At 27.2% G+C, this 72,089-nt stretch overlaps 2 long non-coding RNA genes across 2 annotated transcripts in view; both read right to left on the bottom strand.

The window, feature by feature from the left end:
• LOC127064854 (uncharacterized) overlaps positions 1-13,119 on the bottom strand; it is a 20,532-nt gene extending 7,413 nt beyond the window's left edge. Inside the window, exons 1-2 of the long non-coding RNA XR_007781848.1 lie at positions 13,055-13,119; positions 9,479-11,003 (exon numbers count right to left, since the gene is read on the bottom strand). This is a non-coding gene — a long non-coding RNA (uncharacterized LOC127064854). The remainder of the gene's footprint in view (positions 1-9,478; positions 11,004-13,054) is intronic.
• Positions 13,120-31,967: 18,848 nt separating this feature from the next.
• Positions 31,968-52,948, bottom strand: LOC127064852 (uncharacterized). Its single transcript, XR_007781846.1, has 4 exons — positions 52,354-52,948; positions 46,170-48,235; positions 38,261-42,068; positions 31,968-32,054 (listed from the first exon to the last, which is right to left on the bottom strand). It is a non-coding gene; the product is annotated as an uncharacterized LOC127064852 (long non-coding RNA).
• Between the last annotated feature and the right edge of the window lie 19,141 nt (positions 52,949-72,089).

The following is a 72,089-nucleotide window of genomic DNA, read 5'->3' as shown; positions in this document are numbered from 1 at the left end:
AATACGTATATGCATTTTAACGAATGTAATATCGTTTGGTATCGATATATTTTATATACAGAAAGATCGTCGAGGATCGAACGTGATACGTGTACCTGATCGTGACACCCTTATTTCAATATTGTAAATTTAATTTGTCAACGAGGTATAAATTCGACATTCATTTAAATACACATACCTTGATATGTGTATGAATAATGCATATTAATCATAATACGCATTAAATGACACGTTTAAATGAAATCCCACATTAAAATTTACATTGTACTAGATACATATACTACATAAGAACAAGAAAGCAAAATTGAATATACCAAGATACTTTATTCTTCTTCTTCTTCTTCTTCTGCATATTATTGTTGTTGTTATTATTGTTATTATTATCCTTATTGTATTTAGAAATCTATCATAATTGAAGATATTGGGAAATAAAGATGAGATTTCTTTCTTATTCTTCTTAACTGTTTTTTTTTTCTTTTTCTTTTCTTTTATATGAATAATAAGAAATATAAGGTATCATAATCAGAGACATATGTAATCTTCTTTAATTTGAATGGGTTTTTGATATAATTGTACTTTGGACGCCTAATGCTTCCTTATCGAATGCCTTTTTGTCAAGAGCTAACAAAGTTTCTTTTCAATTTAATCTCGATATCGTTCTTTGTTTTATTCAAATTCTCGATTCGTTTACCCTCTCTTTCTCTCTCTCTCTCTCTCTCTCTCTCTCTCTGTATATATATATACATATTATATATAATATATAATATATATGTATATATATATATATATATATATATATATATATATATATATATCTGTATATATCTCAATCTGTATCAGAAATAAACTCAGGGATTATAAAAAAACACTATCATATACGTATTCATCTGCGTATCAATGCAAATAAGACTTACATCTTGCATCGAAAAATGACAATAGTCGACTATAATTAGTGAATTTCTTAATCAGTGGTATTACATCTTACGTTGATACATTTGTGAAGAGCTTTGTTATCTACGGCCAGTTGAAAGGCATTTTAACTATTAACCGAAGTATTGAAATCTTTTATCAAAAGTCTTAACGTTAACGACAAACGAATAAAAGATTGTATTAGAGTTTAATTCGATATCTTCCATTGTATCTTCCAATATAATAATGTAAAGTTTATTAACGAGAAGTAGAATCATATATCTAATTAAAAATAAACAACTAATAGATTTCGTTCCATTACAAAGATATATATACATACATTTATGCGTACACATTAAAAGTATTGCAAATAAAAAATCAATAGGATTATAGAAAACATTTCATTGTAAATTGATGCCGAAAATAACAAATACCCTTCAATAATGTGTAATTTTTTCTTTTTCTATCAAGTATTAATTTCTTTTTAATCAATTTAAACATTTTTAGTTCATAATGTATCAATAACAATATCAGATATTTAATTTTGGCTCATTGCAGAACAAAGGTTGCTCATTACTGTCCATACAATATAAGAAAATCTCAAGCAATACCCAAGAGAAAGACTACTGTATACTTTGTGTATGTGTGTGTGGGTGTGTATATTATGTATCTAGTTACGTACATATGTACATATACACATATGTATCTATTTACAAATGTATGTTTGTATGGGATCTTCCAACATTCCACCTCGGTGGTTGCCGAAAGACTGATCTCATACGATATTCGACAGAAAGTAAATAACATAAGTTGTATTTAGATATTTCAGCTTATATAGAAACATATAAACATTGTAATAAGATTTGCTTTGTATACGTCAGCTAGTAAATGGTATAAACATTCTCTTTTTCTTTCGGTGTAATAATATTATATATATATATATATATATATATATATATATATATATATATTAAAATTTTTATAATTTAATTAGTCAATTAATCAAAATCAAAAAATAAAAGAAAGCAACAGGAATAGAAAAATACGAGACCTCATCGAAAACTCCGTTCGTTAGGACAGACGCCCTTCCTTGAAAACAATGTACTTTCATCTCTCTCTCTCTCTCTTTGTCTCTTCCTCGCACTGTTTTGCTATTTTTTTCTTAATTTTTCTGTATGCACGTGTACGCGTATGTACGTAATACGTATATGCATTTTAACAAATGTAATATCGTTTGGTATCGATATATTTTATATATAGAAAGATCGTCGACGATCGAACGTGATGCGTGTACCTGATCGTGACACCCTTATTTCAATATTGTAAATTTAATTTGTCAACGAGGTATAAATTCTATATTCATTTAAATACACATACGTTGATATGTGTATGAATAATGCATATTAATCATAATACGCATTAAATGACACGTTTAAATGAAATCCCACATTAAAATTTACATTGTACTAGATACATATACCACATAAGAACAAGTAAGCAAAATTGAATATACCAAGATACTTTATTCTTCTTCTTCTTCTTCATATTATTGTTGTTGTCATTATTGTTATTATTATCCTTATTGTATTTAGAAATCAATCATAATTGAAGATATTGGGAAATAAAGATGAGATTTTTTTTCTTATTCATCTTAACTGTTTTTTTTTTCTTTTTCTTTTCTTTTATATGAGTAATAAGAAATATAAGGTATCATAATCAGATACATATGTAATCTTCTTTAATTTGAATGGTTTTTTGATATAATTGTAATTTGGACGCCTAATGTTTCCTTATCGAATGCCTTTATGTCAAGAGCTAACAAAGTTTCTTTTCAATTTAATCTCGATATCGTTCTTTGTTTTATTCAAATTCTCGATTCCTTTACCCTTTCTTTCTCTCTCTCTCTCTCTATCTCTCTCTCTCTCTGTATATATATATACATATTATATATAATATATAATATACATATATATAAATATATATATATATAAATATATATATATATATAAATATATCTGTATATATCTCAATCTGTATCAGAAATGAGTAACTCAGGGTTTATAAAAAAACATTATCATATACGTATTCATCTGCGTATCAATGCAAATACGACTTACATCTTGCATCGAAAAATGACAATAGTCGACTATAATTAGTGAATTTCTTAATCAGTGGTATTACATCTAACGTTGATACATTTGTGAAGGGCTTTGTTATCTACGGCCAGTTGAAAGGCATATTAACTATTAACCGAAGTATTGAAATCTTTTATCAAAAGTCTTAACGTTAACGACAAACGAATAAAAGATTGTATTAGAGTTTATTTCCAATTTACCAGCTCGGTGGTTGCCGAAAGACTGATCTCATATGATATTCGACAGAAAGTAAATAACGTAAAGTGTATTTAGATATTTCAGCTTATATAGAAACAAATAAACATTGTAATAAGATTTGCTTTCTATACGTCAGCTAATAAATGGTATAAACATTCTCTTTTTCTTTCAGTGTAATATATATATATATATATATATATATATATATATATTAAAATTTTTATAATTTAATTAGTCAATTAATCAAAATCAAAAAATAAAAGAAAGCAACAGGAATAGAAAAATACGAGACCTCATCGAAAACTCCGTTTGTTAGGACAGACGTCCTTCCTCGTAAACAATGAACTTTCATCTCTCTCTTTCTCTCTCTTCCTCGCTCTATTTTGCTATTTTTTTCTTAATTTTTCTGTATGCACGTGTACGCGTATGTACGTAATACGTATATGCCTTTCAACAAATGTAATATCGTTTGGTATCGATATATTTTATATATAGAAAGATCGTCGACGATCGAACGTGATGCGTGTACCTGATCGTGACACCCTTATTTCAATATTGTAAATTTAATTTGTCAACGAGGTATAAACTCTATATTCATTTAAATACACATACATTGATATGTGTATGAATAATGCATATTAATCATAATACGCATTAAATGACACGTTTAAATGAAATCCCACATTAAAATTTACATTGTACTAGATATATATACCACATAAGAACAAGAAAGCAAAATTGAATATACCAAGATACTTTATTCTTCTTCTTCTTTTTCATATTATTGTTGTTATTGTTGTTCTTATTATTGTTATTATTATTCTTATTGTCTTTAGAAATCAATCATAATTGAAGATATTGGGAAATAAAGATGAGATTTCTTTCTTAATCTTCTTAACTGTTTTTTTTCTTCTTCTTTTCTTTTATATGAATAATAAGAAGTATAAGGTATCATAATCGGAAACCTATGTAATCGTCTTTCATTTGAATGGGTCTTTGATATAATTGTACTTTGGATAGCTGATCTTTCCTAATCCAGTGCCTCTTTGTCAAGATCTAACAAAGTTTCTTTTCAATTTAATCTCGATATCGTTCTTTGTTCTATTCAAATTCTCGATTCCTTTACCCTTTTTCTTTCTCTCTCTCTCACACTCTCACTCTCTGTATATACATTAATATATATATATATATATATATATATATATATTATTTTATACGTATATATCTGAATCTGTATCAGAAATGAGTAACTCAGGGTTTATAAAAAAACATTATCATATACGTATTTATCCCCGTATCAATGCAAATACGACTTACATCTTGCATTGAAAAATGACAATAGCCGACTATAATTAGTGAATTTCTTAATCAGTGGTATTACATCTTACGTTGATACATTTGTGAAGAGCTTTGTTATCTACGGCCAGTTGAAAGGCATTTTAACTATTAACCGAAGTATTGAAATCTTTTATCAAAAGTCGTAACGTTAACGACAAACGAATAAAAGATTGTATTAGAGTTTATTTCCAATTTTCCAGCTCGGTGGTTGCCGAAAGACTGATCTCATACGATATTCGACAGAAAGTAAATAACGTAAAGTGTATTTAGATATTTCAGCTTATATAGAAACAAATAAACATTGTAATAAGATTTGCTTTGTATACGTCAGCTAATAAATGGTATAAACATTCTCTTTTTCTTTCAGTGTAATATATATATATATATATATATATATATATATATATTAAAATTTTTATAATTTAATTAGTCAATTAATCAAAATCAAAAAATAAAAGAAAGCAACAGGAATAGAAAAATACGAGACCTCATCGAAAACTCCGTTCGTTAGGACAGACGCCCTTCCTTGAAAACAATGTACTTTCATCTCTCTCTCTCTCTTTGTCTCTTCCTCGCACTGTTTTGCTATTTTTTTCTTAATTTTTCTGTATGCACGTGTACGCGTATGTACGTAATACGTATATGCATTTTAACAAATGTAATATCGTTTGGTATCGATATATTTTATATATAGAATGATCGTCGACGATCGAACGTGATGCGTGTACCTGATCGTGACACCCTTATTTCAATATTGTAAATTTAATTTGTCAACGAGGTATAAATTCTATATTCATTTAAATACACATACATTGATATGTGTATGAATAATGCATATTAATCATAATACGCATTAAATGACACGTTTAAATAAAATCCCACATTAAAATTTACATTGTAGTAGATACATATACTACATAAAAACAAGAAAGCAAAATTGAATATAACAAGATACTTTATTCTTCTTCTTCTTCTTCTTCTTCATATTATTGTTGTTGTTATTATTGTTATTATTATCCTTATAGTATTTAGAAATCTATCATAATTGAAGATATTGGGAAATAAAGATGAGATTTCTTTCTTATTTTTCTTGACTGTTTTTTTTTCTTTTTCTTTTCTTTTATAGGAATAATAAGAAATATATGGTATCATAATCGGATACATATGTAATCGTCTTTGATTTGAATGGGTTTTTGATATAATTGTACTTTGGATGGCTGATGTTTCCCTTATAGAGTGCCTTTTTGTCAAGAAGCTAACAAAGTTTCCTTTCAATTTAATCTCGATATCGTTCTATGTTTTATTCAAAATTCTCGATTTGTTTACCCTTCCTCTTTCTCTCTCTCACTCTCTCTCTCTCTCTCTCTCTCTCTGTATTTATATATACATAATATATAATATATAATATATATATATATATATATATATATATATATATATATATATATCTGTATATATCTCAATCTGTATCAGAAATGAGTAACTCAGGGTTTATAAAAAAACATTATCATATACGTATTCATCTGCGTATCAATGCAAATACGACTTACACCTTGCATCGAAAAATGACAATAGTCGACTATAATTAGTGAATTTCTTAATCAGTGGTATTACATCTTACGTTGATACATTTGTGAAGAGAGTTGCTATCTACGGCCATTTGAAAGGCATTTTAACTATTAACCGAAGGATTGAAATCTTTTATCAAAATTCTTAACGTTAACGACAAACGAATAAAAGATTGTATTAGAGTTTAATTCGATATCTTCCATTGCGTCTTCCAATATAATAATGAAAAGTTTATTATCGAGAAGTAGAATCATATATCTAATTAAATATAAACAACTAATAGATTTCGGTCCATTACAAAAATATATATACATACATTTATGCGTACACATTAAAAGTATTGCTAATAAAAAATCAATGGTATTATAGAAAACATTTCATTGTAAATTGATGCCGAATATAACAAATACCCTTCAATAATGTGTAATTTTTTCTTTTTCTACCAAGTATTAATTTCTTTTTAATCAACTTAAACATTTTTAGTTCATAATGTATCAATAACAATATCAGATATTTAATTTTGGCTCATTGCAGAAGAAAGGTTGCTCGTTACTGTCTGTACAATATAATAAATCTCAAGCAATACCCAAGGAAAGACTACTATATACTTTGTGTATGTGTGCATGGGTGTGTATATTCTGTATCTAGTTATGTACATATGTATCTACTTACAAACAAAAAATGTTTATATGGGATCTTCCAACATTCCACCTCGGTGGTTGCCGAAAGACTGATCTCATACGATATTCGATAGAAAGTAAATAACATAAGTTGTATTTAGATATTTCAGCTTATATAGAAACATATAAACATTGTAATAAGATTTGGTTTGTATACGTCAGCTAGTAAATGATATAAACATTATCTTTTTCTTTCAGGGTAATAATATTATATATATATATATATATATATATATATATATATATATATTTAAATTTTTATAATTTAATTAGTTAATTAATCAAAATCAAAAAAAGAAAAGAAAGCAACAGGAATAGAAAAATACGAGACATCATCGTAAACTTCGTTCGTTAGGACAGACGTCCTTCCTCGAAAACAATGAACTTTCATCTATCTCTCTCTCTCTCTGTCTCTTCCTTGCTCTATTTTGCTATTTTTTTCTTAATTTTTCTGTATGCACGTGTACGCGTACGTACGTAATACGTATATGCATTTTAACGAATGTAATATCGTTTGGTATCGATATATTTTATATACAGAAAGATCGTCGAGGATCGAACGTGATACGTGTACCTGATCGTGACACCCTTATTTCAATATTGTAAATTTAATTTGTCAACGAGGTATAAATTCTATATTCATTTAAATACACATACATTGATATGTGTTTGAATAATGCATATTAATCATAATACGCATTAAATGACACGTTTAAATAAAATCCCACATTAAAATTTACATTGTAGTAGATACATATACTACATAAGAACAAGAAAGCAAAATTGAATATAACAAGATACTTTATTCTTCTTCTTCTTCTTCTTCTTCATATTATTGTTGTTGTTATTATTGTTATTATTATCCTTATAGTATTTAGAAATCTATCATAATTGAAGATATTGGGAAATAAAGATGAGATTTCTTTCTTATTTTTCTTGACTGTTTTTTTTTCTTTTTCTTTTCTTTTATAGGAATAATAAGAAATATATGGTATCATAATCGGATACATATGTAATCGTCTTTGATTTGAATGGGTTTTTGATATAATTGTACTTTGGATGGCTGATGTTTCCCTTATAGAGTGACTTTTTGTCAAGAAGCTAACAAAGTTTCCTTTCAATTTAATCTCGATATCGTTCTATGTTTTATTCAAAATTCTCGATTTGTTTACCCTTCCTCTTTCTCTCTCTCTCTCTCTCTCTCTCTCTCTGTATTTATATATACATAATATATAATATATATATATATATATATATATATATATATATATATATATATATATATATCTGTATATATCTCAATCTGTATCAGAAATGAGTAACTCAGGGTTTATAAAAAAACATTATCATATACGTATTCATCTGCGTATCAATGCAAATACGACTTACACCTTGCATCGAAAAATGACAATAGTCGACTATAATTAGTGAATTTCTTAATCTGTGGTATTACATCTTACGTTGATACATTTGTGAAGAGCGTTGTTATCTACGGCCATTTGAAAGGCATTTTAACTATTAACCGAAGAATTGAAATCTTTTATCAAAATTCTTAACGTTAACGACAAACGAATAAAAGATTGTATTAGAGTTTAATTCGATATCTTCCATTGCGTCTTCCAATATAATAATGAAAAGTTTATTATCGAGAAGTAGAATCATATATCTAATTAAATATAAACAACTAATAGATTTCGGTCCATTACAAAAATATATATACATACATTTATGCGTACACATTAAAAGTATTGCTAATAAAAAATCAATGGTATTATAGAAAACATTTCATTGTAAATTGATGCCGAATATAACAAATACCCTTCAATAATGTGTAATTTTTTCTTTTTCTACCAAGTATTAATTTCTTTTTAATCAACTTAAACATTTTTAGTTCATAATGTATCAATAACAATATCAGATATTTAATTTTGGCTCATTGCAGAAGAAAGGTTGCTCGTTACTGTCTGTACAATATAATAAATCTCAAGCAATACCCAAGGAAAGACTACTATATACTTTGTGTATGTGTGCATGGGTGTGTATATTCTGTATCTAGTTATGTACATATGTATCTACTTACAAACAAAAAATGTTTATATGGGATCTTCCAACATTCCACCTCGGTGGTTGCCGAAAGACTCATCTCATACGATATTCGATAGAAAGTAAATAACATAAGTTGTATTTAGATATTTCAGCTTATATAGAAACATATAAACATTGTAATAAGATTTGGTTTGTATACGTCAGCTAGTAAATGATATAAACATTATCTTTTTCTTTCAGGGTAATAATATTATATATATATATATATATATATATATATATATATTAAAATTTTTATAATTTAATTAGTTAATTAATCAAAATCAAAAAATAAAAGAAAGCAAGAGGAATAGAAAAATACGAGACCTCATCGAAAACTCCGTTTGTTAGGTCAGACGTCCTTCCTCGTAAACAATGAACTTTCATCTCTCTCTTTCTCTCGCTTCCTCGCTCTATTTTGCTATTTTTTTCTTAATTTTTCTGTATGCACGTGTACGCTTATGTACGTAATACATATATGCCTTTTAACAAATGTAATATCGTTTGGTATCGATATATTTTATATATAGAAAGATCGTCGACGATCGAACGTGATGCGTGTACCTGATCGTGACACCCTTATTTCAATATTGTAAATTTAATTTGTCAACGAGGTATAAACTCTATATTCATTTAAATACACATACATTGATATGTGTATGAATAATGCATATTAATCATAATACGAATTAAATGACACGTTTAATTGAAATCCCACATTAAAATTTACATTGTACTAGATACATATACCACATAAGAACAAGAAAGCAAAATTGAATATACCAAGATACTTTATTCTTCTTCTTCTTCTTCTTCTTCATATTTTTGTTGTTGTTATTATTGTTATTATTATCCTTACTGTATTTAGAAATCTATCATAATTGAAGATATTGGGAAATAAAGATGAGATTTCTTTCTTAATCTTCTTAACTGTTTTTTTTCTTCTTCTTTTCTTTTATATGAATAATAAGAAGTATAAGGTATCATAATAGGATACCTATGTAATCGTCTTTCATTTGAATAGGTCTTTGATATAATTGTACTTTGGACGGCTAATGCTTCCTTATCGAATGCCTTTTTGTCAAGAGCTAACAAAGTTTCTTTTCAATTTAATCTCGATATCGTTCTTTGTTTCATTCAAATTCTCGATTCGTTTACCATTTCTTTCTCTCTCTCTCTCTCTCTCTCTGTATATATATATACATATTATATATAATATATAATACATATATATATCTGTATATATCTGAATCTGTATCAGAAATGAGTAACTCAGGGTTTATAAAAAAACATTATCATATACGTATTCATGTACGTATCAATGCAATTACAACTTACATTTTGCATCGAAGAATGACAATAGTCGACTATAATTAGTGAATTTCTTAATCAGTGGTATTACATCTTACGTTGATACATTAGTGAAGAGCTTTGTTATCTACGGCCAGTTGAAAGGCATTTTAACTATTAACCGAAGTACTGAAATCTTTTATCAAAAGTCTTAACGTTAACGACAAACGAATAAAACATTGTATTAGAGTTTAATTCGATATATTCCATTGTATCTTCCAATATAATAATGTAAAGTTTATTAACCAGAAGTAGAATCATATATCTAATTAAAAATAAACAACTAATAGATTTCGTTCCATTACAAAAATATATATACATACACTTATGCGTACACATTAAAAGTATTGCTAATAGAAAATCAATGGAATTATAGAAAACATTTCATTGTAAATTGATGCCGAAAATAACAAATACCCTTCAATAATGTAAAATTTTTTCTTTTTCTATCAAGTTTTAATTTCTTTTCTAATCAATTTAAACATTTTTAGTTCATAATGAATTGTATCAATAACAATATCAGACATGTAATTTTGGCTCCTTGCAGCACAAAGGTTGCTCGTTACTGTCTATACAATATAATAAAATCTCAAGTAATACCCAAGAGAAAGACTACTATATACTTTGTGTATGTGTGTGTGGGTGTGTATATTATGTATCTAGTTATGTACATATGTACATATATACATATGTATCTATTTACAAACGTATGTTTATATGGGATCTTCCAACATTCCACCTCCGTGGTTGCGGAAAGACTGATATCATACGATATTCGACCAAAAGTAAATAAGATAAGGTGTATTTAGATACATCAGCTTATAAAGAAACATATAAACATTGTAATAAGATTTGCTTTGTATACGTCCGCTAGTAAATGCTATAAACATTCTCTTTTTCTTTCAGGGTAATAATATTATATATATATATATATATATATATATATATATATATATATTAAAATTTTTACAATTTAATTAGTTAAATAATCAAAATCAAAAAATAAAAGAAAGCAACAGGAATAGAAAAATACGAGACCTCATCGAAAACTCCGTTTGTTAGGACAGACGTCCTTCCTCGTAAACAATGAACTTTCATCTCTCTCTCTCTCTCTTCCACGCTCTATTTTGCTATTTTTTTCTCAATTTTTCTGTATGCACGTGTACGCGTATGTACGTAATACGTATATGCCTTTTAACAAATGTAATATCGTTTGGTATCGATATATTTTATATATTGAAAGATCGTCGACGATCGAACGTGATGCGTGTACCTGATCGTGACACCCTTATTTCAATATTGTAAATTTAATTTGTCAACGAGGTATAAATTCTATATTCATTTAAATACACATACATTGATATGTGTTTGAATAATGCATATTAATCATAATACGCATTAAATGACACGTTTAAATAAAATCCCACATTAAAATTTACATTGTACTAGCTACATATACCACATAAGAACAAGAAAGCAAAATTGAATATACCAAGATACTTTGTTCTTCTTCTTCTTCTTCATATTATTGTTGTTATTATTATTGTTATTATTATTCTTATTGTCTTTATAAATCAATCATAATTGAAGATATTGGGAAATAAACATGAAATTTCTTTCTTAATCTTCTTAACTGTTTTTTTTCTTCTTCTTTTCTTTTATATGAATAATAAGAAGTATAAGGTATCATAATAGGATACCTATGTAATCGTCTTTCATTTAGATAGGTCTTTGATATAATTGTACTTTGGACGGCTAATGCTTCCTTATCGAATGCCTTTTTGTCAAGAGCTAACAAAGTTTCTTTTCAATTTAATCTCGATATCGTTCTTTGTTTCATTCAAATTCTCGATTCGTTTACCCTTTCTTTCTCTCTCTCTCTCTCTCTCTCTGTATATATATATACATATTATATATAATATATAATACATATATATATCTGTATATATCTGAATCTGTATCAGAAATGAGTAACTCAGGGTTTATAAAAAAACATTATCATATACGTATTCATGTACGTATCAATGCAATTACAACTTACATTTTGCATCGAACAATGACAATAGTCGACTCTAATTAGTGAATTTCTTAATCACTGGTATTACATCTTACGTTGATACATTTGTGAAGAGCTTTGTTATCTACGGCCAGTTGAAACGCATTTTAACTATTAACCGAAGTATCGATATCATTTATCAAAACTCGTAACTTTAACGACAAACGAATAAAAGATTGTATTAGAGTTTATTTCAATATCTTCCAATGTATCTTCCAATATAATAATGTAAAGTTTATTAACGAGAAGTAGAATCATATATCTAATTAAAAATAAACAACTAATAGATTTCGTTCCATTACAAAAATATATATACATACATTTATGCGTACACATTAAAAGTATTGCTAATAAAAAATCAATGGAATTATAGAAAACATTTCATTGTAAATTGATGCCGAAAATAACAAATACCCTTCAATAATGTTTAATTTTTTCTTTTTCTATCAAGCATTAATTCCTTTTTTAATCAATATAAGCATTTTTAGTTCATAATGAATTCTATAAATAACAATATCAGATATTTAATTTTGGCTCATTGCAGAACAAAGGTTGCTCGTTACTGTCTATACAATATAATAAAATCTCAAGCAATACCCAAGAGAAAGACTACTATATACTTTGTGTATGAGTGTGTGGGTGTGTATATTGTGTCTAGTTATGTACATATGTACATATATACATATGTATCTATTTACAAACGTATGTTTATATGGGATCTTCCAACATTCCACCTCGGTGGTTGCGGAAAGACTGATATCATACGATATTCGACCAAAAGTAAATAAGATAAGGTGTATTTGGATACATCAGCTTATAAAGAAACATATAAACATTGTAATAAGATTTGCTTTGTATACGTCCGCTAGTAAATGCTATAAACATTCTCTTTTTCTTTCAGGGTAATAATATTATATATATATATATATATATATATATATATATATATATATTTAAATTTTTATAATTTAATTAGTTAATTAATCAAAATCAAAAAAAGAAAAGAAAGCAACAGGAAGATAAAAATACGAGACATCATCGTAAACTTCGTTTGTTAGGACAGACGTCCTTCCTCGTAAACAATGAACTTTCATCTCTCTCTCTCTCTCTTCCACGCTCTATTTTGCTATTTTTTTCTCAATTTTTCTGTATGCACGTGTACGCGTATGTACGTAATACGTATATGCCTTTTAACAAATGTAATATCGTTTGGTATCGATATATTTTATATATTGAAAGATCGTCGACGATCGAACGTGATACGTGTACCTGATCGTGACACCCTTATTTCAATATTGTAAATTTAATTTGTCAACGAGGTATAAATTCGACATTCATTTAAATATATATACATTCATATGTGTATGAATAATGCATATTAATCATAATACGCATTAAATGACGTTTAATTGAAATCCCACATTAAAATTTACATTGTACTAGCTACATATACCACATAAGAACAAGAAAGCAAAATTGAATATACCAAGATACTTTGTTCTTCTTCTTCTTTTTCATATTATTGTTGTTATTATTATTGTTATTATTATTCTTATTGTCTTTATAAATCAATCATAATTGAAGATATTGGGAAATAAACATGAAATTTCTTTCTTAATCTTCTTAACTGTTTTTTTTCTTCTTCTTTTCTTTTATATGAATAATAAGAAGTATAAGGTATCATAATAGGATACCTATGTAATCGTCTTTCCTTTGAATAGGTCTTTGATATAATTGTACTTTGGACGGCTAATGCTTCCTTATCGAATGCCTTTTTGTCAAGAGCTAACAAAGTTTCTTTTCAATTTAATCTCGATATCGTTCTTTGTTTCATTCAAATTCTCGATTCGTTTACAATTTCTTTCTCTCTCTCTCTCTCTCTCTCTGTATATATATATATACATATTATATATAATATATAATACATATATATATCTGTATATATCTGAATCTGTATCAGAAATGAGTAACTCAGGGTTTATAAAAAAACATTATCATATACGTATTCATGTACGTATCAATGCAATTACAACTTACATTTTGCATCGAACAATGACAATAGTCGACTATAATTAGTGAATTTCTTAATCAGTGGTATTACATCTTACGTTGATACATTAGTGAAGAGCTTTGTTATCTACGGCCAGTTGAAAGGCATTTTAACTATTAACCGAAGTACTGAAATCTTTTATCAAAAGTCTTAACGTTAACGACAAACGAATAAAACATTGTATTAGAGTTTAATTCGATATCTTCCATTGTATCTTCCAATATAATAATGTAAAGTTTATTAACCAGAAGTAGAATCATATATCTAATTAAAAATAAACAACTAATAGATTTCGTTCCATTACAAAAATATATATACATACACTTATGCGTACACATTAAAAGTATTGCTAATAGAAAATCAATGGAATTATAGAAAACATTTCATTGTAAATTGATGCCGAAAATAACAAATACCCTTCAATAATGTGTAATTTTTTCTTTTTCTATCAAGCATTAATTCCTTTTTTAATCAATATAAGCATTTTTAGTTCATAATGAATTCTATCAATAACAATATCAGATATTTAATTTTGGCTCATTGCAGAACAAAGGTTGCTCGTTACTGTCTATACAATATAATAAAATCTCAAGCAATACCCAAGAGAAAGACTACTATATACTTTGTGTATGAGTGTGAGGGTGTGTATATTGTGTCTAGTTATGTACATATGTACATATATACATATCTATCTATTTACAAACGTATGTTCATACGGGATCTTTCAAGTTTCCAACTCAGTGGTTGCCGAAAGACTGATCTCAAACGATATTCGACCAAAATTAAATAAGATAAGGTGTATTTAGATACATCAGCTGATAAAGAAACATATAAACATTGTAATAAGATTTGCTTTGTATACGCCCGCTAGTAAATGCTATAAACATTCTCTTTTTCTTTCAGGGTAATAATATTATATATATATATATATATATATATATATATATATATTAAAATTTTTATAATTTAATTAGTTAAATAATCAAAATCAAAAAATAAAAGAAATCAACAGGAATAGAAAAATACGAGACCTCATCGAAAACTCCGTTTGTTAGGACAGATGTCCTTCCTCGTAAACAATGAACTTTCATCTCTCTCTCTCTCTCTTCCTCGCTCTATTTTGCTATTTTTTTCTCAATTTTTCTGTATGCACGTGTACGCGTACGTACGTAATACGTATATGCATTTTAACGAATGTAATATCGTTTGGTATCGATATATTTTATATATAGAAAGATCGTCGAGGATCGAACGTGATACGTGTACCTGATCGTGACACCCTTATTTCAATATTGTAAATTTAATTTGTCAACGAGGTATAAATTCGACATTCATTTAAATATATATACATTCATATGTGTATGAATAATGCATATTAATCATAATACGCATTAAATGACGTTTAATTGAAATCCCACATTAAAATTTACATTGTACTAGCTACATATACCACATAAGAACAAGAAAGCAAAATTGAATATACCAAGATACTTTGTTCTTCTTCTTCTTTTTCATATTATTGTTGTTATTATTATTGTTATTATTATTCTTATTGTCTTTATAAATCAATCATAATTGAAGATATTGGGAAATAAACATGAAATTTCTTTCTTAATCTTCTTAACTGTTTTTTTTCTTCTTCTTTTCTTTTATATGAATAATAAGAAGTATAAGGTATCATAATAGGATACCTATGTAATCGTCTTTCCTTTGAATAGGTCTTTGATATAATTGTACTTTGGATGGCTGATGTTTCCCTTATAGAGTGCCTTTTTGTCAAGAAGCTAACAAAGTTTCCTTTCAATTTAATCTCGATATCGTTCTATGTTTTATTCAAAATTCTCGATTCGTTTACCCTTCCTCTTCTCTCTCTCTCTCTCTCTCTCTCTCTCTGTATTTATATATACATAATATATAATATATAATATATATATATATATATATATATATATATCTGTATATATCTCAATCTGTATCAGAAATGAGTAACTCAGGGTTTATAAAAAAACATTATCATATACGTATTCATCTGCGTATCAATGCAAATACGACTTACACCTTGCATCGAAAAATGACAATAGTCGACTATAATTAGTGAATTTCTTAATCAGTGGTATTACATCTTACGTTGATACATTTGTGAAGAGCGTTGTTATCTACGGACATTTGAAAGGCATTTTAACTATTAACCGAAGAATTGAAATCTTTTATCAAAATTCTTAACGTTAACGACAAACGAATAAAAGATTGTATTAGAGTTTAATTCGATATCTTCCATTGTGTCTTCCAATATAATAATGTAAAGTTTATTAACCAGAAGTAGAATCATATATCTAATTAAAAATAAACAACTAATAGATTTCGTTCCATTACAAAAATATATATACATACACTTATGCGTACACATTAAAAGTATTGCTAATAGAAAATCAATGGAATTATAGAAAACATTTCATTGTAAATTGATGCCGAAAATAACAAATACCCTTCAATAATGTAAAATTTTTTCTTTTTCTATCAAGTTTTAATTTCTTTTCTAATCAATTTAAACATTTTTAGTTCATAATGAATTGTATCAATAACAATATCAGACATGTAATTTTGGCTCCTTGCAGCACAAAGGTTGCTCGTTACTGTCTATACAATATAATAAAATCTCAAGTAATATCCAAGAGAAAGACTACTATATACTTTGTGTATGTGTGTGTGGGTGTGTATATTATGTATCTAGTTATGTACATATGTACATATATACATATGTATCTATTTACAAACGTATGTTTATATGGGATCTTCCAACATTCCACCTCCGTGGTTGCGGAAAGACTGATATCATACGATATTCGACCAAAAGTAAATAAGATAAGGTGTATTTAGATACATCAGCTTATAAAGAAACATATAAACATTGTAATAAGATTTGCTTTGTATACGTCCGCTAGTAAATGCTATAAACATTCTCTTTTTCTTTCAGGGTAATAATATTATATATATATATATATATATATATATATATATATATATATATTAAAATTTTTACAATTTAATTAGTTAAATAATCAAAATCAAAAAATAAAAGAAAGCAACAGGAATAGAAAAATACGAGACCTCATCGAAAACTCCGTTTGTTAGGACAGACGTCCTTCCTCGTAAACAATGAACTTTCATCTCTCTCTCTCTCTCTTCCACGCTCTATTTTGCTATTTTTTTCTCAATTTTTCTGTATGCACGTGTACGCGTATGTACGTAATACGTATATGCCTTTTAACAAATGTAATATCGTTTGGTATCGATATATTTTATATATTGAAAGATCGTCGACGATCGAACGTGATGCGTGTACCTGATCGTGACACCCTTATTTCAATATTGTAAATTTAATTTGTCAACGAGGTATAAATTCTATATTCATTTAAATACACATACATTGATATGTGTTTGAATAATACATATTAATCATAATACGCATTAAATGACACGTTTAAATAAAATCCCACATTAAAATTTACATTGTACTAGCTACATATACCACATAAGAACAAGAAAGCAAAATTGAATATACCAAGATACTTTGTTCTTCTTCTTCTTCTTCATATTATTGTTGTTATTATTATTGTTATTATTATTCTTATTGTCTTTATAAATCAATCATAATTGAAGATATTGGGAAATAAACATGAAATTTCTTTCTTAATCTTCTTAACTGTTTTTTTTCTTCTTCTTTTCTTTTATATGAATAATAAGAAGTATAAGGTATCATAATAGGATACCTATGTAATCGTCTTTCATTTAGATAGGTCTTTGATATAATTGTACTTTGGACGGCTAATGCTTCCTTATCGAATGCCTTTTTGTCAAGAGCTAACAAAGTTTCTTTTCAATTTAATCTCGATATCGTTCTTTGTTTCATTCAAATTCTCGATTCGTTTACCTTTTCTTTCTCTCACTCTCTCTCTTTCTTTCCTCTCTCTCTCTCTCTCTCTCTCTCTCTCTCTCTCTCTCTCTCTCTCTCTCTCTCTCTGTATATATATATACATATTATATATAATATATAATACATATATATATCTGTATATATCTGAATCTGTATCAGAAATGAGTAACTCAGGGTTTATAAAAAAACATTATCATATACGTATTCATGTACGTATCAATGCAATTACAACTTACATTTTGCATCGAACAATGACAATAGTCGACTCTAATTAGTGAATTTCTTAATCACTGGTATTACATCTTACGTTGATATATTTGTGAAGAGCTTTGTTATCTACGGCCAGTTGAAACGCATTTTAACTATTAACCGAAGTATCGATATCATTTATCAAAACTCGTAACTTTAACGACAAACGAATAAAAGATTGTATTAGAGTTTATTTCAATATCTTCCAATGTATCTTCCAATATAATAATGTAAAGTTTATTAACGAGAAGTAGAATCATATATCTAATTAAAAATAAACAACTAATAGATTTCGTTCCATTACAAAAATATATATACATACATTTATGCGTACACATTAAAAGTATTGCTAATAAAAAATCAATGGAATTATAGAAAACATTTCATTGTAAATTGATGCCGAAAATAACAAATACCCTTCAATAATGTGTAATTTTTTCTTTTTCTATCAAGCATTAATTCCTTTTTTAATCAATATAAGCATTTTTAGTTCATAATGAATTCTATAAATAACAATATCAGATATTTAATTTTGGCTCATTGCAGAACAAAGGTTGCTCGTTACTGTCTATACAATATAATAAAATCTCAAGCAATACCCAAGAGAAAGACTACTATATACTTTGTGTATGAGTGTGTGGGTGTGTATATTGTGTCTAGTTATGTACATATGTACATATATACATATGTATCTATTTACAAACGTATGTTTATATGGGATCTTCCAACATTCCACCTCGTTGGTTGCGGAAAGACTGATATCATACGATATTCGACCAAAAGTAAATAAGATAAGGTGTATTTGGATACATCAGCTTATAAAGAAACATATAAACATTGTAATAAGATTTGCTTTGTATACGTCCGCTAGTAAATGCTATAAACATTCTCTTTTTCTTTCAGGGTAATAATATTATATATATATATATATATATATATATATATATATTTAAATTTTTATAATTTAATTAGTTAATTAATCAAAATCAAAAAAAGAAAAGAAAGCAACAGGAAGATAAAAATACGAGACATCATCGTAAACTTCGTTTGTTAGGACAGACGTCCTTCCTCGTAAACAATGAACTTTCATCTCTCTCTGTCTCTCTTCCACGCTCTATTTTGCTATTTTTTTCTCAATTTTTCTGTATGCACGTGTACGCGTATGTACGTAATACGTATATGCCTTTTAACAAATGTAATATCGTTTGGTATCGATATATTTTATATATTGAAAGATCGTCGACGATCGAACGTGATACGTGTACCTGATCGTGACACCCTTATTTCAATATTGTAAATTTAATTTGTCAACGAGGTATAAATTCGACATTCATTTAAATATATATACATTCATATGTGTATGAATAATGCATATTAATCATAATACGCATTAAATGACGTTTAATTGAAATCCCACATTAAAATTTACATTGTACTAGCTACATATACCACATAAGAACAAGAAAGCAAAATTGAATATACCAAGATACTTTGTTCTTCTTCTTCTTTTTCATATTATTGTTGTTATTATTATTGTTATTATTATTCTTATTGTCTTTATAAATCAATCATAATTGAAGATATTGGGAAATAAACATGAAATTTCTTTCTTAATCTTCTTAACTGTTTTTTTTCTTCTTCTTTTCTTTTATATGAATAATAAGAAGTATAAGGTATCATAATAGGATACCTATGTAATCGTCTTTCCTTTGAATAGGTCTTTGATATAATTGTACTTTGGACGGCTAATGCTTCCTTATCGAATGCCTTTTTGTCAAGAGCTAACAAAGTTTCTTTTCAATTTAATCTCGATATCGTTCTTTGTTTCATTCAAATTCTCGATTCGTTTACAATTTCTTTCTCTCTCTCTCTCTCTCTCTCTGTATATATATATATACATATTATATATAATATATAATACATATATATATCTGTATATATCTGAATCTGTATCAGAAATGAGTAACTCAGGGTTTATAAAAAAACATTATCATATACGTATTCATGTACGTATCAATGCAATTACAACTTACATTTTGCATCGAACAATGACAATAGTCGACTATAATTAGTGAATTTCTTAATCAGTGGTATTACATCTTACGTTGATACATTAGTGAAGAGCTTTGTTATCTACGGCCAGTTGAAAGGCATTTTAACTATTAACCGAAGTACTGAAATCTTTTATCAAAAGTCTTAACGTTAACGACAAACGAATAAAACATTGTATTAGAGTTTAATTCGATATCTTCCATTGTATCTTCCAATATAATAATGTAAAGTTTATTAACCAGAAGTAGAATCATATATCTAATTAAAAATAAACAACTAATAGATTTCGTTCCATTACAAAAATATATATACATACACTTATGCGTACACATTAAAAGTATTGCTAATAGAAAATCAATGGAATTATAGAAAACATTTCATTGTAAATTGATGCCGAAAATAACAAATACCCTTCAATAATGTGTAATTTTTTCTTTTTCTATCAAGCATTAATTCCTTTTTTAATCAATATAAGCATTTTTAGTTCATAATGAATTCTATCAATAACAATATCAGATATTTAATTTTGGCTCATTGCAGAACAAAGGTTGCTCGTTACTGTCTATACAATATAATAAAATCTCAAGCAATACCCAAGAGAAAGACTACTATATACTTTGTGTATGAGTGTGAGGGTGTGTATATTGTGTCTAGTTATGTACATATGTACATATATACATATCTATCTATTTACAAACGTATGTTCATACGGGATCTTTCAAGTTTCCAACTCAGTGGTTGCCGAAAGACTGATCTCAAACGATATTCGACCAAAATTAAATAAGATAAGGTGTATTTAGATACATCAGCTGATAAAGAAACATATAAACATTGTAATAAGATTTGCTTTGTATACGCCCGCTAGTAAATGCTATAAACATTCTCTTTTTCTTTCAGGGTAATAATATTATATATATATATATATATATATATATATATATATTAAAATTTTTATAATTTAATTAGTTAAATAATCAAAATCAAAAAATAAAAGAAATCAACAGGAATAGAAAAATACGAGACCTCATCGAAAACTCCGTTTGTTAGGACAGATGTCCTTCCTCGTAAACAATGAACTTTCATCTCTCTCTCTCTCTCTTCCTCGCTCTATTTTGCTATTTTTTTCTCAATTTTTCTGTATGCACGTGTACGCGTACGTACGTAATACGTATATGCATTTTAACGAATGTAATATCGTTTGGTATCGATATATTTTATATATAGAAAGATCGTCGAGGATCGAACGTGATACGTGTACCTGATCGTGACACCCTTATTTCAATATTGTAAATTTAATTTGTCAACGAGGTATAAATTCGACATTCATTTAAATATATATACATTCATATGTGTATGAATAATGCATATTAATCATAATACGCATTAAATGACGTTTAATTGAAATCCCACATTAAAATTTACATTGTACTAGCTACATATACCACATAAGAACAAGAAAGCAAAATTGAATATACCAAGATACTTTGTTCTTCTTCTTCTTTTTCATATTATTGTTGTTATTATTATTGTTATTATTATTCTTATTGTCTTTATAAATCAATCATAATTGAAGATATTGGGAAATAAACATGAAATTTCTTTCTTAATCTTCTTAACTGTTTTTTTTCTTCTTCTTTTCTTTTATATGAATAATAAGAAGTATAAGGTATCATAATAGGATACCTATGTAATCGTCTTTCCTTTGAATAGGTCTTTGATATAATTGTACTTTGGATGGCTGATGTTTCCCTTATAGAGTGCCTTTTTGTCAAGAAGCTAACAAAGTTTCCTTTCAATTTAATCTCGATATCGTTCTATGTTTTATTCAAAATTCTCGATTCGTTTACCCTTCCTCTTTCTCTCTCTCTCTCTCTCTCTCTCTCTCTGTATTTATATATACATAATATATAATATATAATATATATATATATATATATATATATATATATATATCTGTATATATCTCAATCTGTATCAGAAATGAGTAACTCAGGGTTTATAAAAAAACATTATCATATACGTATTCATCTGCGTATCAATGCAAATACGACTTACACCTTGCATCGAAAAATGACAATAGTCGACTATAATTAGTGAATTTCTTAATCAGTGGTATTACATCTTACGTTGATACATTTGTGAAGAGCGTTGTTATCTACGGACATTTGAAAGGCATTTTAACTATTAACCGAAGAATTGAAATCTTTTATCAAAATTCTTAACGTTAACGACAAACGAATAAAAGATTGTATTAGAGTTTAATTCGATATCTTCCATTGTGTCTTCCAATATAATAATGTAAAGTTTATTAACCAGAAGTAGAATCATATATCTAATTAAAAATAAACAACTAATAGATTTCGTTCCATTACAAAAATATATATACATACACTTATGCGTACACATTAAAAGTATTGCTAATAGAAAATCAATGGAATTATAGAAAACATTTCATTGTAAATTGATGCCGAAAATAACAAATACCCTTCAATAATGTAAAATTTTTTCTTTTTCTATCAAGTTTTAATTTCTTTTCTAATCAATTTAAACATTTTTAGTTCATAATGAATTGTATCAATAACAATATCAGACATGTAATTTTGGCTCCTTGCAGCACAAAGGTTGCTCGTTACTGTCTATACAATATAATAAAATCTCAAGTAATACCCAAGAGAAAGACTACTATATACTTTGTGTATGTGTGTGTGGGTGTGTATATTATGTATCTAGTTATGTACATATGTACATATATACATATGTATCTATTTACAAACGTATGTTTATATGGGATCTTCCAACATTCCACCTCCGTGGTTGCGGAAAGACTGATATCATACGATATTCGACCAAAAGTAAATAAGATAAGGTGTATTTAGATACATCAGCTTATAAAGAAACATATAAACATTGTAATAAGATTTGCTTTGTATACGTCCGCTAGTAAATGCTATAAACATTCTCTTTTTCTTTCAGGGTAATAATATTATATATATATATATATATATATATATATATATATATATATTAAAATTTTTACAATTTAATTAGTTAAATAATCAAAATCAAAAAATAAAAGAAAGCAACAGGAATAGAAAAATACGAGACCTCATCGAAAACTCCGTTTGTTAGGACAGACGTCCTTCCTCGTAAACAATGAACTTTCATCTCTCTCTCTCTCTCTTCCTCGCTCTATTTTGCTATTTTTTTCTCAATTTTTCTGTATGCACGTGTACGCGTATGTACGTAATACGTATATGCCTTTTAACAAATGTAATATCGTTTGGTATCGATATATTTTATATATTGAAAGATCGTCGACGATCGAACGTGATGCGTGTACCTGATCGTGACACCCTTATTTCAATATTGTAAATTTAATTTGTCAACGAGGTATAAATTCTATATTCATTTAAATACACATACATTGATATGTGTTTGAATAATACATATTAATCATAATACGCATTAAATGACACGTTTAAATAAAATCCCACATTAAAATTTACATTGTACTAGCTACATATACCACATAAGAACAAGAAAGCAAAATTGAATATACCAAGATACTTTGTTCTTCTTCTTCTTCTTCATATTATTGTTGTTATTATTATTGTTATTATTATTCTTATTGTCTTTATAAATCAATCATAATTGAAGATATTGGGAAATAAACATGAAATTTCTTTCTTAATCTTCTTAACTGTTTTTTTTCTTCTTCTTTTCTTTTATATGAATAATAAGAAGTATAAGGTATCATAATAGGATACCTATGTAATCGTCTTTCATTTAGATAGGTCTTTGATATAATTGTACTTTGGACGGCTAATGCTTCCTTATCGAATGCCTTTTTGTCAAGAGCTAACAAAGTTTCTTTTCAATTTAATCTCGATATCGTTCTTTGTTTCATTCAAATTCTCGATTCGTTTACCCTTTCTTTCTCTCTCTCTCTCTCTCTCTCTCTCTCTCTCTCTCTCTCTCTCTCTCTCTCTCTCTCTCTCTCTCTCTCTCTCTGTATATATATATACATATTATATATAATATATAATACATATATATATCTGTATATATCTGAATCTGTATCAGAAATGAGTAACTCAGGGTTTATAAAAAAACATTATCATATACGTATTCATGTACGTATCAATGCAATTACAACTTACATTTTGCATCGAACAATGACAATAGTCGACTCTAATTAGTGAATTTCTTAATCACTGGTATTACATCTTACGTTGATATATTTGTGAAGAGCTTTGTTATCTACGGCCAGTTGAAACGCATTTTAACTATTAACCGAAGTATCGATATCATTTATCAAAACTCGTAACTTTAACGACAAACGAATAAAAGATTGTATTAGAGTTTATTTCAATATCTTCCAATGTATCTTCCAATATAATAATGTAAAGTTTATTAACGAGAAGTAGAATCATATATCTAATTAAAAATAAACAACTAATAGATTTCGTTCCATTACAAAAATATATATACATACATTTATGCGTACACATTAAAAGTATTGCTAATAAAAAATCAATGGAATTATAGAAAACATTTCATTGTAAATTGATGCCGAAAATAACAAATACCCTTCAATAATGTGTAATTTTTTCTTTTTCTATCAAGCATTAATTCCTTTTTTAATCAATATAAGCATTTTTAGTTCATAATGAATTCTATAAATAACAATATCAGATATTTAATTTTGGCTCATTGCAGAACAAAGGTTGCTCGTTACTGTCTATACAATATAATAAAATCTCAAGCAATACCCAAGAGAAAGACTACTATATACTTTGTGTATGAGTGTGTGGGTGTGTATATTGTGTCTAGTTATGTACATATGTACATATATACATATGTATCTATTTACAAACGTATGTTTATATGGGATCTTCCAACATTCCACCTCGTTGGTTGCGGAAAGACTGATATCATACGATATTCGACCAAAAGTAAATAAGATAAGGTGTATTTGGATACATCAGCTTATAAAGAAACATATAAACATTGTAATAAGATTTGCTTTGTATACGTCCGCTAGTAAATGCTATAAACATTCTCTTTTTCTTTCAGGGTAATAATATTATATATATATATATATATATATATATATATATATATTTAAATTTTTATAATTTAATTAGTTAATTAATCAAAATCAAAAAAAGAAAAGAAAGCAACAGGAAGATAAAAATACGAGACATCATCGTAAACTTCGTTTGTTAGGACAGACGTCCTTCCTCGTAAACAATGAACTTTCATCTCTCTCTGTCTCTCTTCCACGCTCTATTTTGCTATTTTTTTCTCAATTTTTCTGTATGCACGTGTACGCGTATGTACGTAATACGTATATGCCTTTTAACAAATGTAATATCGTTTGGTATCGATATATTTTATATATTGAAAGATCGTCGACGATCGAACGTGATACGTGTACCTGATCGTGACACCCTTATTTCAATATTGTAAATTTAATTTGTCAACGAGGTATAAATTCGACATTCATTTAAATATATATACATTCATATGTGTATGAATAATGCATATTAATCATAATACGCATTAAATGACGTTTAATTGAAATCCCACATTAAAATTTACATTGTACTAGCTACATATACCACATAAGAACAAGAAAGCAAAATTGAATATACCAAGATACTTTGTTCTTCTTCTTCTTTTTCATATTATTGTTGTTATTATTATTGTTATTATTATTCTTATTGTCTTTATAAATCAATCATAATTGAAGATATTGGGAAATAAACATGAAATTTCTTTCTTAATCTTCTTAACTGTTTTTTTTCTTCTTCTTTTCTTTTATATGAATAATAAGAAGTATAAGGTATCATAATAGGATACCTATGTAATCGTCTTTCCTTTGAATAGGTCTTTGATATAATTGTACTTTGGACGGCTAATGCTTCCTTATCGAATGCCTTTTTGTCAAGAGCTAACAAAGTTTCTTTTCAATTTAATCTCGATATCGTTCTTTGTTTCATTCAAATTCTCGATTCGTTTACAATTTCTTTCTCTCTCTCTCTCTCTCTCTCTGTATATATATATATACATATTATATATAATATATAATACATATATATATCTGTATATATCTGAATCTGTATCAGAAATGAGTAACTCAGGGTTTATAAAAAAACATTATCATATACGTATTCATGTACGTATCAATGCAATTACAAATTACATTTTGCATCGAAGAATGACAATAGTCGACTATAATTAGTGAATTTCTTAATCAGTGGTATTACATCTTACGTTGATACATTAGTGAAGAGCTTTGTTATCTACGGCCAGTTGAAAGGCATTTTAACTATTAACCGAAGTACTGAAATCTTTTATCAAAAGTCTTAACGTTAACGACAAACGAATAAAACATTGTATTAGAGTTTAATTCGATATCTTCCATTGTATCTTCCAATATAATAATGTAAAGTTTATTAACCAGAAGTAGAATCATATATCTAATTAAAAATAAACAACTAATAGATTTCGTTCCATTACAAAAATATATATACATACACTTATGCGTACACATTAAAAGTATTGCTAATAGAAAATCAATGGAATTATAGAAAACATTTCATTGTAAATTGATGCCGAAAATAACAAATACCCTTCAATAATGTGTAATTTTTTCTTTTTCTATCAAGCATTAATTCCTTTTTTAATCAATATAAGCATTTTTAGTTCATAATGAATTCTATCAATAACAATATCAGATATTTAATTTTGGCTCATTGCAGAACAAAGGTTGCTCGTTACTGTCTATACAATATAATAAAATCTCAAGCAATACCCAAGAGAAAGACTACTATATACTTTGTGTATGAGTGTGAGGGTGTGTATATTGTGTCTAGTTATGTACATATGTACATATATACATATCTATCTATTTACAAACGTATGTTCATACGGGATCTTTCAAGTTTCCAACTCAGTGGTTGCCGAAAGACTGATCTCATACGATATTCGACCAAAATTAAATAAGATAAGGTGTATTTAGATACATCAGCTGATAAAGAAACATATAAACATTGTAATAAGATTTGCTTTGTATACGCCCGCTAGTAAATGCTATAAACATTCTCTTTTTCTTTCAGGGTAATAATATTATATATATATATATATATATATATATATATATATATATATATATTAAAATTTTTATAATTTAATTAGTTAAATAATCAAAATCAAAAAATAAAAGAAATCAACAGGAATAGAAAAATACGAGACCTCATCGAAAACTCCGTTTGTTAGGACAGATGTCCTTCCTCGTAAACAATGAACTTTCATCTCTCTCTCTCTCTCTTCCTCGCTCTATTTTGCTATTTTTTTCTCAATTTTTCTGTATGCACGTGTACGCGTACGTACGTAATACGTATATGCATTTTAACGAATGTAATATCGTTTGGTATCGATATATTTTATATATAGAAAGATCGTCGAGGATCGAACGTGATACGTGTACCTGATCGTGACACCCTTATTTCAATATTGTAAATTTAATTTGTCAACGAGGTATAAATTCGACATTCATTTAAATATATATACATTCATATGTGTATGAATAATGCATATTAATCATAATACGCATTAAATGACGTTTAATTGAAATCCCACATTAAAATTTACATTGTACTAGCTACATATACCACATAAGAACAAGAAAGCAAAATTGAATATACCAAGATACTTTGTTCTTCTTCTTCTTTTTCATATTATTGTTGTTATTATTATTGTTATTATTATTCTTATTGTCTTTATAAATCAATCATAATTGAAGATATTGGGAAATAAACATGAAATTTCTTTCTTAATCTTCTTAACTGTTTTTTTTCTTCTTCTTTTCTTTTATATGAATAATAAGAAGTATAAGGTATCATAATAGGATACCTATGTAATCGTCTTTCCTCTGAATAGGTCTTTGATATAATTGTACTTTGGATGGCTGATGTTTCCCTTATAGAGTGCCTTTTTGTCAAGAAGCTAACAAAGTTTCCTTTCAATTTAATCTCGATATCGTTCTATGTTTTATTCAAAATTCTCGATTCGTTTACCCTTCCTCTTTCTCTCTCTCTCTCTCTCTCTCTCTCTCTGTATTTATATATACATAATATATAATATATAATATATATATATATATATATATATATATATATATATATATCTGTATATATCTCAATCTGTATCAGAAATGAGTAACTCAGGGTTTATAAAAAAACATTATCATATACGTATTCATCTGCGTATCAATGCAAATACGACTTACACCTTGCATCGAAAAATGACAATAGTCGACTATAATTAGTGAATTTCTTAATCAGTGGTATTACATCTTACGTTGATACATTTGTGAAGAGCGTTGTTATCTACGGACATTTGAAAGGCATTTTAACTATTAACCGAAGAATTGAAATCTTTTATCAAAATTCTTAACGTTAACGACAAACGAATAAAAGATTGTATTAGAGTTTAATTCGATATCTTCCATTGTGTCTTCCAATATAATAATGTAAAGTTTATTAACCAGAAGTAGAATCATATATCTAATTAAAAATAAACAACTAATAGATTTCGTTCCATTACAAAAATATATATACATACACTTATGCGTACACATTAAAAGTATTGCTAATAGAAAATCAATGGAATTATAGAAAACATTTCATTGTAAATTGATGCCGAAAATAACAAATACCCTTCAATAATGTAAAATTTTTTCTTTTTCTATCAAGTTTTAATTTCTTTTCTAATCAATTTAAACATTTTTAGTTCATAATGAATTGTATCAATAACAATATCAGACATGTAATTTTGGCTCCTTGCAGCACAAAGGTTGCTCGTTACTGTCTATACAATATAATAAAATCTCAAGTAATACCCAAGAGAAAGACTACTATATACTTTGTGTATGTGTGTGTGGGTGTGTATATTATGTATCTAGTTATGTACATATGTACATATATACATATGTATCTATTTACAAACGTATGTTTATATGGGATCTTCCAACATTCCACCTCCGTGGTTGCGGAAAGACTGATATCATACGATATTCGACCAAAAGTAAATAAGATAAGGTGTATTTAGATACATCAGCTTATAAAGAAACATATAAACATTGTAATAAGATTTGCTTTGTATACGTCCGCTAGTAAATGCTATAAACATTCTCTTTTTCTTTCAGGGTAATAATATTATATATATATATATATATATATATATATATATATATATATATTAAAATTTTTACAATTTAATTAGTTAAATAATCAAAATCAAAAAATAAAAGAAAGCAACAGGAATAGAAAAATACGAGACCTCATCGAAAACTCCGTTTGTTAGGACAGACGTCCTTCCTCGTAAACAATGAACTTTCATCTCTCTCTCTCTCTCTTCCACGCTCTATTTTGCTATTTTTTTCTCAATTTTTCTGTATGCACGTGTACGCGTATGTACGTAATACGTATATGCCTTTTAACAAATGTAATATCGTTTGGTATCGATATATTTTATATATTGAAAGATCGTCGACGATCGAACGTGATGCGTGTACCTGATCGTGACACCCTTATTTCAATATTGTAAATTTAATTTGTCAACGAGGTATAAATTCTATATTCATTTAAATACACATACATTGATATGTGTTTGAATAATACATATTAATCATAATACGCATTAAATGACACGTTTAAATAAAATCCCACATTAAAATTTACATTGTACTAGCTACATATACCACATAAGAACAAGAAAGCAAAATTGAATATACCAAGATACTTTGTTCTTCTTCTTCTTCTTCATATTATTGTTGTTATTATTATTGTTATTATTATTCTTATTGTCTTTATAAATCAATCATAATTGAAGATATTGGGAAATAAACATGAAATTTCTTTCTTAATCTTCTTAACTGTTTTTTTTCTTCTTCTTTTCTTTTATATGAATAATAAGAAGTATAAGGTATCATAATAGGATACCTATGTAATCGTCTTTCATTTAGATAGGTCTTTGATATAATTGTACTTTGGACGGCTAATGCTTCCTTATCGAATGCCTTTTTGTCAAGAGCTAACAAAGTTTCTTTTCAATTTAATCTCGATATCGTTCTTTGTTTCATTCAAATTCTCGATTCGTTTACCCTTTCTTTCTCTCTCTCTCTCTCTCTCTCTCTCTCTCTCTCTCTCTCTCTCTCTCTCTCTCTCTCTCTCTCTCTCTCTCTGTATATATATATACATATTATATATAATATATAATACATATATATATCTGTATATATCTGAATCTGTATCAGAAATGAGTAACTCAGGGTTTATAAAAAAACATTATCATATACGTATTCATGTACGTATCAATGCAATTACAACTTACATTTTGCATCGAACAATGACAATAGTCGACTCTAATTAGTGAATTTCTTAATCACTGGTATTACATCTTACGTTGATACATTTGTGAAGAGCTTTGTTATCTACGGCCAGTTGAAACGCATTTTAACTATTAACCGAAGTATCGATATCATTTATCAAAACTCGTAACTTTAACGACAAACGAATAAAAGATTGTATTAGAGTTTATTTCAATATCTTCCAATGTATCTTCCAATATAATAATGTAAAGTTTATTAACGAGAAGTAGAATCATATATCTAATTAAAAATAAACAACTAATAGATTTCGTTCCATTACAAAAATATATATACATACATTTATGCGTACACATTAAAAGTATTGCTAATAAAAAATCAATGGAATTATAGAAAACATTTCATTGTAAATTGATGCCGAAAATAACAAATACCCTTCAATAATGTGTAATTTTTTCTTTTTCTATCAAGCATTAATTCCTTTTTTAATCAATATAAGCATTTTTAGTTCATAATGAATTCTATAAATAACAATATCAGATATTTAATTTTGGCTCATTGCAGAACAAAGGTTGCTCGTTACTGTCTATACAATATAATAAAATCTCAAGCAATACCCAAGAGAAAGACTACTATATACTTTGTGTATGAGTGTGTGGGTGTGTATATTGTGTCTAGTTATGTACATATGTACATATATACATATCTATCTATTTACAAACGTATGTTTAAACGGGATCTTTCAAGTTTCCAACTCGGTGGTTGCCGAAAGACTGATATCATACGATATTCGACCAAAAGTAAATAAGATAAGGTGTATTTAGATAAATCAGCTGATAAAGAAACATATAAACATTGTAATAAGATTTGCTTTGTATACGCCCGCTAGTAAATGCTATAAACATTCTCTTTTTCTTTCAGGGTAATAATATTATATATATATATATATATATATATATATATATATATATATTAAAATTTTTACAATTTAATTAGTTAAATAATCAAAATCAAAAAATAAAAGAAAGCAACAGGAATAGAAAAATACGAGACCTCATCGAAAACTCCGTTTGTTAGGACAGATGTCCTTCCTCGTAAACAATGAACTTTCATCTCTCTCTCTCTCTCTTCCTCGCTCTATTTTGCTATTTTTTTCTCAATTTTTCTGTATGCACGTGTACGCGTACGTACGCAATACGTATATGCATTTTAACGAATGTAATATCGTTTGGTATCGATATATTTTATATATAGAAAGATCGTCGAGGATCGAACGTGATACGTGTACCTGATCGTGACACCCTTATTTCAATATTGTAAATTTAATTTGTCAACGAGGTATAAATTCGACATTCATTTAAATATATATACATTCATATGTGTATGAATAATGCATATTAATCATAATACGCATTAAATGACGTTTAATTGAAATCCCACATTAAAATTTACATTGTACTAGCTACATATACCACATAAGAACAAGAAAGCAAAATTGAATATACCAAGATACTTTGTTCTTCTTCTTCTTTTTCATATTATTGTTGTTATTATTATTGTTATTATTATTCTTATTGTCTTTATAAATCAATCATAATTGAAGATATTGGGAAATAAACATGAAATTTCTTTCTTAATCTTCTTAACTGTTTTTTTTCTTCTTCTTTTCTTTTATATGAATAATAAGAAGTATAAGGTATCATAATAGGATACCTATGTAATCGTCTTTCCTTTGAATAGGTCTTTGATATAATTGTACTTTGGATGGCTGATGTTTCCCTTATAGAGTGCCTTTTTGTCAAGAAGCTAACAAAGTTTCCTTTCAATTTAATCTCGATATCGTTCTATGTTTTATTCAAAATTCTCGATTCGTTTACCCTTCCTCTTTCTCTCTCTCTCTCTATCTCTCTCTCTCTCTCTGTATTTATATATACATAATATATAATATATAATATATATATATATCTGTATACATCTGAATCTGTATCAGAAATGAGTAACTCAGGGTTTATAAAAAAACATTATCATATACGTATTCATGTACGTATCAATGCAATTACAACTTACATTTTGCATCGAAAAATGACAATAGTCGACTCTAATTAGTGAATTTCTTAATAACTGGTATTACATCTTACGTTGATACATTTGTGAAGAGCTTTGTTATCTACGGCCAGTTGAAAGGCATTTTAACTATTAACTGAAGTACTGAAATCTTTTATCAAAAGTCTTAAAGTTAACGACAAACGAATAAAACATTGTATTAGAGTTTAATTCGATATCTTCCATTGTATCTTCCAATATAATAATGTAAAGTTTATTAACGAGAAGTAGAATCATATATCTAATTAAAAATAAACAACTAATAGATTTCGTTCCATTACAAAAATATATATACATACATTTATGCGTACACATTAAAAGTATTGCTAATAAAAAATCAATGGAATTATAGAAAACATTTCATTGTAAATTGATGCCGAAAATAACAAATACCCTTCAATAATGTGTAATTTTTTCTTTTTCTATCAAGCATTAATTCCTTTTTTAATCAATATAAGCATTTTTAGTTCATAATGAATTCTATCAATAACAATATCAGATATTTAATTTTGGCTCATTGCAGAACAAAGGTTGCTCGTTACTGTCTATACAATATAATAAAATCTCAAGCAATACCCAAGAGAAAGACTACTATATACTTTGTGTATGAGTGTGAGGGTGTGTATATTGTGTCTAGTTATGTACATATGTACATATATACATATCTATCTATTTACAAACGTATGTTCATACGGGATCTTTCAAGTTTCCAACTCAGTGGTTGCCGAAAGACTGATCTCATACGATATTCGACCAAAATTAAATAAGATAAGGTGTATTTAGATACTTCAGCTTATATAGAAACATATAAACATTGTAATAAGATTTGCTTTGTATACGTCCGCTAGTAAATGCTATAAACATTCTCTTTTTCTTTCAGGGTAATAATATTATATATATATATATATATATATATATATATATATATATATTTAAATTTTTGTAATTTAATTAGTTAATTAATCAAAATCAAAAAAAGAAAAGAAAGCAACAGGAATAGAAAAATACGAGACCTCATCGTAAACTTCGTTCGTTAGGACAGACGTCCTTCCTCGAAAACAATGAACTTTCATCTATCTCTCTCTCTCTCTGTCTCTTCCTTGCTCTATTTTGCTATTTTTTTCTTAATTTTTCTGTATGCACGTGTACGCGTACGTACGTAATACGTATATGCATTTTAACGAATGTAATATCGTTTGGTATCGATATATTTTATATACAGAAAGATCGTCGAGGATCGAACGTGATACGTGTACCTGATCGTGACACCCTTATTTCAATATTGTAAATTTAATTTGTCAACGAGGTATAAATTCTATATTCATTTAAATACACATACATTGATATGTGTTTGAATAATGCATATTAATCATAATACGCATTAAATGACACGTTTAAATAAAATCCCACATTAAAATTTACATTGTACTAGCTACATATACCACATAAGAACAAGAAAGCAAAATTGAATATACCAAGATACTTTGTTCTTCTTCTTCTTCTTCATATTATTGTTGTTATTATTATTGTTATTATTATTCTTATTGTCTTTATAAATCAATCATAATTGAAGATATTGGGAAATAAACATGAAATTTCTTTCTTAATCTTCTTAACTGTTTTTTTTCTTCTTCTTTTCTTTTATATGAATAATAAGAAGTATAAGGTATCATAATAGGATATCTATGTAATCGTCTTTCCTTTGAATAGGTCTTTGATATAATTGTACTTTGGACGGCTAATGCTTCCTTATCGAATGCCTTTTTGTCAAGAGCTAACAAAGTTTCTTTTCAATTTAATCTCGATATCGTTCTTTGTTTCATTCAAATTCTCGATTCGTTTACCCTTTCTCTCTCTCTCTCTCTCTCTCTCTCTCTCTCTCTCTCTCTGTATATATATATACATATTATATATAATATATAATACATATATATATCTGTATATATCTGAATCTGTATCAGAAATGAGTAACTCAGGGTTTATAAAAAAACATTATCATATACGTATTCATGTACGTATCAATGCAATTACAACTTACATTTTGCATCGAAAAATGACAATAGTCGACTCTAATTAGTGAATTTCTTAATCACTGGTATTACATCTTACGTTGATACATTTGTGAAGAGCTTTGTTATCTACGGCCAGTTGAAACGCATTTTAACTATTAACCGAAGTATCGATATCATTTATCAAAACTCGTAACTTTAACGACAAACGAATAAAAGATTGTATTAGAGTTTATTTCAATATCTTCCAATGTATCTTCCAATATAATAATGTAAAGTTTATTAACGAGAAGTAGAATCATATATCTAATTAAAAATAAACAACTAATAGATTTCGTTCCATTACAAAAATATATATACATACATTTATGCGTACACATTAAAAGTATTGCTAATAAAAAATCAATGGAATTATAGAAAACATTTCATTGTAAATTGATGCCGAAAATAACAAATACCCTTCAATAATGTGTAATTTTTTCTTTTTCTATCAAGCATTAATTCCTTTTTTAATCAATATAAGCATTTTTAGTTCATAATGAATTCTATAAATAACAATATCAGATATTTAATTTTGGCTCATTGCAGAACAAAGGTTGCTCGTTACTGTCTATACAATATAATAAAATCTCAAGCAATACCCAAGAGAAAGACTACTATATACTTTGTGTATGAGTGTGTGGGTGTGTATATTGTGTCTAGTTATGTACATATGTACATATATACATATGTATCTATTTACAAACGTATGTTTATATGGGATCTTCCAACATTCCACCTCGGTGGTTGCGGAAAGACTGATATCATACGATATTCGACCAAAAGTAAATAAGATAAGGTGTATTTAGATACATCAGCTTATAAAGAAACATATAAACATTGTAATAAGATTTGCTTTGTATACGTCCGCTAGTAAATGCTATAAACATTCTCTTTTTCTTTCAGGGTAATAATATTATATATATATATATATATATATATATATATATATATATTTAAATTTTTATAATTTAATTAGTTAATTAATCAAAATCAAAAAAAGAAAAGAAAGCAACAGGAATAGAAAAATACGAGACATCATCGTAAACTTCGTTCGTTAGGACAGACGTCCTTCCTCGAAAACAATGAACTTTCATCTATCTCTCTCTCTCTCTGTCTCTTCCTTGCTCTATTTTGCTATTTTTTTCTTAATTTTTCTGTATGCACGTGTACGCGTACGTACGTAATACGTATATGCATTTTAACGAATGTAATATCGTTTGGTATCGATATATTTTATATACAGAAAGATCGTCGAGGATCGAACGTGATACGTGTACCTGATCGTGACACCCTTATTTCAATATTGTAAATTTAATTTGTCAACGAGGTATAAATTCTATATTCATTTAAATACACATACATTGATATGTGTTTGAATAATGCATATTAATCATAATACGCATTAAATGCCACGTTTAAATAAAATCCCACATTAAAATTTACATTGTAGTTCTTATGTATACTACATAAGAACAAGAAAGCAAAATTGAATATAACAAGATACTTTATTCTTCTTCTTCTTCTTCTTCTTCATATTATTGTTGTTGTTATTATTGTTATTATTATCCTTATAGTATTTAGAAATCTATCATAATTGAAGATATTGGGAAATAAAGATGAGATTTCTTTCTTATTTTTCTTGACTGTTTTTTTTTCTTTTTCTTTTCTTTTATAGGAATAATAAGAAATATATGGTATCATAATCGGATACATATGTAATCGTCTTTGATTTGAATGGGTTTTTGATATAATTGTACTTTGGATGGCTGATGTTTCCCTTATAGAGTGCCTTTTTGTCAAGAAGCTAACAAAGTTTCCTTTCAATTTAATCTCGATATCGTTCTATGTTTTATTCAAAATTCTCGATTTGTTTACCCTTCCTCTTTCTCTCTCTCTCTCTCTCTCTCTGTATTTATATATACATAATATATAATATATAATATATATATATATATATATATATATATATATATATATATCTGTATATATCTCAATCTGTGTCAGAAATGAGTAACTCAGGGTTTATAAAAAAACATTATCATATACGTATTCATCTGCGTATCAATGCAAATACGACTTACACCTTGCATCGAAAAATGACAATAGTCGACTATAATTAGTGAATTTCTTAATCAGTGGTATTACATCTTACGTTGATACATTTGTGAAGAGCGTTGTTATCTACGGACATTTGAAAGGCATTTTAACTATTAACCGAAGAATTGAAATCTTTTATCAAAATTCTTAACGTTAACGACAAACGAATAAAAGATTGTATTAGAGTTTAATTCGATATCTTCCATTGTGTCTTCCAATATAATAATGAAAAGTTTATTATCGAGAAGTAGAATCATATATCTAATTAAAAATAAACAACTAATAGATTTCGGTCCATTACAAAAATATATATACATACATTTATGCGTACACATTAAAAGTATTGCTAATAAAAAATCAATGGTATTATAGAAAACATTTCATTGTAAATTGATGCCGAATATAACAAATACCCTTCAATAATGTGTAATTTTTTCTTTTTCTACCAAGTATTAATTTCTTTTTAATCAACTTAAACATTTTTAGTTCATAATGTATCAATAACAATATCAGATATTTAATTTTGGCTCATTGCAGAAGAAAGGTTGCTCGTTACTGTCTGTACAATATAATAAATCTCAAGCAATACCCAAGGAAAGACTACTATATACTTTGTGTATGTGTGCATGGGTGTGTATATTCTGTATCTAGTTATGTACATATGTATCTACTTACAAACGTATGTTTATATGGGATCTTCCAACATTCCACCTCGGTGGTTGCCGAAAGACTGATCTCATACGATATTCGATAGAAAGTAAATAACATAAGTTGTATTTAGATATTTCAGCTTATATAGAAACATATAAACATTGTAATAAGATTTGGTTTGTATACGTCAGCTAGTAAATGATATAAACATTATCTTTTTCTTTCAGGGTAATAATATTATATATATATATATATATATATATATATATATATATATTAAAATTTTTATAATATAATTAGATAATTAATCAAAATCAAAAAATAAAAGAAAGCAACAGGAATAGAAAAATACGAGACCTCATCGAAAACTCCGTTTGTTAGGACAGACGTCCTTCCTCGTAAACAATGAACTTTCATCTCTCTCTTTCTCTCTCTTCCTCGCTCTATTTTGCTATTTTTTTCTTAATTTTTCTGTATGCACGTGTACGCGTATGTACGTAATACGTATATGCCTTTTAACAAATGTAATATCGTTTGGTATCGATATATTTTGTATATAGAAAGATCGTCGACGATCGAACGTGATGCGTGTACCTGATCGTGACACCCTTATATCAATATTGTAAATTTAATTTGTCAACGAGGTATAAACTCTATATTCATTTAAATACACATACATTGATATGTGTATGAATAATGCATATTAATCATAATACGAATTAAATGACACGTTTAATTGAAATCCCACATTAAAATTTACATTGTACTAGATACATATACCACATAAGAACAAGAAAGCAAAATTGAATATACCAAGATACTTTATTCTTCTTCTTCTTCTTCTTCTTCATATTTTTGTTGTTGTTATTATTGTTATTATTATCCTTATTGTATTTAGAAATCTATCATAATTGAAGATATTGGGAAATAAAGATGAGATTTCTTTCTTAATCTTCTTAACTGTTTTTTTTCTTCTTCTTTTCTTTTATATGAATAATAAGAAGTATAAGGTATCATAATAGGATACCTATGTAATCGTCTTTCATTTGAATAGGTCTTTGATATAATTGTACTTTGGACGGCTAATGCTTCCTTATCGAATGCCTTTTTGTCAAGAGCTAACAAAGTTTCTTTTCAATTTAATCTCGATATCGTTCTTTGTTTCATTCAAATTCTCGATTCGTTTACCATTTCTTTCTCTCTCTCTCTCTCTCTCTCTGTATATATATATACATATTATATATAATATATAATACATATATATATCTGTATATATCTGAATCTGTATCAGAAATGAGTAACTCAGGGTTTATAAAAAAACATTATCATATACGTATTCATGTACGTATCAATGCAATTACAACTTACATTTTGCATCGAAGAATGACAATAGTCGACTATAATTAGTGAATTTCTTAATCAGTGGTATTACATCTTACGTTGATACATTAGTGAAGAGCTTTGTTATCTACGGCCAGTTGAAAGGCATTTTAACTATTAACCGAAGTACTGAAATCTTTTATCAAAAGTCTTAACGTTAACGACAAACGAATAAAACATTGTATTAGAGTTTAATTCGATATCTTCCATTGTATCTTCCAATATAATAATGTAAAGTTTATTAACCAGAAGTAGAATCATATATCTAATTAAAAATAAACAACTAATAGATTTCGTTCCATTACAAAAATATATATACATACACTTATGCGTACACATTAAAAGTATTGCTAATAGAAAATCAATGGAATTATAGAAAACATTTCATTGTAAATTGATGCCGAAAATAACAAATACCCTTCAATAATGTAAAATTTTTTCTTTTTCTATCAAGTTTTAATTTCTTTTCTAATCAATTTAAACATTTTTAGTTCATAATGAATTGTATCAATAACAATATCAGACATGTAATTTTGGCTCCTTGCAGCACAAAGGTTGCTCGTTACTGTCTATACAATATAATAAAATCTCAAGTAATACCCAAGAGAAAGACTACTATATACTTTGTGTATGTGTGTGTGGGTGTGTATATTATGTATCTAGTTATGTACATATGTACATATATACATATGTATCTATTTACAAACGTATGTTTATATGGGATCTTCCAACATTCCACCTCGGTGGTTGCGGAAAGACTGATATCATACGATATTCGACCAAAAGTAAATAAGATAAGGTGTATTTAGATACATCAGCTTATAAAGAAACATATAAACATTGTAATAAGATTTGCTTTGTATACGTCCGCTAGTAAATGCTATAAACATTCTCTTTTTCTTTCAGGGTAATAATATTATATATATATATATATATATATATATATATATTAAAATTTTTATAATTTAATTAGTTAAATAATCAAAATCAAAAAATAAAAGAAAGCAACAGGAATAGAAAAATACGAGACCTCATCGAAAACTCCGTTTGTTAGGACAGACGTCCTTCCTCGTAAACAATGAACTTTCATCTCTCTCTCTCTCTCTTCCTCGCTCTATTTTGCTATTTTTTTCTCAATTTTTCTGTATGCACGTGTACGCGTATGTACGTAATACGTATATGCCTTTTAACAAATGTAATATCGTTTGGTATCGATATATTTTATATATTGAAAGATCGTCGACGATCGAACGTGATGCGTGTACCTGATCGTGACACCCTTATTTCAATATTGTAAATTTAATTTGTCAACGAGGTATAAATTCTATATTCATTTAAATACACATACATTGATATGTGTTTGAATAATGCATATAAATCATAATACGCATTAAATGACACGTTTAAATAAAATCCCACATTATAATTTACATTGTACTAGCTACATATACCACATAAGAACAAGAAAGCAAAATTGAATATACCAAGATACTTTGTTCTTCTTCTTCTTCTTCTTCATATTATTGTTGTTATTATTATTGTTATTATTATTCTTATTGTCTTTATAAATCAATCATAATTGAAGATATTGGGAAATAAACATGAAATTTCTTTCTTAATCTTCTTAACTGTTTTTTTTCTTCTTCTTTTCTTTTATATGAATAATAAGAAGTATAAGGTATCATAATAGGATACCTATGTAATCGTCTTTCATTTGAATAGGTCTTTGATATAATTGTACTTTGGACGGCTAATGCTTCCTTATCGAATGCCTTTTTGTCAAGAGCTAACAAAGTTTCTTTTCAATTTAATCTCGATATCGTTCTTTGTTTCATTCAAATTCTCGATTCGTTTACCATTTCTTTCTCTCTCTCTCTCTCTCTCTCTGTATATATATATACATATTATATATAATATATAATACATATATATATCTGTATATATCTGAATCTGTATCAGAAATGAGTAACTCAGGGTTTATAAAAAAACATTATCATATACGTATTCATGTACGTATCAATGCAATTACAACTTACATTTTGCATCGAACAATGACAATAGTCGACTCTAATTAGTGAATTTCTTAATCACTGGTATTACATCTTACGTTGATACATTTGTGAAGAGCTTTGTTATCTACGGCCAGTTGAAACGCATTTTAACTATTAACCGAAGTATCGATATCATTTATCAAAACTCGTAACTTTAACGACAAACGAATAAAAGATTGTATTAGAGTTTATTTCAATATCTTCCAATGTATCTTCCAATATAATAATGTAAAGTTTATTAACGAGAAGTAGAATCATATATCTAATTAAAAATAAACAACTAATAGATTTCGTTCCATTACAAAAATATATATACATACATTTATGCGTACACATTAAAAGTATTGCTAATAAAAAATCAATGGAATTATAGAAAACATTTCATTGTAAATTGATGCCGAAAATAACAAATACCCTTCAATAATGTGTAATTTTTTCTTTTTCTATCAAGCATTAATTCCTTTTTTAATCAATATAAGCATTTTTAGTTCATAATGAATTCTATAAATAACAATATCAGATATTTAATTTTGGCTCATTGCAGAACAAAGGTTGCTCGTTACTGTCTATACAATATAATAAAATCTCAAGCAATACCCAAGAGAAAGTCTACTATATACTTTGTGTATGAGTGTGTGGGTGTGTATATTGTGTCTAGTTATGTACATATGTACATATATACATATGTATCTATTTACAAACGTATGTTTATATGGGATCTTCCAACATTCCACCTCGGTGGTTGCGGAAAGACTGATATCATTCGACCAAAAGTAAATAAGATAAGGTGTATTTAGATACATCAGCTTATAAAGAAACATATAAACATTGTAATAAGATTTGCTTTGTATACGTCCGCTAGTAAATGCTATAAACATTCTCTTTTTCTTTCAGGGTAATAATATTATATATATATATATATATATATATATTTAAATTTTTATAATTTAATTAGTTAATTAATCAAAATCAAAAAAAGAAAAGAAAGCAACAGGAATAGAAAAATACGAGACATCATCGTAAACTTCGTTCGTTAGGACAGACGTCCTTCCTCGAAAACAATGAACTTTCATCTATCTCTCTCTCTCTCTGTCTCTTCCTTGCTCTATTTTGCTATTTTTTTCTTAATTTTTCTGTATGCACGTGTACGCGTACGTACGTAATACGTATATGCATTTAAACGAATGTAATATCGTTTGGTATCGATATATTTTATATACAGAAAGATCGTCGAGGATCGAACGTGATACGTGTACCTGATCGTGACACCCTTATTTCAATATTGTAAATTTAATTTGTCAACGAGGTATAAATTCTATATTCATTTAAATACACATACATTGATATGTGTTTGAATAATGCATATTAATCATAATACGCATTAAATGACACGTTTAAATAAAATCCCACATTAAAATTTACATTGTAGTAGATACATATACTACATAAGAACAAGAAAGCAAAATTGAATATAACAAGATACTTTATTCTTCTTCTTCTTCTTCTTCTTCATATTATTGTTGTTGTTATTATTGTTATTATTATCCTTATAGTATTTAGAAATCTATCATAATTGAAGATATTGGGAAATAAAGATGAGATTTCTTTCTTATTTTTCTTGACTGTTTTTTTTTCTTTTTCTTTTCTTTTATAGGAATAATAAGAAATATATGGTATCATAATCGGATACATATGTAATCGTCTTTGATTTGAATGGGTTTTTGATATAATTGTACTTTGGATGGCTGATGTTTCCCTTATAGAGTGCCTTTTTGTCAAGAAGCTAACAAAGTTTCCTTTCAATTTAATCTCGATATCGTTCTATGTTTTATTCAAAATTCTCGATTTGTTTACCCTTCCTCTTTCTCTCTCACTCTCTCTCTCTCTCTCTCTCTGTATTTATATATACATAATATATAATATATAATATATATATATATATATATATATATATATATATATCTGTATATATCTCAATCTGTATCAGAAATGAGTAATTCAGGGTTTATAAAAAAACATTATCATATACGTATTCATCTGCGTATCAATGCAAATACGACTTACACCTTGCATCGAAAAATGACAATAGTCGACTATAATTAGTGAATTTCTTAATCAGTGGTATTACATCTTACGTTGATACATTTGTGAAGAGCGTTGTTATCTACGGACATTTGAAAGGCATTTTAACTATTAACCGAAGAATTGAAATCTTTTATCAAAATTCTTAACGTTAACGACAAACGAATAAAAGATTGTATTAGAGTTTAATTCGATATCTTCCATTGTGTCTTCCAATATAATAATGAAAAGTTTATTATCGAGAAGTAGAATCATATATCTAATTAAAAATAAACAACTAATAGATTTCGGTCCATTACAAAAATATATATACATACATTTATGCGTACACATTAAAAGTATTGCTAATAAAAAATCAATGGTATTATAGAAAACATTTCATTGTAAATTGATGCCGAATATAACAAATACCCTTCAATAATGTGTAATTTTTTCTTTTTCTACCAAGTATTAATTTCTTTTTAATCAACTTAAACATTTTTAGTTCATAATGTATCAATAACAATATCAGATATTTAATTTTGGCTCATTGCAGAAGAAAGGTTGCTCGTTACTGTCTGTACAATATAATAAATCTCAAGCAATACCCAAGGAAAGACTACTATATACTTTGTGTATGTGTGCATGGGTGTGTATATTCTGTATCTAGTTATGTACACATGTATCTACTTACAAACGTATGTTTATATGGGATCTTCCAACATTCCACCTCGGTGGTTGCCGAAAGACTGATCTCATACGATATTCGATAGAAAGTAAATAACATAAGTTGTATTTAGATATTTCAGCTTATATAGAAACATATAAACATTGTAATAAGATTTGGTTTGTATACGTCAGCTAGTAAATGATATAAACATTATCTTTTTCTTTCAGGGTAATAATATTATATATATATATATATATATATATTAAAATTTTTATAATATAATTAGATAATTAATCAAAATCAAAAAATAAAAGAAAGCAACAGGAATAGAAAAATACGAGACCTCATCGAAAACTCCGTTTGTTAGGACAGACGTCCTTCCTAGTAAACAATGAACTTTCATCTCTCTCTTTCTCTCTCTTCCTCGCTCTATTTTGCTATTTTTTTCTTAATTTTTCTGTATGCACGTGTACGCGTATGTACGTAGTACGTATATGCCTTTTAACAAATGTAATATCGTTTGGTATCGATATATTTTGTATATAGAAAGATCGTCGACGATCGAACGTGATGCGTGTACCTGATCGTGACACCCTTATATCAATATTGTAAATTTAATTTGTCAACGAGGTATAAACTCTATATTCATTTAAATACACATACATTGATATGTGTATGAATAATGCATATTAATCATAATACGAATTAAATGACACGTTTAATTGAAATCCCACATTAAAATTTACATTGTACTAGATACATATACCACATAAGAACAAGAAAGCAAAATTGAATATACCAAGATACTTTATTCTTCTTCTTCTTCTTCTTCTTCATATTTTTGTTGTTGTTATTATTGTTATTATTATCCTTATTGTATTTAGAAATCTATCATAATTGAAGATATTGGGAAATAAAGATGAGATTTCTTTCTTAATCTTCTTAACTGTTTTTTTCTTCTTCTTTTCTTTTATATGAATAATAAGAAGTATAAGGTATCATAATAGGATACCTATGTAATCGTCTTTCATTTGAATAGGTCTTTGATATAATTGTACTTTGGACGGCTAATGCTTCCTTATCGAATGCCTTTTTGTCAAGAGCTAACAAAGTTTCTTTTCAATTTAATCTCGATATCGTTCTTTGTTTCATTCAAAATCTCGATTCGTTTACCATTTCTTTCTCCCTCTCTCTCTCTCTCTCTCTGTATATATATATACATATTATATATAATATATAATACATATATATATCTGTATATATCTGAATCTGTATCAGAAATGAGTAACTCAGGGTTGATAAAAAAACATTATCATATACGTATTCATGTACGTATCAATGCAATTACAACTTACATTTTGCATCGAACAATGACAATAGTCGACTCTAATTAGTGAATTTCTTAATCACTGGTATTACATCTTACGTTGATACATTTGTGAAGAGCTTTGTTATCTACGGCCAGTTGAAACGCATTTTAACTATTAACCGAAGTATCGATATCATTTATCAAAACTCGTAACTTTAACGACAAACGAATAAAAGATTGTATTAGAGTTTATTTCAATATCTTCCAATGTATCTTCCAATATAATAATGTAAAGTTTATTAACGAGAAGTAGAATCATATATCTAATTAAAAATAAACAACTAATAGATTTCGTTCCATTACAAAAATATATATACATACATTTATGCGTACACATTAAAAGTATTGCTAATAAAAAATCAATGGAATTATAGAAAACATTTCATTGTAAATTGATGCCGAAAATAACAAATACCCTTCAATAATGTGTAATTTTTTCTTTTTCTATCAAGCATTAATTCCTTTTTTAATCAATATAAGCATTTTTAGTTCATAATGAATTCTATAAATAACAATATCAGATATTTAATTTTGGCTCATTGCAGAACAAAGGTTGCTCGTTACTGTCTATACAATATAATAAAATCTCAAGCAATACCCAAGAGAAAGACTACTATATACTTTGTGTATGAGTGTGTGGGTGTGTATATTGTGTCTAGTTATGTACATATGTACATGTATACATATGTATCTATTTACAAACGTATGTTTATATGGGATCTTCCAACATTCCACCTCGGTGGTTGCGGAAAGACTGATATCATACGATATTCGACCAAAAGTAAATAAGATAAGGTGTATTTAGATACATCAGCTTATAAAGAAACATATAAACATTGTAATAAGATTTGCTTTGTATACGTCCGCTAGTAAATGCTATAAACATTCTCTTTTTCTTTCAGGGTAATAATATTATATATATATATATATATATATATATATATTTAAATTTTTATAATTTAATTAGTTAATTAATCAAAATCAAAAAAAGAAAAGAAAGCAACAGGAATAGAAAAATACGAGACATCATCGTAAACTTCGTTCGTTAGGACAGACGTCCTTCCTCGAAAACAATGAACTTTCATCTATCTCTCTCTCTCTCTGTCTCTTCCTTGCTCTATTTTGCTATTTTTTTCTTAATTTTTCTGTATGCACGTGTACGCGTACGTACGTAATACGTATATGCATTTTAACGAATGTAATATCGTTTGGTATCGATATATTTTATATACAGAAAGATCGTCGAGGATCGAACGTGATACGTGTACCTGATCGTGACACCCTTATTTCAATATTGTAAATTTAATTTGTCAACGAGGTATAAATTCTATATTCATTTAAATACACATACATTGATATGTGTTTGAATAATGCATATTAATCATAATACGCATTAAATGACACGTTTAAATAAAATCCCACATTAAAATTTACATTGTAGTAGATACATATACTACATAAGAACAAGAAAGCAAAATTGAATATAACAAGATACTTTATTCTTCTTCTTCTTCTTCTTCTTCATATTATTGTTGTTATTATTATTGTTATTATTATTCTTATTGTCTTTATAAATCAATCATAATTGAAGATATTGGGAAATAAACATGAAATTACTTTCTTAATCTTCTTAACTGTTTTTTTTCTTCTTCTTTTCTTTTATATGAATAATAAGAAGTATAAGGTATCATAATAGGATACCTATGTAATCGTCTTTCATTTGAATAGGTCTTTGATATAATTGTACTTTGGAGGGCTAATGCTTCCTTATCGAATGCCTTTTTGTCAAGAGCTAACAAAGTTTCTTTTCAATTTAATCTTGATATCGTTCTTTGTTTCATTCAAAATCTCGATTCGTTTACCATTTCTTTCTCTCTCTCTCTCTCTCTCTCTCTCTCTCTCTGTATATATATATACATATTATATATAATATATAATACATATATATATCTGTATATATCTGAATCTGTATCAGAAATGAGTAACTCAGGGTTTATAAAAAAACATTATCATATACGTATTCATGTACGTATCAATGCAATTACAACTTACATTTTGCATCGAACAATGACAATAGTCGACTCTAATTAGTGAATTTCTTAATCACTGGTATTACATCTTACGTTGATACATTTGTGAAGAGCTTTGTTATCTACGGCCAGTTGAAACGCATTTTAACTATTAACCGAAGTATCGATATCATTTATCAAAACTCGTAACTTTAACGACAAACGAATAAAAGATTGTATTAGAGTTTATTTCAATATCTTCCAATGTATCTTCCAATATAATAATGTAAAGTTTATTAACGAGAAGTAGAATCATATATGTAATTAAAAATAAACAACTAATAGATTTCGTTCCATTACAAAAATATATATACATACATTTATGCGTACACATTAAAAGTATTGCTAATAAAAAATCAATGGAATTATAGAAAACATTTCATTGTAAATTGATGCCGAAAATAACAAATACCCTTCAATAATGTGTAATTTTTTCTTTTTCTATCAAGCATTAATTCCTTTTTTAATCAATATAAGCATTTTTAGTTCATAATGAATTCTATAAATAACAATATCAGATATTTAATTTTGGCTCATTGCAGAACAAAGGTTGCTCGTTACTGTCTATACAATATAATAAAATCTCAAGCAATACCCAAGAGAAAGACTACTATATACTTTGTGTATGAGTGTGTGGGTGTGTATATTGTGTCTAGTTATGTACATATGTACATATATACATATCTATCTATTTACAAACGTATGTTTAAACGGGATCTTTCAAGTTTCCAACTCTGTGGTTGCAGAAAGACTGATATCATACGATATTCGACCAAAAGTAAATAAGATAAGGTGTATTTAGATAAATCAGCTGATAAAGAAACATATAAACATTGTAATAAGATTTGCTTTGTATACGCCCGCTAGTAAATGCTATAAACATTCTCTTTTTCTTTCAGGGTAATAATATTATATATATATATATATATATATATATATATATATATATATTAAAATTTTTACAATTTAATTAGTTAAATAATCAAAATCAAAAAATAAAAGAAAGCAACAGGAATAGAAAAATACGAGACCTCATCGAAAACTCCGTTTGTTAGGACAGACGTCCTTCCTCGTAAACAATGAACTTTCATCTCTCTCTCTCTCTCTTCCACGCTCTATTTTGCTATTTTTTTCTCAATTTTTCTGTATGCACGTGTACGCGTATGTACGTAATACGTATATGCCTTTTAACAAATGTAATATCGTTTGGTATCGATATATTTTATATATTGAAAGATCGTCGACGATCGAACGTGATACGTGTACCTGATCGTGACACCCTTATTTCAATATTGTAAATTTAATTTGTCAACGAGGTATAAATTCGACATTCATTTAAATATATATACATTCATATGTGTATGAATAATGCATATTAATCATAATACGCATTAAATGACGTTTAATTGAAATCCCACATTAAAATTTACATTGTACTAGCTACATATACCACATAAGAACAAGAAAGCAAAATTGAATATACCAAGATACTTTGTTCTTCTTCTTCTTTTTCATATTATTGTTGTTATTATTATTGTTATTATTATTCTTATTGTCTTTATAAATCAATCATAATTGAAGATATTGGGAAATAAACATGAAATTTCTTTCTTAATCTTCTTAACTGTTTTTTTTCTTCTTCTTTTCTTTTATATGAATAATAAGAAATATAAGGTATCATAATAGGATACCTATGTAATCGTCTTTCCTTTGAATAGGTCTTTGATATAATTGTACTTTGGACGGCTAATGCTTCCTTATCGAATGCCTTTTTGTCAAGAGCTAACAAAGTTTCTTTTCAATTTAATCTCGATATCGCTCTTTGTTTCATTCAAATTCTCGATTCGTTTACAATTTCTTTCTCTCTCTCTCTCTCTCTCTCTGTATATATATATAATATATAATACATATATATATCTGTATATATCTGAATCTGTATCAGAAATGAGTAACTCAGGGTTTATAAAAAAACATTATCATATACGTATTCATGTACGTATCAATGCAATTACAAATTACATTTTGCATCGAAGAATGACAATAGTCGACTATAATTAGTGAATTTCTTAATCAGTGGTATTACATCTTACGTTGATACATTAGTGAAGAGCTTTGTTATCTACGGCCAGTTGAAAGGCATTTTAACTATTAACCGAAGTACTGAAATCTTTTATCAAAAGTCTTAACGTTAACGACAAACGAATAAAACATTGTATTAGAGTTTAATTCGATATCTTCCATTGTATCTTCCAATATAATAATGTAAAGTTTATTAACCAGAAGTAGAATCATATATCTAATTAAAAATAAACAACTAATAGATTTCGTTCCATTACAAAAATATATATACATACACTTATGCGTACACATTAAAAGTATTGCTAATAGAAAATCAATGGAATTATAGAAAACATTTCATTGTAAATTGATGCCGAAAATAACAAATACCCTTCAATAATGTGTAATTTTTTCTTTTTCTATCAAGCATTAATTCCTTTTTTAATCAATATAAGCATTTTTAGTTCATAATGAATTCTATAAATAACAATATCAGATATTTAATTTTGGCTCATTGCAGAACAAAGGTTGCTCGTTACTGTCTATACAATATAATAAAATCTCAAGCAATACCCAAGAGAAAGACTACTATATACTTTGTGTATGAGTGTGTGGGTGTGTATATTGTGTCTAGTTATGTACATATGTACATATATACATATCTATCTATTTACAAACGTATGTTTAAACGGGATCTTTCAAGTTTCCAACTCTGTGGTTGCAGAAAGACTGATATCATACGATATTCGACCAAAAGTAAATAAGATAAGGTGTATTTAGATAAATCAGCTGATAAAGAAACATATAAACATTGTAATAAGATTTGCTTTGTATACGCCCGCTAGTAAATGCTATAAACATTCTCTTTTTCTTTCAGGGTAATAATATTATATATATATATATATATATATATATTAAAATTTTTACAATTTAATTAGTTAAATAATCAAAATCAAAAAATAAAAGAAAGCAACAGGAATAGAAAAATACGAGACCTCATCGAAAACTCCGTTTGTTAGGACAGACGTCCTTCCTCGTAAACAATGAACTTTCATCTCTCTCTCTCTCTCTTCCACGCTCTATTTTGCTATTTTTTTCTCAATTTTTCTGTATGCACGTGTACGCGTATGTACGTAATACGTATATGCCTTTTAACAAATGTAATATCGTTTGCTATCGATATATTTTATATATTGAAAGATCGTCGACGATCGAACGTGATACGTGTACCTGATCGTGACACCCTTATTTCAATATTGTAAATTTAATTTGTCAACGAGGTATAAATTCGACATTCATTTAAATATATATACATTCATATGTGTATGAATAATGCATATTAATCATAATACGCATTAAATGACGTTTAATTGAAATCCCACATTAAAATTTACATTGTACTAGCTACATATACCACATAAGAACAAGAAAGCAAAATTGAATATACCAAGATACTTTGTTCTTCTTCTTCTTTTTCATATTATTGTTGTTATTATTATTGTTATTATTATTCTTATTGTCTTTATAAATCAATCATAATTGAAGATATTGGGAAATAAACATGAAATTTCTTTCTTAATCTTCTTAACTGTTTTTTTTCTTCTTCTTTTCTTTTATATGAATAATAAGAAGTATAAGGTATCATAATAGGATACCTATGTAATCGTCTTTCCTTTGAATAGGTCTTTGATATAATTGTACTTTGGATGGCTGATGTTTCCCTTATAGAGTGCCTTTTTGTCAAGAAGCTAACAAAGTTTCCTTTCAATTTAATCTCGATATCGTTCTATGTTTTATTCAAAATTCTCGATTCGTTTACCCTTCCTCTTTCTCTCTCTCTCTCTCTCTCTCTCTCTTTCTGTATTTATATATACATAATATATAATATATAATATATATATATATATATATATATATATATATATATATATATATATATCTGTATATATCTCAATCTGTATCAGAAATGAGTAACTCAGGGTTTATAAAAAAACATTATCATATACGTATTCATCTGCGTATCAATGCAAATACGACTTACACCTTGCATCGAAAAATGACAATAGTCGACTATAATTAGTGAATTTCTTAATCAGTGGTATTACATCTTACGTTGATACATTTGTGAAGAGCGTTGTTATCTACGGACATTTGAAAGGCATTTTAACTATTAACCGAAGAATTGAAATCTTTTATCAAAATTCTTAACGTTAACGACAAACGAATAAAAGATTGTATTAGAGTTTAATTCGATATCTTCCATTGTGTCTTCCAATATAATAATGTAAAGTTTATTAACCAGAAGTAGAATCATATATCTAATTAAAAATAAACAACTAATAGATTTCGTTCCATTACAAAAATATATATACATACACTTATGCGTACACATTAAAAGTATTGCTAATAGAAAATCAATGGAATTATAGAAAACATTTCATTGTAAATTGATGCCGAAAATAACAAATACCCTTCAATAATGTAAAATTTTTTCTTTTTCTATCAAGTTTTAATTTCTTTTCTAATCAATTTAAACATTTTTAGTTCATAATGAATTGTATCAATAACAATATCAGACATGTAATTTTGGCTCCTTGCAGCACAAAGGTTGCTCGTTACTGTCTATACAATATAATAAAATCTCAAGTAATACCCAAGAGAAAGACTACTATATACTTTGTGTATGTGTGTGTGGGTGTGTATATTATGTATCTAGTTATGTACATATGTACATATATACATATGTATCTATTTAGAAACGTATGTTTATATGGGATCTTCCAACATTCCACCTCTGTGGTTGCGGAAAGACTGATATCATACGATATTCGACCAAAAGTAAATAAGATAAGGTGTATTTAGATACATCAGCTTATAAAGAAACATATAAACATTGTAATAAGATTTGCTTTGTATACGTCCGCTAGTAAATGCTATAAACATTCTCATTTTCTTTCAGGGTAATAATATTATATATATATATATATATATATATATATATATATATATATATATATTAAAATTTTTACAATTTAATTAGTTAAATAATCAAAATCAAAAAATAAAAGAAAGCAACAGGAATAGAAAAATACGAGACCTCATCGAAAACTCCGTTTGTTAGGACAGACGTCCTTCCTCGTAAACAATGAACTTTCATCTCTCTCTCTCTCTCTTCCACGCTCTATTTTGCTATTTTTTTCTCAATTTTTCTGTATGCACGTGTACGTGTACGTACGTAATACGTATATGCATTTTAACAAATGTCATATCGTTTGGTATCGATATATTTTATATATTGAAAGATCGTCGACGATCGAACGTGATGCGTGTACCTGATCGTGACACCCTTATTTCAATATTGTAAATTTAATTTGTCAACGAGGTATAAATTCTATATTCATTTAAATACACATACATTGATATGTGTTTGAATAATGCATATTAATCATAATACGCATTAAATGACACGTTTAAATAAAATCCCACATTAAAATTTACATTGTACTAGCTACATATACCACATAAGAACAAGAAAGCAAAATTGAATATACCAAGATACTTTGTTCTTCTTCTTCTTCTTCATATTATTGTTGTTATTATTATTGTTATTATTATTCTTATTGTCTTTATAAATCAATCATAATTGAAGATATTGGGAAATAAACATGAAATTTCTTTCTTAATCTTCTTAACTGTTTTTTTTCTTCTTCTTTTCTTTTATATGAATAATAAGAAGTATAAGGTATCATAATAGGATACCTATGTAATCGTCTTTCATTTAGATAGGTCTTTGATATAATTGTACTTTGGACGGCTAATGCTTCCTTATCGAATGCCTTTTTGTCAAGAGCTAACAAAGTTTCTTTTCAATTTAATCTCGATATCGTTCTTTGTTTCATTCAAATTCTCGATTCGTTTACCCTTTCTTTCTCTCTCTCTCTCTCTCTCTCTCTCTCTCTCTCTCTCTCTCTCTCTCTCTCTCTCTCTCTCTCTCTCTCTCTCTCTCTCTCACTCTCTCTGTATATATATATACATATTATATATAATATATAATACATATATATATCTGTATATATCTGAATCTGTATCAGAAATGAGTAACTCAGGGTTTATAAAAAAACATTATCATATACGTATTCATGTACGTATCAATGCAATTACAACTTACATTTTGCATCGAACAATGACAATAGTCGACTCTAATTAGTGAATTTCTTAATCACTGGTATTACATCTTACGTTGATACATTTGTGAAGAGCTTTGTTATCTACGGCCAATTGAAACGCATTTTAACTATTAACCGAAGTATCGATATCATTTATCAAAACTCGTAACTTTAACGACAAACGAATAAAAGATTGTATTAGAGTTTATTTCAATATCTTCCAATGTATCTTCCAATATAATAATGTAAAGTTTATTAACGAGAAGTAGAATCATATATCTAATTAAAAATAAACAACTAATAGATTTCGTTCCATTACAAAAATATATATACATACATTTATGCGTACACATTAAAAGTATTGCTAATAAAAAATCAATGGAATTATAGAAAACATTTCATTGTAAATTGATGCCGAAAATAACAAATACCCTTCAATAATGTGTAATTTTTTCTTTTTCTATCAAGCATTAATTCCTTTTTTAATCAATATAAGCATTTTTAGTTCATAATGAATTCTATAAATAACAATATCAGATATTTAATTTTGGCTCATTGCAGAACAAAGGTTGCTCGTTACTGTCTATACAATATAATAAAATCTCAAGCAATACCCAAGAGAAAGACTACTATATACTTTGTGTATGAGTGTGTGGGTGTGTATATTGTGTCTAGTTATGTACATATGTACATATATACATATCTATCTATTTACAAACGTATGTTTAAACGGGATCTTTCAAGTTTCCAACTCTGTGGTTGCAGAAAGACTGATATCATACGATATTCGACCAAAAGTAAATAAGATAAGGTGTATTTAGATAAATCAGCTGATAAAGAAACATATAAACATTGTAATAAGATTTGCTTTGTATACGCCCGCTAGTAAATGCTATAAACATTCTCTTTTTCTTTCAGGGTAATAATATTATATATATATATATATATATATATATATATATATATATATATTAAAATTTTTACAATTTAATTAGTTAAATAATCAAAATCAAAAAATAAAAGAAAGCAACAGGAATAGAAAAATACGAGACCTCATCGAAAACTCCGTTTGTTAGGACAGACGTCCTTCCTCGTAAACAATGAACTTTCATCTCTCTCTCTCTCTCTTCCACGCTCTATTTTGCTATTTTTTTCTCAATTTTTCTGTATGCACGTGTACGCGTATGTACGTAATACGTATATGCCTTTTAACAAATGTAATATCGTTTGGTATCGATATATTTTATATATTGAAAGATCGTCGACGATCGAACGTGATACGTGTACCTGATCGTGACACCCTTATTTCAATATTGTAAATTTAATTTGTCAACGAGGTATAAATTCGACATTCATTTAAATATATATACATTCATATGTGTATGAATAATGCATATTAATCATAATACGCATTAAATGACGTTTAATTGAAATCCCACATTAAAATTTACATTGTACTAGCTACATATACCACATAAGAACAAGAAAGCAAAATTGAATATACCAAGATACTTTGTTCTTCTTCTTCTTTTTCATATTATTGTTGTTATTATTATTGTTATTATTATTCTTATTGTCTTTATAAAACAATCATAATTGAAGATATTGGGAAATAAACATGAAATTTCTTTCTTAATCTTCTTAACTGTTTTTTTTCTTCTTCTTTTCTTTTATATGAATAATAAGAAGTATAAGGTATCATAATAGGATACCTATGTAATCGTCTTTCCTTTGAATAGGTCTTTGATATAATTGTACTTTGGATGGCTGATGTTTCCCTTATAGAGTGCCTTTTTGTCAAGAAGCTAACAAAGTTTCCTTTCAATTTAATCTCGATATCGTTCTATGTTTTATTCAAAATTCTCGATTCGTTTACCCTTCCTCTTTCTCTCTCTCTCTCTCTCTCTCTCTCTCTGTATTTATATATACATAATATATAATATATAATATATATATATATATATATATATATATATATATATATATATATATCTGTATATATCTCAATCTGTATCAGAAATGAGTAACTCAGGGTTTATAAAAAAACATTATCATATACGTATTCATCTGCGTATCAATGCAAATACGACTTACACCTTGCATCGAAAAATGACAATAGTCGACTATAATTAGTGAATTTCTTAATCAGTGGTATTACATCTTACGTTGATACATTTGTGAAGAGCGTTGTTATCTACGGACATTTGAAAGGCATTTTAACTATTAACCGAAGAATTGAAATCTTTTATCAAAATTCTTAACGTTAACGACAAACGAATAAAAGATTGTATTAGAGTTTAATTCGATATCTTCCATTGTGTCTTCCAATATAATAATGTAAAGTTTATTAACCAGAAGTAGAATCATATATCTAATTAAAAATAAACAACTAATAGATTTCGTTCCATTACAAAAATATATATACATACACTTATGCGTACACATTAAAAGTATTGCTAATAGAAAATCAATGGAATTATAGAAAACATTTCATTGTAAATTGATGCCGAAAATAACAAATACCCTTCAATAATGTAAAATTTTTTCTTTTTCTATCAAGTTTTAATTTCTTTTCTAATCAATTTAAACATTTTTAGTTCATAATGAATTGTATCAATAACAATATCAGACATGTAATTTTGGCTCCTTGCAGCACAAAGGTTGCTCGTTACTGTCTATACAATATAATAAAATCTCAAGTAATACCCAAGAGAAAGACTACTATATACTTTGTGTATGTGTGTGTGGGTGTGTATATTATGTATCTAGTTATGTACATATGTACATATATACATATGTATCTATTTACAAACGTATGTTTATATGGGATCTTCCAACATTCCACCTCTGTGGTTGCGGAAAGACTGATATCATACGATATTCGACCAAAAGTAAATAAGATAAGGTGTATTTAGATACATCAGCTTATAAAGAAACATATAAACATTGTAATAAGATTTGCTTTGTATACGTCCGCTAGTAAATGCTATAAACATTCTCATTTTCTTTCAGGGTAATAATAGTATATATATATATATATATATATATATATATATATATATATATATATTAAAATTTTTACAATTTAATTAGTTAAATAATCAAAATCAAAAAATAAAAGAAAGCAACAGGAATAGAAAAATACGAGACCTCATCGAAAACTCCGTTTGTTAGGACAGACGTCCTTCCTCGTAAACAATGAACTTTCATCTCTCTCTCTCTCTCTTCCACGCTCTATTTTGCTATTTTTTTCTCAATTTTTCTGTATGCACGTGTACGTGTACGTACGTAATACGTATATGCATTTTAACGAATGTAATATCGTTTGGTATCGATATATTTTATATATTGAAAGATCGTCGACGATCGAACGTGATGCGTGTACCTGATCGTGACACCCTTATTTCAATATTGTAAATTTAATTTGTCAACGAGGTATAAATTCTATATTCATTTAAATACACATACATTGATATGTGTTTGAATAATGCATATTAATCATAATACGCATTAAATGACACGTTTAAATAAAATCCCACATTAAAATTTACATTGTACTAGCTACATATACCACATAAGAACAAGAAAGCAAAATTGAATATACCAAGATACTTTGTTCTTCTTCTTCTTCTTCATATTATTGTTGTTATTATTATTGTTATTATTATTCTTATTGTCTTTATAAATCAATCATAATTGAAGATATTGGGAAATAAACATGAAATTTCTTTCTTAATCTTCTTAACTGTTTTTTTTCTTCTTCTTTTCTTTTATATGAATAATAAGAAGTATAAGGTATCATAATAGGATACCTATGTAATCGTCTTTCATTTAGATAGGTCTTTGATATAATTGTACTTTGGACGGCTAATGCTTCCTTATCGAATGCCTTTTTGTCAAGAGCTAACAAAGTTTCTTTTCAATTTAATCTCGATATCGTTCTTTGTTTCATTCAAATTCTCGATTCGTTTACCCTTTCTTTCTCTCTCTCTCTCTCTCTCTCTCTCTCTCTCTCTCTCTCTCTCTCTCTCTCTCTCTCTCTCTCTCTCTGTATATATATATACATATTATATATAATATATAATACATATATATATCTGTATATATCTGAATCTGTATCAGAAATGAGTAACTCAGGGTTTATAAAAAAACATTATCATATACGTATTCATGTACGTATCAATGCAATTACAACTTACATTTTGCATCGAACAATGACAATAGTCGACTCTAATTAGTGAATTTCTTAATCACTGGTATTACATCTTACGTTGATACATTTGTGAAGAGCTTTGTTATCTACGGCCAGTTGAAACGCATTTTAACTATTAACCGAAGTATCGATATCATTTATCAAAACTCGTAACTTTAACGACAAACGAATAAAAGATTGTATTAGAGTTTATTTCAATATCTTCCAATGTATCTTCCAATATAATAATGTAAAGTTTATTAACGAGAAGTAGAATCATATATCTAATTAAAAATAAACAACTAATAGATTTCGTTCCATTACAAAAATATATATACATACATTTATGCGTACACATTAAAAGTATTGCTAATAAAAAATCAATGGAATTATAGAAAACATTTCATTGTAAATTGATGCCGAAAATAACAAATACCCTTCAATAATGTGTAATTTTTTCTTTTTCTATCAAGCATTAATTCCTTTTTTAATCAATATAAGCATTTTTAGTTCATAATGAATTCTATAAATAACAATATCAGATATTTAATTTTGGCTCATTGCAGAACAAAGGTTGCTCGTTACTGTCTATACAATATAATAAAATCTCAAGCAATACCCAAGAGAAAGACTACTATATACTTTGTGTATGAGTGTGTGGGTGTGTATATTGTGTCTAGTTATGTACATATGTACATATATACATATCTATCTATTTACAAACGTATGTTTAAACGGGATCTTTCAAGTTTCCAACTCTGTGGTTGCAGAAAGACTGATATCATAGGATATTCGACCAAAAGTAAATAAGATAAGGTGTATTTAGATACATCAGCTGATAAAGAAACATATAAACATTGTAATAAGATTTGCTTTGTATACGCCCGCTAGTAAATGCTATAAACATTCTCTTTTTCTTTCAGGGTAATAATATTATATATATATATATATATATATATATATATATTAAAATTTTTATAATTTAATTAGTTAAATAATTAAAATCAAAAAATAAAAGAAATCAACAGGAATAGAAAAATACGAGACCTCATCGAAAACTCCGTTTGTTAGGACAGATGTCCTTCCTCGTAAACAATGAACTTTCATCTCTCTCTCTCTCTCTTCCTCGCTCTATTTTGCTATTTTTTTCTCAATTTTTCTGTATGCACGTGTACGCGTATGTACGTAATACGTATATGCCTTTTAACAAATGTAATATCGTTTGGTATCGATATATTTTATATATTGAAAGATCGTCGACGATCGAACGTGATGCGTGTACCTGATCGTGACACCCTTATTTCAATATTGTAAATTTAATTTGTCAACGAGGTATAAATTCTATATTCATTTAAATACACATACATTGATATGTGTTTGAATAATACATATTAATCATAATACGCATTAAATGACACGTTTAAATAAAATCCCACATTAAAATTTACATTGTACTAGCTACATATACCACATAAGAACAAGAAAGCAAAATTGAATATACCAAGATACTTTGTTCTTCTTCTTCTTCTTCATATTATTGTTGTTATTATTATTGTTATTATTATTCTTATTGTCTTTATAAATCAATCATAATTGAAGATATTGGGAAATAAACATGAAATTTCTTTCTTAATCTTCTTAACTGTTTTTTTTCTTCTTCTTTTCTTTTATATGAATAATAAGAAGTATAAGGTATCATAATAGGATACCTATGTAATCGTCTTTCATTTGAATAGGTCTTTGATATAATTGTACTTTGGACGGCTAATGCTTCCTTATCGAATGCCTTTTTGTCAAGAGCTAACAAAGTTTCTTTTCAATTTAATCTCGATATCGTTCTTTGTTTCATTCAAATTCTCGATTCGTTTACCCTTTCTCTCTCTCTCTCTCTCTCTCTCTCTCTCTCTCTGTATATATATATACATATTATATATAATATATAATACATATATATATCTGTATATATCTGAATCTGTATCAGAAATGAGTAACTCAGGGTTTATAAAAAAACATTATCATATACGTATTCATGTACGTATCAATGCAATTACAACTTACATTTTGCATCGAACAATGACAATAGTCGACTCTAATTAGTGAATTTCTTAATCACTGGTATTACATCTTACGTTGATACATTTGTGAAGAGCTTTGTTATCTACGGCCAGTTGAAACGCATTTTAACTATTAACCGAAGTATCGATATCATTTATCAAAACTCGTAACTTTAACGACAAACGAATAAAAGATTGTATTAGAGTTTATTTCAATATCTTCCAATGTATCTTCCAATATAATAATGTAAAGTTTATTAACGAGAAGTAGAATCATATATCTAATTAAAAATAAACAACTAATAGATTTCGTTCCATTACAAAAATATATATACATACATTTATGCGTACACATTAAAAGTATTGCTAATAAAAAATCAATGGAATTATAGAAAACATTTCATTGTAAATTGATGCCGAAAATAACAAATACCCTTCAATAATGTGTAATTTTTTCTTTTTCTATCAAGCATTAATTCCTTTTTTAATCAATATAAGCATTTTTAGTTCATAATGAATTCTATCAATAACAATATCAGATATTTAATTTTGGCTCATTGCAGAACAAAGGTTGCTCGTTACTGTCTATACAATATAATAAAATCTCAAGCAATACCCAAGAGAAAGACTACTATATACTTTGTGTATGAGTGTGTGGGTGTGTATATTATGTATCTAGTTATGTACATATGTACATATATACATATGTATCTATTTACAAACGTATGTTTATATGGGATCTTCCAACATTCCACCTCCGTGGTTGCGGAAAGACTGATATCATACGATATTCGACCAAAAGTAAATAAGATAAGGTGTATTTAGATACATCAGCTTATAAAGAAACATATAAACATTGTAATAAGATTTGCTTTGTATACGTCCGCTAGTAAATGCTATATACATTCTCTTTTTCTTTCAGGGTAATAATATTATATATATATATATATATATATATATATATATATATTAAAATTTTTACAATTTAATTAGTTAAATAATCAAAATCAAAAAATAAAAGAAAGCAACAGGAATAGAAAAATACGAGACCTCATCGAAAACTCCGTTTGTTAGGACAGACGTCCTTCCTCGTAAACAATGAACTTTCATCTCTCTCTCTCTCTCTTCCACGCTCTATTTTGCTATTTTTTTCTCAATTTTTCTGTATGCACGTGTACGCGTATGTACGTAATACGTATATGCCTTTTAACAAATGTAATATCGTTTGGTATCGATATATTTTATATATTGAAAGATCGTCGACGATCGAACGTGATGCGTGTACCTGATCGTGACACCCTTATTTCAATATTGTAAATTTAATTTGTCAACGAGGTATAAATTCTATATTCATTTAAATACACATACATTGATATGTGTTTGAATAATACATATTAATCATAATACGCATTAAATGACACGTTTAAATAAAATCCCACATTAAAATTTACATTGTACTAGCTACATATACCACATAAGAACAAGAAAGCAAAATTGAATATACCAAGATACTTTGTTCTTCTTCTTCTTCTTCATATTATTGTTGTTATTATTATTGTTATTATTATTCTTATTTTCTTTATAAATCAATCATAATTGAAGATATTGGGAAATAAACATGAAATTTCTTTCTTAATCTTCTTAACTGTTTTTTTTCTTCTTCTTTTCTTTTATATGAATAATAAGAAGTATAAGGTATCATAATAGGATACCTATGTAATCGTCTTTCATTTAGATAGGTCTTTGATATAATTGTACTTTGGACGGCTAATGCTTCCTTATCGAATGCCTTTTTGTCAAGAGCTAACAAAGTTTCTTTTCAATTTAATCTCGATATCGTTCTTTGTTTCATTCAAATTCTCGATTCGTTTACCCTTTCTCTCTCTCTCTCTCTCTCTCTCTCTCTCTCTCTCTCTCTCTCTCTCTCTCTCTGTATATATATATACATATTATATATAATATATAATACATATATATATCTGTATATATCTGAATCTGTATCAGAAATGAGTAACTCAGGGTTTATAAAAAAACATTATCATATACGTATTCATGTACGTATCAATGCAATTACAACTTACATTTTGCATCGAACAATGACAATAGTCGACTCTAATTAGTGAATTTCTTAATCACTGGTATTACATCTTACGTTGATACATTTGTGAAGAGCTTTGTTATCTACGGCCAGTTGAAACGCATTTTAACTATTAACCGAAGTATCGATATCATTTATCAAAACTCGTAACTTTAACGACAAACGAATAAAAGATTGTATTAGAGTTTATTTCAATATCTTCCAATGTATCTTCCAATATAATAATGTAAAGTTTATTAACGAGAAGTAGAATCATATATCTAATTAAAAATAAACAACTAATAGATTTCGTTCCATTACAAAAATATATATACATACATTTATGCGTACACATTAAAAGTATTGCTAATAAAAAATCAATGGAATTATAGAAAACATTTCATTGTAAATTGATGCCGAAAATAACAAATACCCTTCAATAATGTGTAATTTTTTCTTTTTCTATCAAGCATTAATTCCTTTTTTAATCAATATAAGCATTTTTAGTTCATAATGAATTCTATAAATAACAATATCAGATATTTAATTTTGGCTCATTGCAGAACAAAGGTTGCTCGTTACTGTCTATACAATATAATAAAATCTCAAGCAATACCCAAGAGAAAGACTACTATATACTTTGTGTATGAGTGTGTGGGTGTGTATATTGTGTCTAGTTATGTACATATGTACATATATACATATCTATCTATTTACAAACGTATGTTTAAACGGGATCTTTCAAGTTTCCAACTCTGTGGTTGCAGAAAGACTGATATCATAGGATATTCGACCAAAAGTAAATAAGATAAGGTGTATTTAGATACATCAGCTGATAAAGAAACATATAAACATTGTAATAAGATTTGCTTTGTATACGCCCGCTAGTAAATGCTATAAACATTCTCTTTTTCTTTCAGGGTAATAATATTATATATATATATATATATATATATATATATATTAAAATTTTTATAATTTAATTAGTTAAATAATTAAAATCAAAAAATAAAAGAAATCAACAGGAATAGAAAAATACGAGACCTCATCGAAAACTCCGTTTGTTAGGACAGATGTCCTTCCTCGTAAACAATGAACTTTCATCTCTCTCTCTCTCTCTTCCTCGCTCTATTTTGCTATTTTTTTCTCAATTTTTCTGTATGCACGTGTACGCGTATGTACGTAATACGTATATGCCTTTTAACAAATGTAATATCGTTTGGTATCGATATATTTTATATATTGAAAGATCGTCGACGATCGAACGTGATGCGTGTACCTGATCGTGACACCCTTATTTCAATATTGTAAATTTAATTTGTCAACGAGGTATAAATTCTATATTCATTTAAATACACATACATTGATATGTGTTTGAATAATACATATTAATCATAATACGCATTAAATGACACGTTTAAATAAAATCCCACATTAAAATTTACATTGTACTAGCTACATATACCACATAAGAACAAGAAAGCAAAATTGAATATACCAAGATACTTTGTTCTTCTTCTTCTTCTTCATATTATTGTTGTTATTATTATTGTTATTATTATTCTTATTGTCTTTATAAATCAATCATAATTGAAGATATTGGGAAATAAACATGAAATTTCTTTCTTAATCTTCTTAACTGTTTTTTTTCTTCTTCTTTTCTTTTATATGAATAATAAGAAGTATAAGGTATCATAATAGGATACCTATGTAATCGTCTTTCATTTGAATAGGTCTTTGATATAATTGTACTTTGGACGGCTAATGCTTCCTTATCGAATGCCTTTTTGTCAAGAGCTAACAAAGTTTCTTTTCAATTTAATCTCGATATCGTTCTTTGTTTCATTCAAATTCTCGATTCGTTTACCCTTTCTCTCTCTCTCTCTCTCTCTCTCTCTCTCTCTCTGTATATATATATACATATTATATATAATATATAATACATATATATATCTGTATATATCTGAATCTGTATCAGAAATGAGTAACTCAGGGTTTATAAAAAAACATTATCATATACGTATTCATGTACGTATCAATGCAATTACAACTTACATTTTGCATCGAACAATGACAATAGTCGACTCTAATTAGTGAATTTCTTAATCACTGGTATTACATCTTACGTTGATACATTTGTGAAGAGCTTTGTTATCTACGGCCAGTTGAAACGCATTTTAACTATTAACCGAAGTATCGATATCATTTATCAAAACTCGTAACTTTAACGACAAACGAATAAAAGATTGTATTAGAGTTTATTTCAATATCTTCCAATGTATCTTCCAATATAATAATGTAAAGTTTATTAACGAGAAGTAGAATCATATATCTAATTAAAAATAAACAACTAATAGATTTCGTTCCATTACAAAAATATATATACATACATTTATGCGTACACATTAAAAGTATTGCTAATAAAAAATCAATGGAATTATAGAAAACATTTCATTGTAAATTGATGCCGAAAATAACAAATACCCTTCAATAATGTGTAATTTTTTCTTTTTCTATCAAGCATTAATTCCTTTTTTAATCAATATAAGCATTTTTAGTTCATAATGAATTCTATCAATAACAATATCAGATATTTAATTTTGGCTCATTGCAGAACAAAGGTTGCTCGTTACTGTCTATACAATATAATAAAATCTCAAGCAATACCCAAGAGAAAGACTACTATATACTTTGTGTATGAGTGTGTGGGTGTGTATATTATGTATCTAGTTATGTACATATGTACATATATACATATGTATCTATTTACAAACGTATGTTTATATGGGATCTTCCAACATTCCACCTCCGTGGTTGCGGAAAGACTGATATCATACGATATTCGACCAAAAGTAAATAAGATAAGGTGTATTTAGATACATCAGCTTATAAAGAAACATATAAACATTGTAATAAGATTTGCTTTGTATACGTCCGCTAGTAAATGCTATATACATTCTCTTTTTCTTTCAGGGTAATAATATTATATATATATATATATATATATATATATATTAAAATTTTTACAATTTAATTAGTTAAATAATCAAAATCAAAAAATAAAAGAAAGCAACAGGAATAGAAAAATACGAGACCTCATCGAAAACTCCGTTTGTTAGGACAGACGTCCTTCCTCGTAAACAATGAACTTTCATCTCTCTCTCTCTCTCTTCCACGCTCTATTTTGCTATTTTTTTCTCAATTTTTCTGTATGCACGTGTACGCGTATGTACGTAATACGTATATGCCTTTTAACAAATGTAATATCGTTTGGTATCGATATATTTTATATATTGAAAGATCGTCGACGATCGAACGTGATGCGTGTACCTGATCGTGACACCCTTATTTCAATATTGTAAATTTAATTTGTCAACGAGGTATAAATTCTATATTCATTTAAATACACATACATTGATATGTGTTTGAATAATACATATTAATCATAATACGCATTAAATGACACGTTTAAATAAAATCCCACATTAAAATTTACATTGTACTAGCTACATATACCACATAAGAACAAGAAAGCAAAATTGAATATACCAAGATACTTTGTTCTTCTTCTTCTTCTTCATATTATTGTTGTTATTATTATTGTTATTATTATTCTTATTTTCTTTATAAATCAATCATAATTGAAGATATTGGGAAATAAACATGAAATTTCTTTCTTAATCTTCTTAACTGTTTTTTTTCTTCTTCTTTTCTTTTATATGAATAATAAGAAGTATAAGGTATCATAATAGGATACCTATGTAATCGTCTTTCATTTAGATAGGTCTTTGATATAATTGTACTTTGGACGGCTAATGCTTCCTTATCGAATGCCTTTTTGTCAAGAGCTAACAAAGTTTCTTTTCAATTTAATCTCGATATCGTTCTTTGTTTCATTCAAATTCTCGATTCGTTTACCCTTTTTTCTCTCTCTCTCTCTCTCTCTCTCTCTCTCTCTCTCTCTCTCTCTCTCTCTCTGTATATATATATACATATTATATATAATATATAATACATATATATATCTGTATATATCTGAATCTGTATCAGAAATGAGTAACTCAGGGTTTATAAAAAAACATTATCATATACGTATTCATGTACGTATCAATGCAATTACAACTTACATTTTGCATCGAACAATGACAATAGTCGACTCTAATTAGTGAATTTCTTAATCACTGGTATTACATCTTACGTTGATACATTTGTGAAGAGCTTTGTTATCTACGGCCAGTTGAAACGCATTTTAACTATTAACCGAAGTATCGATATCATTTATCAAAAGTCTTAACTTTAACGACAAACGAATAAAAGATTGTATTAGAGTTTATTTCAATATCTTCCAATGTATCTTCCAATATAATAATGTAAAGTTTATTAACGAGAAGTAGAATCATATATCTAATTAAAAATAAACAACTAATAGATTTCGTTCCATTACAAAAATATATATACATACATTTATGCGTACACATTAAAAGTATTGCTAATAAAAAATCAATGGAATTATAGAAAACATTTCATTGTAAATTGATGCCGAAAATAACAAATACCCTTCAATAATGTGTAATTTTTTCTTTTTCTATCAAGCATTAATTCCTTTTTTAATCAATATAAGCATTTTTAGTTCATAATGAATTCTATCAATAACAATATCAGATATTTAATTTTGGCTCATTGCAGAACAAAGGTTGCTCGTTACTGTCTATACAATATAATAAAATCTCAAGCAATACCCAAGAGAAAGACTACTATATACTTTGTGTATGAGTGTGTGGGTGTGTATATTATGTATCTAGTTATGTACATATGTACATATATACATATGTATCTATTTACAAACGTATGTTTATATGGGATCTTCCAACATTCCACCTCCGTGGTTGCGGAAAGACTGATATCATACGATATTCGACCAAAAGTAAATAAGATAAGGTGTATTTAGATACATCAGCTTATAAAGAAACATATAAACATTGTAATAAGATTTGCTTTGTATACGTCCGCTAGTAAATGCTATATACATTCTCTTTTTCTTTCAGGGTAATAATATTATATATATATATATATATATATATATATATATATTAAAATTTTTACAATTTAATTAGTTAAATAATCAAAATCAAAAAATAAAAGAAAGCAACAGGAATAGAAAAATACGAGACCTCATCGAAAACTCCGTTTGTTAGGACAGACGTCCTTCCTCGTAAACAATGAACTTTCATCTCTCTCTCTCTCTCTTCCACGCTCTATTTTGCTATTTTTTTCTCAATTTTTCTGTATGCACGTGTACGCGTATGTACGTAATACGTATATGCCTTTTAACAAATGTAATATCGTTTGGTATCGATATATTTTATATATTGAAAGATCGTCGACGATCGAACGTGATGCGTGTACCTGATCGTGACACCCTTATTTCAATATTGTAAATTTAATTTGTCAACGAGGTATAAATTCTATATTCATTTAAATACACATACATTGATATGTGTTTGAATAATGCATATTAATCATAATACGCATTAAATGACACGTTTAAATAAAATCCCACATTAAAATTTACATTGTACTAGCTACATATACCACATAAGAACAAGAAAGCAAAATTGAATATACCAAGATACTTTGTTCTTCTTCTTCTTCTTCATATTATTGTTGTTATTATTATTGTTATTATTATTCTTATTTTCTTTATAAATCAATCATAATTGAAGATATTGGGAAATAAACATGAAATTTCTTTCTTAATCTTCTTAACTGTTTTTTTTCTTCTTCTTTTCTTTTATATGAATAATAAGAAGTATAAGGTATCATAATAGGATACCTATGTAATCGTCTTTCATTTAGATAGGTCTTTGATATAATTGTACTTTGGACGGCTAATGCTTCCTTATCGAATGCCTTTTTGTCAAGAGCTAACAAAGTTTCTTTTCAATTTAATCTCGATATCGTTCTTTGTTTCATTCAAATTCTCGATTCGTTTACCCTTTCTTTCTCTCTCTCTCTCTCTCTCTCTCTCTCTCTCTCTCTCTCTCTCTCTCTCTGTATATATATATACATATTATATATAATATATAATACATATATATATCTGTATATATCTGAATCTGTATCAGAAATGAGTAACTCAGGGTTTATAAAAAAACATTATCATATACGTATTCATGTACGTATCAATGCAATTACAACTTACATTTTGCATCGAACAATGACAATAGTCGACTCTAATTAGTGAATTTCTTAATCACTGGTATTACATCTTACGTTGATACATTTGTGAAGAGCTTTGTTATCTACGGCCAGTTGAAACGCATTTTAACTATTAACCGAAGTATCGATATCATTTATCAAAACTCGTAACTTTAACGACAAACGAATAAAAGATTGTATTAGAGTTTATTTCAATATCTTCCAATGTATCTTCCAATATAATAATGTAAAGTTTATTAACGAGAAGTAGAATCATATATCTAATTAAAAATAAACAACTAATAGATTTCGTTCCATTACAAAAATATATATACATACATTTATGCGTACACATTAAAAGTATTGCTAATAAAAAATCAATGGAATTATAGAAAACATTTCATTGTAAATTGATGCCGAAAATAACAAATACCCTTCAATAATGTGTAATTTTTTCTTTTTCTATCAAGCATTAATTCCTTTTTTAATCAATATAAGCATTTTTAGTTCATAATGAATTCTATCAATAACAATATCAGATATTTAATTTTGGCTCATTGCAGAACAAAGGTTGCTCGTTACTGTCTATACAATATAATAAAATCTCAAGCAATACCCAAGAGAAAGACTACTATATACTTTGTGTATGAGTGTGTGGGTGTGTATATTATGTATCTAGTTATGTACATATGTACATATATACATATGTATCTATTTACAAACGTATGTTTATATGGGATCTTCCAACATTCCACCTCCGTGGTTGCGGAAAGACTGATATCATACGATATTCGACCAAAAGTAAATAAGATAAGGTGTATTTAGATACATCAGCTGATAAAGAAACATATAAACATTGTAATAAGATTTGCTTTGTATACGCCCGCTAGTAAATGCTATAAACATTCTCTTTTTCTTTCAGGGTAATAATATTATATATATATATATATATTAAAATTTTTATAATTTAATTAGTTAAATAATCAAAATCAAAAAATAAAAGAAATCAACAGGAATAGAAAAATACGAGACCTCATCGAAAACTCCGTTTGTTAGGACAGATGTCCTTCCTCGTAAACAATGAACTTTCATCTCTCTCTCTCTCTCTTCCTCGCTCTATTTTGCTATTTTTTTCTCAATTTTTCTGTATGCACGTGTACGCGTATGTACGTAATACGTATATGCCTTTTAACAAATGTAATATCGTTTGGTATCGATATATTTTATATATTGAAAGATCGTCGACGATCGAACGTGATGCGTGTACCTGATCGTGACACCCTTATTTCAATATTGTAAATTTAATTTGTCAACGAGGTATAAATTCTATATTCATTTAAATACACATACATTGATATGTGTTTGAATAATACATATTAATCATAATACGCATTAAATGACACGTTTAAATAAAATCCCACATTAAAATTTACATTGTACTAGCTACATATACCACATAAGAACAAGAAAGCAAAATTGAATATACCAAGATACTTTGTTCTTCTTCTTCTTCTTCATATTATTGTTGTTATTATTATTGTTATTATTATTCTTATTGTCTTTATAAATCAATCATAATTGAAGATATTGGGAAATAAACATGAAATTTCTTTCTTAATCTTCTTAACTGTTTTTTTTCTTCTTCTTTTCTTTTATATGAATAATAAGAAGTATAAGGTATCATAATAGGATACCTATGTAATCGTCTTTCATTTGAATAGGTCTTTGATATAATTGTACTTTGGACGGCTAATGCTTCCTTATCGAATGCCTTTTTGTCAAGAGCTAACAAAGTTTCTTTTCAATTTAATCTCGATATCGTTCTTTGTTTCATTCAAATTCTCGATTCGTTTACCCTTTCTCTCTCTCTCTCTCTCTCTCTCTCTCTCTGTATATATATATACATATTATATATAATATATAATACATATATATATCTGTATATATCTGAATCTGTATCAGAAATGAGTAACTCAGGGTTTATAAAAAAACATTATCATATACGTATTCATGTACGTATCAATGCAATTACAACTTACATTTTGCATCGAAGAATGACAATAGTCGACTATAATTAGTGAATTTCTTAATCAGTGGTATTACATCTTACGTTGATACATTAGTGAAGAGCTTTGTTATCTACGGCCAGTTGAAAGGCATTTTAACTATTAACCGAAGTACTGAAATCTTTTATCAAAAGTCTTAACGTTAACGACAAACGAATAAAACATTGTATTAGAGTTTAATTCGATATCTTCCATTGTATCTTCCAATATAATAATGTAAAGTTTATTAACCAGAAGTAGAATCATATATCTAATTAAAAATAAACAACTAATAGATTTCGTTCCATTACAAAAATATATATACATACATTTATGCGTACACATTAAAAGTATTGCTAATAGAAAATCAATGGAATTATAGAAAACATTTCATTGTAAATTGATGCCGAAAATAACAAATACCCTTCAATAATGTGTAATTTTTTCTTTTTCTATCAAGCATTAATTCCTTTTTTAATCAATATAAGCATTTTTAGTTCATAATGAATTCTATCAATAACAATATCAGATATTTAATTTTGGCTCATTGCAGAACAAAGGTTGCTCGTTACTGTCTATACAATATAATAAAATCTCAAGCAATACCCAAGAGAAAGACTACTATATACTTTGTGTATGAGTGTGAGGGTGTGTATATTGTGTCTAGTTATGTACATATGTACATATATACATATCTATCTATTTACAAACGTATGTTCATAGGGGATCTTTCAAGTTTCCAACTCAGTGGTTGCCGAAAGACTGATCTCATACGATATTCGACCAAAATTAAATAAGATAAGGTGTATTTAGATACATCAGCTGATAAAGAAACATATAAACATTGTAATAAGATTTGCTTTGTATACGCCCGCTAGTAAATGCTATAAACATTCTCTTTTTCTTTCAGGGTAATAATATTATATATATATATATATATATATATATATATTAAAATTTTTATAATTTAATTAGTTAAATAATTAAAATCAAAAAATAAAAGAAATCAACAGGAATAGAAAAATACGAGACCTCATCGAAAACTCCGTTTGTTAGGACAGATGTCCTTCCTCGTAAACAATGAACTTTCATCTCTCTCTCTCTCTCTTCCTCGCTCTATTTTGCTATTTTTTTCTCAATTTTTCTGTATGCACGTGTACGCGTATGTACGTAATACGTATATGCCTTTTAACAAATGTAACATCGTTTGGTATCGATATATTTTATATATTGAAAGATCGTCGACGATCGAACGTGATGCGTGTACCTGATCGTGACACCCTTATTTCAATATTGTAAATTTAATTTGTCAACGAGGTATAAATTCTATATTCATTTAAATACACATACATTGATATGTGTTTGAATAATACATATTAATCATAATACGCATTAAATGACACGTTTAAATAAAATCCCACATTAAAATTTACATTGTACTAGCTACATATACCACATAAGAACAAGAAAGCAAAATTGAATATACCAAGATACTTTGTTCTTCTTCTTCTTCTTCATATTATTGTTGTTATTATTATTGTTATTATTATTCTTATTGTCTTTATAAATCAATCATAATTGAAGATATTGGGAAATAAACATGAAATTTCTTTCTTAATCTTCTTAACTGTTTTTTTTCTTCTTCTTTTCTTTTATATGAATAATAAGAAGTATAAGGTATCATAATAGGATACCTATGTAATCGTCTTTCATTTAGATAGGTCTTTGATATAATTGTACTTTGGACGGCTAATGCTTCCTTATCGAATGCCTTTTTGTCAAGAGCTAACAAAGTT

The sequence above is a fragment of the Vespula vulgaris genome, chromosome 6 (assembly GCF_905475345.1).
Source record: "Vespula vulgaris chromosome 6, iyVesVulg1.1, whole genome shotgun sequence".
Lineage (NCBI taxonomy): Eukaryota > Metazoa > Arthropoda > Insecta > Hymenoptera > Vespidae > Vespula > Vespula vulgaris.
This window is presented reverse-complemented; position numbering and strand designations above follow the sequence as displayed.